At 46.1% G+C, this 71667-nt stretch overlaps 1 protein-coding gene across 1 annotated transcript; it reads right to left on the bottom strand.

Moving 5' to 3' along the window:
- Nucleotides 1–65471: 65471 nt before the first annotated feature.
- Nucleotides 65472–68740, bottom strand: LOC308472054 (uncharacterized protein; the record flags this gene model as incomplete). Its single annotated transcript, XM_080996514.1, has 2 exons — nt 68513–68740; nt 65472–66827 (listed from the first exon to the last, which is right to left on the bottom strand). Exon 2 carries the CDS (start codon nt 66549–66551, stop codon nt 65472–65474), a length of 1080 nt encoding a protein of 359 aa, XP_080852640.1. The 5' UTR covers nt 66552–66827; nt 68513–68740.
- Between the last annotated feature and the right edge of the window lie 2927 nt (nt 68741–71667).

The raw sequence follows: 71667 nt of genomic DNA, 5'->3' as shown, positions 1-71667 counted from the left end.
TGTGTGGCATTTTAGCAGCAAAGCTCCAGGCGAGAGTACTAGGTCATTTTGACTTGGTTGCTTCTGGTCTTGAAATTTGTAAGGCGAATTACTGCTTTCTTCCCTTGCAGTAATTGTACTTTTGTCAACATGCTGTTATACCGAAGGTTTTCCCTCGGATCAGTTAGAATTGCCCTGAACATTCCATGACATCACAGCAGTGCAGCCAATGACTTTGGGAGAACAGAACTGCCAATCACGTGTTTTTAGCATGTGTCATGCGTAGGAAACGGGACACCCCCTTCTGCCAAGACTCTCACAATGACGCAGGAGGAAAGGCAGCTGTGCCATCTGTTTTCCTTCCCCGCCTGCAGGCTGGCATAGCTGGAGACCTGGGATGCTTTCAGATTGTGGCAATATGGGGTAGGGTTCAATCACATACCCACAAATTCAGGTTCCACAGTTAAAACCAATTTTGGCATTTCTGTGCAACAAACCTGCTTCCCACCCACCCCAACTTTTTGCAAATATCAGGATGGCTGCTCCATCTGGACCTGGACCACAGCTGCTACAAAAGCCTGGGGGGACCTGGAACCCCCCTAAAAAAGCCAGCCAGACCCTAATGCACCCCTTTCTCCTACACAGCCCCCCACCTTACTTTCCTCTCTACTATACCCCACCCAGCTACACAGGCCCCCAACAGCCCCTAGAAACATGTTTCTAGACACGGCTACCTTTCTCCCCCCACGACCTTGAACTTACCACAGTGGGTTTTGTTCCCCTTCCTCACAGTTTCCTTCCCTCGCTATCCAACTCTTGTTTAAACTCTTTCCTGCGCACACACCCCATTACCTGCCCGGCCCCCATCTCTGCCCTGACAATGCTGCAGCTGGAAGAGGGCAGTGGCCCTGAGTGGCTGCAGCCCACCCTGGCAACAAGAGGAGGTGCCTGCCGCCACGTACCCAGTGGGCAAGCCGAACCAGCACCACCGCCTCAACCCCCTCGGGCAAGGTGAACATGCCAGCAGCTCCCAAACATCCAGCTACAGACCCTTTCTCACTGCTGCTGTGACTGAGCCACCCGTGGGATGCCCCTGGCATGCTAGGGGCAGCTAGGCTGCTGCATTGCCTTCCTCCCTCCCTCCCCCCTCCCTCTCCCTCCCCCCCCCCCCCAGCCAAGGGAAGTGACCTCTTGTCACTTCCACTGCCACCAGGACACCGCCTCCCCTAGAAAAATAAAAAACCAGGGGGAAAACAGAAAACTGAAAAAACCCAGGTCACCATATGTTTAGGAAATACAGGATATCTCTTAACATTAAAAACTCCCTGTCCCACCCCCACCCCAGACACCATTTTAGGCATCCAATTTCTGTACATGTCCAGAATTTCCCAGATGTATAAGAGCTATGTTGATAATCCTTAGCTCCATGACCTGTGGTCAGAAATTGTTGCCTGTATAAACTGTGTTTTGGAGGAAATTGGTACTTTGGAATGTTCACCACTTCCTGCAATATATCCCTGTGTTGTGGGTGACCAACAGAGGAACCCCACAGGCCCTGAAAGAGGCCGAGGCCACATCCACACCATAATACGGTACCACCTTAAAGAGTGATGGTTGTAGTTGATGGAGGGTGCTGAGAGCTGTTAGGAGATCCCTATTCTCCTCTTAGAGCTGCAGTTTACAGAGCAGTTTAGCAGTCAGTCCCACTTCACAGTGAACTCTGCAACTTGTAGCTCTATGAGGAACACTCAGCGCTCTTAACAAACTGCACTTCACAGGGTTCTTGGGGTGGGGAAGCCACCCCTGTTTAAAGTGGCCTCGTTGTGCTTTCAATGTGCTGTGTGAATGTGACCGGATACTTCAAGGTCAGAAGGCTAAAGACCCACCACCTATTACCCAGTGGACTTTCCACTTTTGAACACCTATCTTAAAATCAGCAATCTCATTGGGATACTTATTTGGACAGATTAACTTCTTGTATTGATATATTTGCTTGTTAGGTTTGATGAATTGTTCTCTTTTTGAACAGATTATTTGTACTGTTAATGGGGGCTGCTGATGCTTATGGGATGGTGCCCTCCCTCCACCCCTTCCTTTTTCTTGTACAGTGGTGCCTCGCAAGACGAAATTAATTCGTTCCGCGAGTTTTTTCGTCTTGCGGTTTTTTTCGTCTTGCGAAGCACGGTGTCGGAAAAGTTTTGGAAAAGCTTCAAAAATCACCAAAGTCTTCAAAAACCTCAAAAAAGGCTACCACACCGCGTGCTATGAGTTGCTCCTCGAAGTCAAGTTGCAACTGTATTAACGGTTTTAAGAAAAAGGAAACAAACTTGCAAGACGTTTCCGTCTTGCGAAGCAAGCCCATAGGGAAAATCGTCTTGAAAAAGCAACTCAGAAAACCAAAAACCCTTTTGTTTTGCGAGTTTTCCGTCTTGCGAGGCATTCGTCTTGCGAGGTACCACTGTAATTGCAATTTTAAAAAGTAAAAGCCATGGTTTTGCCCATCAGCTGGCAACTCTGAGAGCACCCATTCGCCTGCACTAAGAAACATCTGCACACAGAGGCTTATTAGGCTGGTCCTGAATCTTTAATGATTGCTCTACCTGCAGCTGTGCCACTCCAGCTGAAAACCCTTCTCCCTTTTCACAGCTTTTAAACATGCAGGAGCACCTTGGCTACCCTGAGGCGCACGTGTCACAAACTGGCACACTCTGCCCTTTCTTACACAATCCCAGTCTCGTGCCTTCATGCACACAGCAGCACTAGGCAACAGCATCTAGGGAACAGCCTTTGGTCCCTGGCTGGGAGCAGCTCTTCAAAGTTTCAGGCAGAGAGTCTGGGGTTGAACGGGGGCCCTCTGCAGGCAAAGCTGATGCTCTGCTGCGGTGCAACAGCAGCCTTCCTCCCCTTGTTCACAGTCTGCTCTCATCTCGCAGTCCTGTGCCTGCCCTTTCTCTCGCTCTCTCTCTCACACACACACACACACACCTCCCATCATTCCACTTTGGGCAAACAGATTAATGGAACAATATCATGCTGTCTGGAAAAAGGATAATGTAATGAAAAAGGATTCACTGGTGCCATTACTAAAACAGCAATCTCTTCCAGGAGGCTCCCCTGCTGAGAAAATTAGTAGCTTCTTAATTAATTTGAAATTATATTGGTCATTAATATATCATTATATTTGCACTTGCTATGCTCCTGGCACCGGAATCAAGTCAGCAAACCAGAACCCAGCAGCACTGATGACACAGACAGGGATGGTTGGGCAATAGCTGAGGCCCATGCTCTGGAAGGAGAGTCCCTTGCCCCACCAAGAGCCCCCCTAGGTTGGATGCTGCTCATCCCCAGTCTTGCCTCCTGGCCCAGATGGGGCTGCTGGGCAACATCAGCCAAGGACACAGGAAGCTGCCTTTTACTGAGTCACAGGAAAATGGATGAAATGCAAGAGCTAGAACTTCAGCATTCCAGATTCTACAAGTCTAGGACTTTTGTGTTTTTTAAAGACACTGGCTGCTATAGTGCCATGGGGGGTGGGGGATCAGGTTCCACAGGTTCCTTCCAGCTTGTCAACCTCAGATTCATTATTCCCGCCCCCAGCCTCCCCAATCACTAGAATCAGGCTCAAAACCAGGAACCTGGCTCAGTTCCTTTCCTAGTGACATTGTAACATCTGATTCAGTGCCCACGTCAGGGCTAGACTCTGGCGTTATGAAATAACATTTTAAAAAACCTATCCAAATTCACCTCCACAATTCCAAAGCAGCCAGTTGGAAAACTTGCCCCTCGGGAGAGGCTGGCCCCTCTCCCAGGCTCCCGGGGCTTGTTTGCCGGTGATCTACTCTGGCTGGCATCTTCGCAGTCCAGGAAGATCTTGATAGACGACATCTCCCTGCGTGGAAGATGCACACCCCCTTCCCCCTTGCATACCAGCAGGAGAAAGAAGAAAGTCAGAAAGTCTACATCTCTAGTTTATTTCTGTCTGTACAACTGTACAAAAACATGTCCGTTCACTCAGACTTCTCTCCGAGCAACTGAAAAAGACTTCCTTCACAAAAGCAACAGGAAGGTCTCAAATTACATAAAGAACAAATCCCTGTGAATCGCCCTGTGAACTCCCTGGAACATCCTGTCCCACGATCAGGGCCATCATGTGATGTAAACACCGAGCTGCTTGTTTGCAGCTGCGTAGTACTCATATCCCAACAATTGTAACATCTGATTCAGTGCCCACGTCAGGGCTAGACTCTGGGGTTATGAAATAACATTTTTAAAAACCTATCCAAATTCACCTCCGCAATTCCAAAGCAGCCATCTGAAGCCATATGAAGAGGAGATGTTCAGCCAAAAGGCCTTTTTGTTATGAAGCTCTGGAAGAAGCAGGCTTATTTTAAAAACAGAATTTTTTTTTGAGAGTTGCAAAACTTCCCCACAGATGGAGAAATGGACTCATGACATCACAGTTTTTTTTTTTTGATTTTTTTTTTTTTTTTGATAAATTTATTGTCATTGTCCGTATATACACAGTATACACAACAACGAAAATCAAACACCCACCCAAAGACCGGGTTCACATACACATTTGCACGTATCTCCAACACTCTCATCCTATTCAGACATAATCTATAAAAACATATCATACTCCAGAATGTAACATAACCTATTAAAAGCATAACATAACCTAAAAACCTGTCTCATTCCTTCCTACTCCCTGCTTGCTATTTCTTGCAACTGGCCCTGAGATCATTATTTAGTGCAATCAGAGCTCTTGGATAGAAACTATTCAGAAGGCGTGTGGTTCGTGTTTTCATTGTCCTATATCTTCTGCCCGAAGGCAACAGTTCAAAGAAGTTGTGAGCAGGATGGGTGGGATCTCTCAGGATATTGTGTGACTTCTTCAAAGTGCGAGACGTGAAGATCTCATCCAGGGTTGGTAGTTGGAGCCCAATAACATTCTGGGCAATTTTAATTATTCTCTGTAAAGCTTTTTTATCCGTTTCAGAGCTGCTCCCATACCACGATAATATACTATAGGTTAAGACACTCTCGATGGTACTGTGATAATAGGACAGAAGTAGGTGCTGAGATAGATTCAGTCCCCTGAGCATTCTCAGGAAATACAACCTCCCCTGCACCTTCCTCACAACCATATTAATATTTGCAGTCCATGAGAGGTCCTCAGAGATGTAAATGCCCAGGTATTTAAAACTACCAACCCTCTCCACCTCCTCGCCATTTATGTGCAATGGTAAAAATACACTTTTCTTTCTCCTAAAGTCAATTATGAGTTCTTTGGTTTTTTTGGTGTTAAGCATAAGATTGTTTTCTTTACACCATTGAATTAACCCCTGTACTTCTTTCCTATAAGCAGTCTCATCGTTCTCACTAATGAGCCCCACCACTGTTGTATCATCCGCAAATTTGATGATTGTGTTGGACTTATACAGTGGGGTGCAATCAAATGTGTACAGGGAATAGAGAAAGGGACTTAGCACACATCCCTGAGGGGCTCCTGTGCTTAATACTAGAGTAGAAGAATAGTAAGGGCCCATTCTCACTGTCTGCGGCCTATCAGTCAGGAAATTCCTTACCCACAGACAGATCTTCTGATGTATACCCAAATTGGTCATTTTAAGAAATAACCTGTCTGGCAGAATTGTATTGAAGGCAGAACTGTAGTCCACAAACAACAGCCTTGCGTAGGTTCCCTGTCGTTCTAGATGACTCAGTACAGTATGGACAGCGATGGAAATAGCATCATCAGTAGATCTATTTCTTCTGTATGCAAACTGGAACGGGTCTAGAGTGGATGGAAGACCAGCCTTAATATGATCTAGCACCAATCTCTCAAAACATTTCATAACGACAGATGTTAGGGCTATTGGTCTATAGTCATTGAGAGATACCACCACTGACTGCTTGGGGACTGGCACTATAATCGATGTCTTCAGGCAGGTAGGGACAGAACCCTGCAACAGGGATAGGTTAAAAATGTCCGTAAACACACCAGCTAATTCTGCAGCGCAGTCCCTAATAGCCCGTCCCATGATTCCATCCGGTCCAGCTGTTTCTAGTCAATTTTTTTATTGGTTGGTTGGTTGGTTGGTTGGTTGGTTGGTTGGTTGGTTGATTGATTGGGTCTCCTGGGAAGGCAGTGCAGCATAAAAGTCTCATAAGCAATCTTCATATATAAAAACTGCACACTCTCCAACTCACCAGTCTTCTCCTTGGGTCCAACATTCCTTGGTGGTCTGATTTTGTCAAGCGGATTGATTTATTGCTCAGATAAGCGTCCGGCACGCTTCCCATCGCACAGCTCTGGCCGGCATTCCAAAGTCCACATTCCTGAGCATAGCAGAGTTCGGCAGCGGTAAGAGAAAGACTGCAAAAAACTCCAGAGCATTCTTCAGTGTGCTTAAATAAAGTCCACTCAGGATCCTAGCAGCTAAAAGCAGTTTTATTTACAGCAGACTATCCATTATCTATCACAGCGAACAGCATCGTGAAAACATGTCCTCTCTCCTCAAAAGCGAAAGTAGAGAGAAAGAACAAAGGCTTGAGGCTCTCGGAAATGACGAAGAATTTCCCCCCTCCTCTCAACAGTAGGCAGGGCGTACACTCTGAGCTGTTTAACCCTGTAAGCTCAGGTTCTCCTCACAGATTTCACCCCCTGCAACCTGCTGGGACCCTCTGCCAGATTGTCAAACTCCCCCTCCTCCCAGCGCCTCCCATTCTTCCCCTGGATCAGACCACCCCCTCCAAGACACCACCACAAAACCCATGACAGGGAGCAGGGCAAGGCCACAGCAAGATTGGGGCCATTTGGATGCACAGGTGAAGTCCATCAGGTGCTCTTGCCCCTGCATCCACACAGTCCCCACCTCACCACCCCCTGCCCTTCCCTGCCCAAGTAAGCGTCCGAAACGCAGCAGCCAGGAGGGCACCTCCACCTCACCATGAGGGCCATACTGACCACTGTGACCCAGTCCCCACTTCAAAACTTGCCTCTGCTATGAACTCACGACAGGGTTAAACTCGCTGTGTTCTCTCTCTCTCTCTCTCTCTCTCTCTCTCTCTCTCTCTTTCTTGCTCTCTCTCAAACCCTCATCAAACCACCTCCCTACCTTTCAAGGTTGTTGGAAAGTTTGCCAAGATACCAGAGAGTGGTAGGGGATGCTTTATCCCATGTTGATGGCCTTTCAGCTGATTCCCTGGTGGCCCGCTGGAATGCAGAGTTAACCAGGGCTATCGACTGTCTGGCTCTGAAGCACCCTCTCTGATTGCATCGTGGTTTTCTTCAGAGCTGAGGGTGAGGAAACAATCGCTGAGATTGCTAGAGCGTCGGTGGCAGAAAACTGAATTGGACCGGACGCGGGTTACAGCTAAACGTCGAGCCTACCAAGTGGCAATAGAGACGGCAAATAAGATTTTTTTCACCGCCTCTATTGCATCTGCAGAAAATAGTAGCAGGAGACTCCTTTCAGGTGGTTCGCAATTTAACGGAACCACCTTTACCACCGGGGCCTTGTAAAGACCCCAAGATCTCCTGCAACGATTTTGCAAAGTTTTTTGCAGATAAAGTCGCTCATATTCAAAAGGAGGTAGACACCACCGTGGGAGCAGGGCCGGGGGGGCAGAGTGCTAGAGCCCTGTCTAGTCAAGTTGCATGGAATCAATTTCAATCCGTTACCCCCAAGGATGTGGACAGGCTGCTTGGATGCGTGAAACCAACCACCTGTCTCCTTGATCCTTGCCCATCCTGGCTGATAAAAGCAAGCCGGGAAGGGCTGGGTGATGGGCTCTGCGGGGTGGTGAATGCTTCCTTCTGCGAGGGAGACATCCCAGACCTGCTGAAAGAGGCGGTCATTAAACAGCTTCTTAAAAAACATCTTTAGACCCGGCCAATATGGCCAACTATCGTCCAGTCTCAAATCTACCATTCTTGGGCAAGGTGATTGAGCAGGTGGTTGCTGAACAACTCCAGGCACGCCTGGAGGATGCAGACCATTTGGATCCCTTCCAATCAGGATTCAGGCCTCATCATGGGACTGAAACTGCCTTGTTGCGCTGGTTGATTATCTCCGGTGGGCTAGGGACAAAGGTGAGAGCTGTTTCTTAGTTCTGCTGGATCTCCCAGCGGCCTTTGATACAATTGACCATAGCATCCTTCTGGACTGTCTAAAGGGGCTGGGAGCTGGGGGCACTGTTATACAGTGGTTCCGCTCCTTCCTCCTGGGCCGTGTTCAGAGAGTGGTGGTGGGGGATGAGTGTTCTGACCCCTGGGCCCTCACTTGTGGGGTGCCTCAGGGTTCCATCCTCTCCCCCATGCTTTTTAACATCTACATGCAGCCGCTGGAAGAGATCATCAGGGGATTTGGACTGGGTGTCCAACAATATGCAGATGCTACCCAGCTCTACCTCTCTTTCAAATCAGAACCAGTGAAGGCGGTGAAGGTCCTGTGTGAGTGCCTGGAGGCGGTTGGAGGATGGATGGCGGCTAATGGATTGAGGTTGAATCCTGACAAGACAGAAGTACTGTTCTTGGGGGACAGAGGGCAGGCTGGTGTGGAGGACTCCCTGATCCTGAATGGGGTAACTGTGCCCCTGAAGGACCAGGTGTGCAGCCTGGGAATCATTTTGGACTCACAACTATCCATGGAGGCGCAGGTCAATTCTGTATCCAGGGCAGCTGTCTACCAGCTCCACCTGGTACGCAGTCTGAGACCCTACCTGCCTGCAGACTGTCTCGCCAGAGTGGCGCATGCTCTAGTTATCTCCCGCTTGGACTACTGCAATGCGCTCTATGTGGGGCTATCTTTGAAGGTGACCGGAAACTACAACTAATACAGAATGCGGTAGCTAGACTGGTGACTGGGGGCAGCCGCCGAGACCACATAACACTGGTCTTGAAAGACCTACATTGGCTCCCAGTACGTTTCCAAGCACAATTCAAAGTGTTGGTGTTGACCTTTAAAGCCCTAAATAGCCTGGGCCCAGTATACCTGAAGGAGCATCTCCACCCCCATCGTTCTGCCCAGACACTGAGGACCAGCGCTGAGGGCCTTCTGGCAGTTCCCTTGTTGCGAGAAGCAAAGCTACAGGGAACCAGGCAGAGGGCCTTCTTGGTAGTGGCGTCTGCCCTGTGGAATGCCCTCCCATCAGATGTCAAAGAGATAAACAACAACCTGACATTCAGAAGACATCTGAAGGTAGCCCTGTTCAGGGAAGTTCTTAATGTGTGACATTTTAGTTGCACAAGACCTTATTGGACTATTTGGATTACAATCTGATTTTGATGGGGGACATGAATGGAGTAGTTTCTACAAACATGGATAAGGCACAAAGACAGGTAGTTACCAAGGATGGTAGACTACCGAAAACATTTTTTGAGATGATAGACAATTTTGATTTAGTGGACACTTGGAGAACAAAGAACCCCTTGGGAAGAGAGGAAACCTTCTTTTCTGAAGCTAAGATGACATGGACTAGAATTGACCAAATATGGGTAACTAGAGGAATGGCACCAAAGTTAAAGAAAGTGGAAATCTGCCCAAAAACCTGCTCTGACCATAATGCGGTAAGGATGGAGTTGAAACTAACATCAACTGGCTCCTTCAGATGGAGGATGAATGACACCCTATTTAGAGATGAAGAAGTGTACAAAAAGGCCCAAAAAACCTTGAGAAACTATTTTGAAATAAATATGAATAGTAATGTAGAAAAAAGAGTAATCTGGGACGCAAGTAAAGCTGTTATGAGAGGGTTTCTGATACAACAGAATGCAATAAAGAAGAGAAGTCAAAATGAGAAGAAAGATAAAATTTTGGGGAAAATAAAAGAAAGTGAGAAGAAATTGAGAGCAAAACCAAAGTCGCAGGAGATTTTGAGAGAAATAAAGTTATATCAAGTACAATATATGGAAATGATGAATCAAGAAATACCGTATTTTTCGTTCTATAGGACGCACATTTTCCCCTCCAAAAATTAAGGGGAAATGTGTGTGCGTCCTATAGAGCGAATGCAGGCTGCGCCGCTAAGCCCAAAGCCAGAACAGCAAGACGGAGCACTGCGGAGCGCTCCGTCTTGCTGCTCTAGCTTGGGGACGGCTGCGCGCAAACCTCTCAAGGGCAGCGGGGTGCCTTCACCCTGCTGTCCTGCAGAAGCTAGCAAGGCTGTCCCCAAGCCAGAACAGCGAGACGGAGGGCTCCGTCTGGCTTTTCTAGCTTGGGGACAGCTGCGCGCACAGCCTCTCCAGGGCAGGGGGTGCCTTCACCCCGCTGTCCTGCAGAAGCTAGCAAGGCTGTTCCCAAGCCAGAACAGCGAGACGGAGGGCTCCGTCTGGCTTTTCTAGCTTGGGGACAGCTGCGCGCACAGCCTCTCCAGGGCAGCGGGGTGCCTTCACCCCGCTGTCCTGCAGAAGCTAGCAAGGCTGTCCCCAAGCCAGAACAGCGAGACGGAGGGCTCCGTCTCGCTGCTCTAGCTTGGGGACAGCTGCGCGCAAACCTCTGCAGGGCAGCGGGGTGCCTTCACACCGCTGTCCTGCAGAAGCTAGAAAGGCTGTTCCCAAGCCAGAACAGCTAGACGGAGGGCTCCGTCTCGGTCCTCTAGCTTGGGGATGGCTGCGCGCAAACCTCTGCAGGGCAGCGGGGTGCCTTCACCCCGCTGTCCTGCAGAAGCTAGCAAGGCTGTTCTCAAGCCAGAACAACGAGACGGAGGGCTCCGTCTCACTGCTCTAGCTTGGGGACGGCTGCGCGCAAACCTCTGCAGGGCAGTGGGGTGCCTTCACCCCGCTGTCCTGCAGAAGCTAGCAAGGCTGTTCCCAAGCCAGAACAGCTAGACGGAGGGCTCCGTCTCGCTGCTCTAGCTTGGGGACGGCTGCGCGCAAACCTCTGCAGGGCAGCGGGGTGCCTTCACCCCGCTGTCCTGCAGAAGCTAGCAAGGCTGTTCCCAAGCCAGAACAGCAAGACGGAGGGCTCCGTCTCGCTGCTCTAGCTTGGGGACGGCTGCGCACACAGCCTCTCCAGGGCAGGGGGTGCCTTCACCCCGCTGTCCTGCAGAAGCTAGCAAGGCTGTTCCCAAGGCAGAACAGCGAGACGGAGGGCTCCATCTCGCTGCTCTAGCTTGGGGACGGCTGCGCGCAAACCTCTCCAGGGCAGTGGGGTACCTTCACCCCGCTGTCCTGTAGAAGCTAGCAAGGCTGTTCCCAAGCCAAAACAGCGAGACGGAGGGCTCCGTCTCGAGACGGAGGGCTCCATCTCGCTGCTCTAGCTTGGGGACGGCTGCGCGCAAACCTCTCCAGGGCAGCGGGGCGCTGAGCTCCAAAGGCTTCAGGGATCTTTGAGGCTGGCGGTGGAGGGAAGCAGCGCTTCCCCCCACCGCCAGCCCCACAAGCTCTGGTGAATGTACCTTGAACCTTGTTTTAAAGGGGAAGAACAAGAAAAAAAAAATTTCCCTGTTCTCCCCCTCCTATGATCCGGTGCGTCCAATGGTCCGGTGCGTCCAATGGAGCGAAAAATACGGTAGAATGGAAAATTAAACAAATGAGAAAAAACATTTGAATCAGCCAACAAATGTGGGAAATTGCTGGCCTGGCAAATGAAAAAAAGACAAAAACTAAACACTATTACAAATTTAGAAGTGGAAGGAAAGAATATACATAACCCAACAGAGATTAGAAATTGTTTCCAGAGGTATTTTAAACAACTATATACACAAGGGCCACAGAAGAAAATGGATATAGACCGATTTCTGAAGACAAATGGATTACAAAAAATATCCCAAGAAAGTAAGTTAATGCTGAATTACAAAATATCTGAACAGGAAGTAGAAGGTGCCATTCAAAACATGCAATTAGGCAAATCTCCAGGACCGGATGGGCTGACTTCTAGATATTATAGATCTTTGAAAGAGTGGCTATTACAACCTTTAAAGGAAGTCTGCAATGAAATATTGGAAGGGAAAAGGGCACCAGAGTCTTGGAAAGAGGCTTACATTACACTTATACCGAAGACAGAGACTGAAAAGACTCAGCTTAAGAACTACCGCCCCATATCCTTACTCAATGTGGATTACAAAATTTTTGCAGACATTTTGGCCAAGAGATTGAAAAAAGTATTGATGGAAGAGATTCATAAAGATCAAGCGGGCTTTCTCCCGGGAAGACACTTGTCCAATAATTTGAGGAATATAATTGATATTTTGGAAAAACTAGAAGTGAACATAAATACCAAAGCTGTTTTGATATTTGTGGACGCGGAGAAAGCTTTTGATAATATCTCTTGGAGTTTTATGAAGAAGAACCTACAGGGGATGGGGGTAGGCCAAGGTTTTGAAAACGGTATAAGTGCAATTTATTCAGAACAAAAGGCTAAACTAATTGTAAATAATGTGGTGACGGAAGAATTTAAGATAGAAAAAGGGACAAGACAAGGTTGCCCAATTTCCCCATTGCTTTTTATATCGGTCCTGGAGGTTCTGCTGAACATGATTAGAAGGGACCGGTTGGTTAAAGGTATACAGGTCGGAGCCAAACAGTACAAACTGAGAGCATTTGCAGATGACTTAGTATTGACGTTACAGGAGCCAGAATCTAGTACCAAAAGAGTTTTAGAACTGATTCAAGAATTTGGTCAAGTTGCAGGATTTAAGTTGAATAAGTTAAAGACCAAGGTTTTAGAGAAAAATTGTGGACAAAATGGATTCTGGGCTTCTTGCCCTGCCAGACAAATCTAGAAATATCTTTCTGCCACGTCTTGAAACAATCCATTTTGTCCACAATTTGCAAAGTTTGAAACAAAAACAACATTCTAGGCAATACATTCATTTTTATCGCAGCAATACGGCCCAGCAGTGAAAGCTTCAAATTTGACCAAATTTCTAAATCTTTTTTCACTTCAGCCCAACATTTTTCATAATTGCCTTTAAATAAATTCCCATTTTTTGCTGTCATGTTGATCCCCAGGTATTTCACTTTCTTAACCACAGTCAAACCTGTCTCATTCTGAAACCTCTCTCTTTCAATCGGTGTTAAATTTTTCTCTAAAACCTTAGTTTTTAACTTGTTCAATTTAAATCCTGCCACTTGACCAAATTCTTGAATCAGTTCTAAAACCCTTTTAGTACTAGATTCTGGCTCCTGTAACGTCAATACTAAGTCATCTGCAAATGCTCTCAGTTTGTATTGTTTGGCTCCGACCTGTATACCTTTAACCAACCGGTCCCTTCTAATCATATTCAGCAGAACCTCCAGGACCGAAATAAAAAGAAGTGGGGAAATTGGGCAACCTTGTCGTGTCCCTTTTTCTAAGTTCTTCCGTCACCACATTATTTACAATTAATTTAGCCTTTTGTTCTGAATAAATTGCACTTATACCATTCTCAAAACCTTGGCCTACCCCCATACCCTGAAGATTCTTCTTCATGAAGTTCCAGGAAATATCGTCAAAGGCTTTTTCCACGTCCACAAATATCAAAACTGCTTTAGTGTTTATGTTCACTTCTAGTTTTTCCAGAATATCAATTATATTCCTCAAATTGTCAGACAGATGTCTTCCTGGGAGAAAGCCCGCTTGGTCTTTATGAATCTCTTCCATCAACACTTTTTTAAATCTCTTAGCCAAAATGTCAGCAAAAATTTTGTAATCCACATTAAGTAATGATATAGGGCGGTAGTTCTTAAGCTGTGTGGTTTTAACAATGTATTTGGATGGCATGCATATCTGTGGTATGATAAGGTCAAAGCACACAAAGCATTTAAAAATCACATCGTCAGGAAAGCATTGTTTAATGTCTGGTTAAGATACAAGGACTTATTGGAAAATAAAACTCCAAGGTGGTTGTCACCGATGGAAGCAAAAGCTCTGAAAAAGCTCGATATGGAGGCCAAATGGCCTAAATATTGGGAAATTTTGGTTTCTAGCTGTAATGCTTTAAGGGACTATGAAAAAGGGGTTATTAAGAGGTAAAAATCTAATGTTATTATTTTAAGACCAAAGATTAGGATAAACAAAGAGGGTAAGGATTTGCTGAACCAACAAACTGAACTGGAATACAAAAAAGGGAGGTATGAGGAGGTCCGGGAAACAAGCTAAAGAAAAATAAGCAATGGAAAATCTGAGTGTTTTTAATCATTTTTATTTTGTATTTTTTTTCTTTTTCATTTTTTATTGTAATATTTTTTAAAAATCTAATAAATATCTTATAAAAAATAATAATAATGTGTGACATTTTAGTGTATTTTTGGGTCTTTGTTGGAAGCTGCCCAGAGTGGCTGGGGAAACCCAGCCAAATGGGTGAGGTATTATTAACAACAACAATAATAATAATAAATATTTAAATTATGTTTCTGAGGATTTGGGCTTAACTCTGTGCTTTCTCATCAGAAAATAGCTTCTGGTTCCATGTTTGCATTATGTATTATTGCTTTTGCTTCCACTCAAGCCAGAGGCTCCACCACCTACCATGAGTCTGCTTCTCCATCTTGGAGTCAACTTAAACCCTGAAGTAGCCAAGGACTGAAAATCAGCCTCTGTAAATTAATGAAGAATTTCCCAAAGAGGAGATGTTGTATTAATGGGTGACTTCAACTACCCTCATTGTAAATGAACGCTTTAAATGAAAATTTATTATTATGCATTGCAACAGACTGAATATTACGTTGAATAGAAAATTCTTAGACCTGGATAGTTCCATCAGTAAAGCATGAGACTCTCTTCTCAGGGTCGTGGGTCTGAGCCCCACATTGGGCAAAAATATTCCTTCCTTGCAGGGGATTGGATCAGATCACCCTTCTGGTCCTTTTCAACTCTACAATTCTACAATCTGCTATTCTACTTGTGGAATGTATTATAATTTTTAAAATGTAATTTGAATCCTGAAGCACTGTTCATGGGGGGAGGGAGTAATCTATGTTTATAGTTACTTTTGTAATACAGTTTATTAAAAAAACCTCACTACCCTCATGTAGACATATGTGTTCCAGTCATGACAAAGAGATTACATTTCTAGATACAATAAATGACTGTGCACTAGAACAGTTGGTCTTGGAAAGACCATATTTTTCCAGCAAATCTAATCTGTAATAGGAAGCTCTTTATATAGTCGTACCTTAGTTTTCGAACAGCCTAGTTCTCAAACATTTTGGCTCCTGAACAATCAAACCCCAGAAGTGACTGTTCCAGTTATCAAATGTTCTTTCGGAAGCCGAACATCTGACGGGACTTCTGCAGCTTCCGATTGGCTGCAGGAGCTTCCTGCAGCCAATCAGAAGCTGAGCTTTGGTTTTCGAAGGCTTTGGAAGTCAAACGGACTTCGAGAATGGATTCTGTTCAACTTCCAAGGTACGACTGTATTTCTTCCTGTCCAGGAGAAACCAAAGGACAGCCTGGGGGTGGGTGAAGTCAATCCAGGCTGGGTTGAAGGTACGTCATAGAGAAGGCTGCCTTCTGCCCCTGAACAGCTCATCCCACAGGGCAGCTGCTCATCATCAGCAAGGCCTTGGAGGCAGATTTAGGGCAATGAGACTGGTTCTGCCACACAAAGTGCCAAGTCTAGGAGGTGCCACAGCCGTTGCAACTATGATGCAGTGAACTGAGCAGAACGGAAGGTGAGGGGCAGGGGGTGCTGAATTTTGGCCTCGCACAGGGCACCGCTGAGATTTGAAAGACCAAAGCCCACCCCTGGTGGCCTGCCTGAGCTGGGCCCAGCATTGCCCTGCCATGTGGAGCAGCCAACAAGGAAGCCAACACAACAAGGTCAACAGATTCAGGAGTGCCTCACTCTGCTTCTGATCCTCCCTTCACTATCTAAGGCCATTGCACCACAGAGACTTCCTTCCTTTCTGATGAATAAGCTGCCACAAATAGGCCCTGATTAATCATGTTTATACCTGACAGGGCTCTGAACCACACTGTTTGCCAACACCAAGCCAGAGAGGGCTCCTCATTTGCCTTTGAGGTCTAATCAGGCAGAAAGGAGGCTCAGAATGTGCTGCTAGGAGAAGCCAGGTGGCTGCCTCCAAGTCCCTAGCTGCCAGCTCACAGCGTACAACAAAGGACACCGGCTCTTTATCTGCAGGAGCTAATTGCATGCTATTTTCTTCTAGCTGGTGGTTCCGGATCATTCATCCTCACCAATTAGGGAGGAAACAGAGAGATGCTGTTGGACAAGGAGGCAGAGGCAGCAATTGTCCTTCAGGAACCTGAAGAGTCAGGCAGCAGGCTTCATGAGGCATCAGAAGAAAGCCCATCTGCACAGCGCTGGGAAAATGCAGAGTGATCCATACGTAGGAAATCACAGATTTAGAGGCTGGTGATCAGGGTGGTACATATTTGGCCCTTTTGCCCAGGAAGGATGTATGTAGAGGTGTCCTCAGTGGGTAACCCTTGCTTAGAGAACTCCTCCCCACAGAAGGAGTCACCAGAGCAAAGGCTCAATCCATTCTGAAGCATTCTTATGTTGGAGGCTGCAGTGAAGCTCATATAGGGTTAGCTGAGGCATGAGGAATCTTCATTCATTCATTCATTCATTCATTCATTTATTCCCCAGCCACTCTGGGCAGCTCCCAACACTATATTAAAAACACAATAAAACATTAAACATTAAAAAACTTCCCTAAACAGGGCTGCCTTCAGATGTCTTCTAAAAGTCAGATAGTTGTTTATTTCCTTCACATCTGATGGGAGGGCATTCCACAGGGTGGGCGCCACCACCAAGAAGGCCCTCTGCCTGGTTCCCTGTAACCTTACGTCTTGCAGTGAGGGAACTGCCAAAAGGCCCTCAGAGCTGGACCTCAGTGTCCCAGCTGAGCAATGGAGGTGGAGACACTCCTTCAGGTACATGTGACCCTCCAGACGTTGCTAGGTTCCAGCTCCAGTCAGCTGCAGCCTGAATGGCTCATGGCCAGGGATGATGAAAGTTATAGTTTGGCAACATCTGGAGGGCTGAAGGTTCCCCACACTTGAGCTAAGGGCTCCAACATTATTTTTCTAGCCTTCAGGTAGATTTTGAGGAATTTGAATAGCATTGTTTGGCAGAGTATGGAATGACAAAACAGGTGGGTTAGCAAGTGAATAGCTGGAGCATCTGGTATCCAGGTTTTGATCTAAATTCCCCAAATTTCTCCTTTTCTGTAGTGGGGGGCAGGCTTGAGGGCTCGTGGCTCACAGATGCTGTTCACAGGTCAAATCTGATTGTAGTAAGAAACTCTCTCAGTAGCCTTCGTCAAGCCACTTTCTTTTGACCTCTGCCCCATGTGCAGTATATGGGTGATAATGTTGCTGTAACCCTTCCTGAGAATAGAACATTTGCAATGTGCTCTATAAATGCTGGTTACTGTTCTTCTGTTCCACTGAATACCAGATGGGTAGCAAGGGATTGCCACTGTTGTCATTAGGGATATTGGGAAATTTTGCCAGAAATGGAAACAGGAGCAGAAATTCCCACAATTCACATGTTCCTTAAAGTTCAGTACAGTGGTACCTCGGGTTACAGACGCTTCAGGTTACAGACGCTTCAGGTAACAGACTCCGCTAATCCAGAAATTGCACCTCGGGTTAAGAACTTTGCTTCAGGATGAGAACAGAAATCGCGCAGCGGCAGCACGGGGGCAGTGGGAGGCCCCATTAGCTAAAGTGGTACCTCAGGTTAAGAACAGTTTCAGGTTAAGAACGGACCTACAGAACGAATTAAGTTCTTAACCCCCTCGGGTTACCACTGTAACACAAAACATGCAAGCAAAGACTAACAAGTATTTGCTTCTTTTTTTAGTCCACAAACTACATAAATAATTACTTTCTTTTTCACATTATTTTCAGTGTTTCCCTTCCAATGAAATTAATGATTTAATTAATTATGTAAATCTCAGCCATAGCAGAGAGCCAGATAAATAGGTTTAAGCAAAAGACAAATGATTGCAGAACAGAAATGGAGCTGATTTTTTTTTAAAAAAGTATTTTTTTTATTAAAGATTTCTTGGTTTACAAAAGTTTGTGCAATGTCTCTTTTTTCAAGTTACATTTTCTACAGGTCAGTTTCATTTGTTGAGACATTAGTGTTACATTAGGAAGAAAGAGGGGAAGAGGTGGAGGGGGAAAGGCGAGGGGGGTGGGGGGGTGGCGGTGTTTCTATTTTACTTAATGTGTGGGGTTTTGTGTCAGAGTCGTTTGTGCAGGTTCTCTTTGCTATTTGCTTGTGTTCCTTTGGTGGTGAGAGAAGTTGGGGTTGGCCTAGAGTGTGATTGCTTGTTTGGCTGTGATGAACTTTGTTTTCATGTGTGAGTGGGGTGGGTGGGTGTTTTGAATCAGGTTAGCCATATTGATTTGTATGCTGTTGGTGGATTCTTGTCGTTGTCTTGTTGGGCTGTGTATGTGATAAAGGGGAGCCATACCAGGGCAAAGATATCTTCTTCTATTTGTCCCCGTGTCAGTTTCAGTTTATTGGTTAATTTCTCTAGTATTATTTTTTTTTAAGATTTTCTTGTTTTACAGAAATATGTGTAATGTCTCTCATATTTTTTCCATGTAACTTTTTTACAAATCAGTTTCATTTGTTGAGACATTGGGGGGGAGGGGGAGGGAGATGGGTGGAGGTGGGGTCGGGTGACGATGTTTCTATTTTGCTTAATGTATGTAGGGTTTGGTGTCAGCATTGCTTGTGCAGGTTCTCTGCTGTTCATTTGTGTTTCTTTGGTGGCGAGAGAGGTTGGGGTTGGCCTAGGGTGTGGTTGTTTGCTTGTGATAATAATAATAATTTATTATTTGTACCCCGCCCATCTGGCTGGGTTTCCCCAGCCACGCTAGGCGGCTTCCAACAAAGATGAAAAATACACTAAAATGTCACATATTAAAAACTTCCCTGAACAGGGCTGCCTTCAGATGTCTTCTGAATGTCAGGTAGTTGTTTCTCGCTTTGACATCTGATGGGAGGGCGTTCCACAGGGCAGGCGCCACTACCGAGAGGGCCCTCTGCCTGGTTCCCTGTAACTTGGCTTCTCGCAGTGAGGGAACCGCCAGAAGGCCCTCAGAGCTGGACCTCAGTGTCCAGGCAGAACGATGGGGGTGGAGACGCTCCTTCAGATATACTGGACCGAGGCCGTTTGGCTGTGGTGATCTTTGTTTTTGTGTATGAGTGGGGTGGGTGGGTGTTTTGGGTCAGGTTAGCCATATTGATTTGTATGCTGTTGGTGGATTCTTGTCATTGTCTTGTTGGGCTGTGTATGTGATAAAGGGGAGCCATACTGGCGTCTTCTTCTCTTTGTCCCTGTGTCAGGTTCAGTTTATTGGTTAATTTTTCTAGTAAGGCTGTTTTCCATACTATTTGGTACCATTGGTCCATGCTTACTCCTGACAGGTCTTTCCAGTGTCTGGTTATGGTGTTTCTGGCTGCTGAAAGTAGGTGGGTTGTGAGTTATTTATGGTGTAAATGGGCATTGTTGTCTTGGAAGATGTTTAGGGCCAATTCTGGGGTGGTGGCTAATACTTGCTTAGTTATTTTACATATTTCTCGTATGGCTGTTGTCCTGAATAGTTGGATTTTGGGGCACTCCTGCCACATGTGGAGGTATGTGCCTGTGGAGGTGCACCCTCTCCAGCATTTTGGTGAGGTTCCTGGGCGTATTAGCGCTAGTTTTCTTGGTGTTAGGTACCACTTGTAGGTGTTTCAGAGTGAGTTCTTTTCTTTTCGTTGATATGGATTTAAAGGGGGGTTTAGACCACATTCTGGTCCATTGAGTGGGGTTAATCTCATAGGCTGTCATTCTCCCATTGTTTTTTGATTGCGTCTAGGGGATTTGCGGGATTATGGAGTAGTATTTTGTATATTGCGGATACCGTCCCTTTACCGTTTCCCTTTGTTGTTAGGAGAAGGTTTTTGAAGGTTGTCAGGGGCCTAGTTGCTGCTGATTTTACTGGTGGGTTGTTTAAGAGGGCATGTAGTTGGTGTTGTGTTAACCAGGGCATTTGGATGTCTTCTAGTTTGTCTTGTATTTCTTGTGTTGACAAAGGTTTGTTATTTTTATAAAAGTCTATTAGGCGATATAAGCCTTTGCCAGGTTTTTATCTGGAGGTTTTGTGCTGCATGGTAGAATAATGGGTGGTACGCCAGGGGAATTAGTGGGGATGGGGTTGGGGATAGTTTGCCTATTTCTGTTTTCCATGCTTTGAGCATGGTCTGTGTGTACCTGTTAAGTGTTGTGGGAATTTTCTTTAGTTTGTTTGGGAGGAGTGGGTATGCTGTGGTGCACGTATTTTCAATTGTGTCCCTCTCTAGGTGTACCCATTGTTTTGTCTCATCTTCGAGTATATATGGGATTATATGGCGTATTTGGTTGGCAATGAAATATGCTTCTATGTTGGGGATTCCCCATCCTCCTTCTGAGGTGGGGAGGTGCAGGTATTTGGGGCTTATCTTTGGTTTTTTATGTGAGAAGATAAAAGAGTGTAGTTTTCTCTGCCAACTGTGGAGTTGGGTTGGGGGGATCCAGATTGGGAGGGTTTGGAATAGGTAGGTTAGTTTGGGGAGGGTGATCATTTTGATCATGGCTATTTTGTCTGAGAGAGTGAAATTCATGTTGTTCCATCTCTTTAGGACTTTGTTAATTTGTCACCACAGGGGCTTGTAGTTGTGGAGGTACAATTTATTGAGGTTTCTGGTTATTTGTACCCCTAGGTATCTGAACTTGGTGTGGCAAAGTTTTATTTTGGTGACCTTCGTGAGTTCTTTTTGGGTGTGAGGGGGGGTGTTGAAGCACATAGCTTCTGACTTTGTAAAATTTACCTGTAGGCCCGACACCATTGCAAATGTGTTGAGTTCTCTGATTAGGGAGGTTGCTGTGCTTATGGGGTCTGGTGTTGTGACCATTAGGTCATCTGCAAAGAGCCCTAATTTATAGGTTCTGCCTTTTATTTCCACTCCCTTGATGTCTGTGGCTGCTCGGATTCGGATTGCTAAGGGTTCCAGAGCCAGGATAAATAAGAAGGGAGACAGTGGGCATCCTTGTTTCGTGCCTCTTTGGATAGCTATAGTATTAGAATCCATATTGTTAGTTCTGCATTTTGCTGAGGCTTGGGAGTATATTTGTTTGAGGATTTCTAGGAAGTTGGGGTCAAATTTCATGTTAGTTAGTACTGCTAATATGTATTTCCACTCTAAGCAATCAAAGGCTTTGAGGATGTCTAGGGACATAATTGTCAATGGGAGTTTGGTTGCCTTGCTGTGTTCGATCAGGTTCAGTAGTTTCCTGATGGGGTCTGTTATATTGTGGCCAGGGATGAAGCCAGTCTGATCTGGGGCTATTAACTTGTGTAGGAATTTTTTTAGGCGATTAGCCAAGATTGATGTGAATATCTTGTAGTCTTGATTTATTAATGAGATTGGGTTGTATGATTCTACTTTGAGGTCTTTCAGTGGTTTTGGGATGGAGACTATTTTGGAGTAGGTCCAGGTTTGAGGGATAGGCCCCCCTTTTATGATGTCATTGAATAGGCGGGTCATGTAGGGCATCAGGGGTTCTTTGAATTTCCTATAGAATTCTGCTGTAAAACCATCTGGGCCTGGGGCTCTGTGTGGCTTCAGGTTTTTGAGGACCGTATCTATTTCCTCTGGGGTGATAGGACTGTCCATGAATTCCTGTTCCTCATTGGTTAAGGTAGGCATGGTCAGTCCTGCTAGGAATTTTTTGATTTCCTCCTCAGGTGGGTTAGGAGAGGTGTATAGGTTGGAGTATAGGGACCGCTTACCAGCGGGAAGGTAAATGGCGTTCCGTGTGCTGTGCTGGCTCGCCAGATGCAGCTTGTCACGCTGGCCACGTGACCCGGAAGTGTCTGCGGACAGCGCTGGCTCCCGGCCTATAGAGTGAGATGAGCGCACAACCCTAGAGTCTGTCAAGACTGGCCCATACGGGCAGGGGTACCTTTACCTTTATAGGTTGGAGTAAAATTCTGCAAATTCTGAGGTTATTTCTTTGGGGGAGAATGTTATGTTGCCGTCTTTTTTGGTGATGCAGTGTATTCTTGTTTTGAGTGCTTTTTTCCTACACCTTATTTGCTAATAGTCTGGAGTTTTCTCTTTTATGCAAGCTCCTCTGGTGACCACTTTCATTGCGTCCCATAGGAGGAGGGTTGTCATATTGTCTACATCATTTTCCTTGAGGTAGTTCTGGAGACTTTTTTGAGACTCTCTCTAATTTGTTTATTTGTGGTTAGGATGGGACTGAAGGACCATGATATGGTGGTTTGTGTTCCCTCTCCTATTTTAAGGGCAACTTCTACTGGGGCGTGATCTGTGATTTTAATGTTACCTATGTTCATTGATTCCACTGAGGGGATCAGACCCTCTGTGAGCAGAATGCTGTCCAGTCTGGACACTGTGCCATGGCATCCGGACTGGAATGTGTGGCTGGTGTCTCCCGGGTTTTGTTCACGCCAATTAGAGTCCCTAATTGTTAGGGGTTTCCTTCAGAGAAAGGTTGCCCATGGGGTTGTGGGGTGGGTATCTTTCAGTGATATGCCTTTCACATTTGAGGTCACCTCCCAGGATTGCTTCCCCTTCGGAGAAGAAGAGGAACTTGTTTAGTGTTTTCTGGATGAAGTCTAGTTGTTTTGAGTTTGGGGCATACATGGAGCCGATTGTCAGTTGAGTTTTGCCATCTAGTGTCCCTTTAGAGAAAATGAATCTGCCTCTTTTGTCTTTTAAGACTGTCGTGGCTTTGAAGTTCAGGTCTCTACTAAGTATTATGGCTACTCCGCAGGCCTTCCCTGAGCCAGTTGCAACCCATTGTTGACTGAAGTGGGGGTCACTCAAGAGTTTGCTCCCTTTGGGTGGGTTGTGTATTTCCTGTAGGAAGGTGATGTATGGTTTTATGGTGTTGATATACAAGGTGATGTGTTTTCTTTTGATGGGGTTTCCCAACTCCCTCACATTTAATTTAATTGCTTTTAAGCTAGTCATCTTGCTTATCTACTATATAGGGTGATTCCCTGCCAACCCATTCGGGTTGCCCTGTCTCTCTCACCTTGGGTTGTCTATCAAACCAATGAAGTTGCACTGACCTAGAGTGTAGTGGGTGGGGGAGTAGGGGGTTAGAATTAGGTTTGGGTTAAAGAGTGGAGTGTCGATTGCAGAAAGTATCCTATATGTAGTCATATAGGTGTTTAATTGGGGTATCATGGGCCATCTGGCATTTAGCTGGCGTGGAGGTCTCAGCTAGCGTGGAGGGCCTTGTTCAAGGACAGACCATCCTTCCTGTTGTTTGCGATAGGGAGTAGTCAGTGAGACGGTGTTAAACACCTTTGTGACACCAATGTTGTGTATAGGCATAAGCAATGTTTTCAGTGTTATTTACAACATCATTGGTGTGTTGGGGTGGGGATGTGGGTGTTGGTACGCTCTGGCACCACCATTGTGCTGGTGGAGTGTCAGATTTTGGCCTGTTTGTGGGTTGTTTTCTTGAGGTTGGGGGAGTTATTTCAGTATAGTGTAGGGGGGTGCTGGAAGTGTGAGTTGTGGGTTGTTGAGTAATGGGTAATGTGATTTGATGTCATCTGGACTGGTGTTGGGGTGGGGATCTCTGTGGAGTTGTAGGGTTGGGGGGGAATTGATGGTGTTAGCTATATTTATGGCATGGGGGAGAGGAAAAGGGGGATGGGTTCACCAGTCCCTCAGTTGGAGGTGATTTCCGGTTGCTTCGTTCAGCTGTGGTTGTTGTTTCAGGGTTGTCATTCTATGATGTGTTGGTTTGGTTGATCTGGTTGAGGTTGGTTTGGTGTCTTGTGCTGTATGTTCGGTGGAACGATTCTGTGTGTGGTGCTTGACTGTATTGGTTTGCATTGTTGTGTCGCTTCTGTGATTTCTTTTTCCTCTTTACTATCATCCAATCACTTGTTGTTGTTTCATCATGATCTTGGCTTTCACTTGGTTGGTCTGCCATTCTGGTGGAGGATCGAGTCCAAGGTTCTTCAGTAGTTACAGGGCTTCAGGTATGTTGGTAGCCGTGTGTTCTTTTGTGCTGCTTGTTACAATGAAGTGGAAAGGGAAGCCCCATCAGTATTTGATCCCTTTTTGTTGGAGACGTTGGGTGCATGGGCGTTGGCTTCTCCTCCAGTTTGAGGTTGTTCCATACTTCTTCTTTTTTGTAATGGGCGAAGCACACAACGATGTTGGGGGGGGCGTTGGATTTTGGCATAGGTTTTAGAGCTCTGTGAGCCCTCTCCAGGTCGTCTACCTCGAGTGTCAGGTTTGGGATCATGGTTTTTAGCCAGCGTACAATGAGGTCTGCTGGGCTTTACTCCTCCACTTTTTGGGGAAAGTTGCGGAAGTGGATGTTGCTATGTCTACTGCGATCTTCAAGGTCCGCTTGTTTGATTCTCATTTCTGTGCTTTCTGTTTCCAGGTGGTTTACCAGTTCAGCCAATTTCTTATTCACATGTGTGTTCTCCTCTCGGTATTGCTCTATTATTCTTTCTTGCATTTGGTTCTTGTTCTCTAGAGGGGAGCCACTGTGACCTTCAGTATTTCTGCTAATCTCATTTCCATTTCCCTCAGATCTCATTTCGTTGTTGGGTGGTCGTCATCTTGAAGGGGTGCTGCGGGCTCAGCACTGTTTGCCATCTCCCTGGTTGGTGTCATCTCACTCTCCCTAGTGGTTTTGGTTTGAGATCTGCTTGGCGTCCTCTTGGGGTGGGGTGTGTTATGATTGGGAGTTGTGGTGATGATGGTTCCTGGGTGTTGTTGTGTTGCTGAGCTGGGCAGGCGTTGTTGACTGGTGCCTTTTACAGAGTGTTGACATTAGGCAGTCATTTTTGTCACCTCTGGGCTGCATTTCAAGGGCTTCTCTGGGGTTTCCGTAGATGCCTCAGTGGTGTTGGCGAAGCAGGGAATAGACAAGCAGACAGACAAGTAGACCAACAGACAAACAGTTGACATAGAGGGGTAACAGGCTGAGATGTAAGAGACTGGTGAAGTGGGGCCAGGGGAGGATGGGGGGTTATTTGTGGGTATCCCTGTGCACACACACCTACAGGCTCATGCACACACTGGGGGGAAGTGAGGTCCAGTTAAGGGTGGGAAAGGGGATTAGGGATTTGTAGTAGAAAGTTAAAATTTAAGACTGGTAAGGTTATGTACTAAGCTTTGATCCTTTTTTATTTTTTTTAATTCAAAGTTATAACAAAACATATTATCCAAAAACATATCCTTATTCCCCTCCCATTTTTCCTCCCTCCCCTCTCCCCCCCCCACAAACCCATCCCCCCACCCCACCCCCCGACTTCCCTCAGTTCCAGTCTTTGGTTTCTCCAATAATGCTATTTTCTGCATGTTACAAAGTTGTATAGATCCTCAAACTGTTTAGCTAATTATTATCAGTAAAAAAAAAATTGTGAATGTTTATTCAAAACCTGCCAAGGAGTCCAGTTCGCTTTGTTGCGTCTTCAGATACTTTGTGAAAGGTTCCCATTCATCCTTAAAGTCACAGTTATCCTTGTCCCGTAGCTTATATGTCAATTTTGCCAGTTCTGCATAGTCCATCAATTTTTCTTGCCATGATTCTTTAGTTGGGGTTTCTTCAGTCTTCCATCCTTGTGCTACCAGAACTCTCGCGGCCGTTGTCGCATACATGAAGATGTTTTTCAACTTTTTTGGCAGGTCTTTCCCTACAATCCCCAACAAAAATGCCTCGGGTTTTTTAACAAATGTTAAATGGAACATTTTCTTCAATTCATTGTGTATCATTTCCCAAATTTTTAAAATTACTTTACAATCCCACCACACATGATAAAATGTCCCCTCCTTTTCCTTACACTTCCAACATATATTTGAACTAGTTTTGTACATTTTCCCTAACTGCACTGGTGTTGTGTACCATCTGTACATCATCTTCATGTAATTTTCCTTCAATAGGGAACAATCTGTAAATTTTAAGTCAGTTTTCCATAATTTAACCCAGTCTTCCATCATAATGTTGTGACCTACATCTTGTGCCCATTTAATCATAACTGATTCTACCTCTTCATCTTTCGTCTCCCATTTGAATAGTATGCTGTATGCGGCCTTCAGTAGTTTCACTTTCCCTTCAATCACTTCCGTTTGAAACCTAGATCTAGTATAACTAAATCCTTTCTTACTGTCTTCTTTATATGTTTCATATAGTTGTCGATAATGCAACCAACTCTGAAAGTGGTCTTTGATCTCATCATAATCTCTTAATTTCCATTTTCCATCATGTTCCTTTAATAAATCAGCATATGTGAGCCATTTTCCTTTCTTTCCAAGTGGTTTGAGCAGTAATGCTTCATGTGGTGAGAGCCACCACGGGGTCTTTTGTTCCAATAAGTCTTTGTATCTCTCCCATACTCTCATTAATGATTTCCTAATTATATGGTTGTAAAAACTTCTATGAATCTTCCCTTGCCCGTACCATAAATATGCATGCCAGCCAAATCTGTTGTCATGTCCTTCTAGTTCTAATGCCTCTTGCTTGTCCAATCTCATCCAGTCCCTGATCCATACCAAACAAGCAGATTCGTAATACAATTTAAGGTCTAGGAGGGCAAACCCACCTCTATCTGTAAGTATTTTATGTTTTATCCTTGGCCTTTTGCCCCCTTTTTAAGGTTCTTGTTATGTACTAAGCTTTGATCCTAGAACAATAGGCAGGTAGGAGCCTAGAATGCAACAACTGATTGGCCTGCAGGAGAAGACTGCTTCCAGGAGGGAAGCAGAATCAGCCATTCAGACGGGACTCATTGTGTAAATAATGTATATAAAAGCCTGAGGTTTGGGGGAAAATTTAATCACTGTTTTACAAGCTGCAATAAAGAGCATGAAATCACTGCAGGACTCCGAGTATATTTCAGTTCTGTTTAGGAACAGAGCAAAACAAAACAGAGACAGAAGGGAAAACGAAAGAGGAAGAGAAGAAAAAGAAGAAGGAGAAAAAAGAAGAAGGAAGGAAGGAAGGAACGAAGGAAGGAAGGAAAGAAGGAGGAATGGAGGGGAAATTAGGGTAAAATATACAAATATACAATAAAGGGGAGAGAGAGGAAGAGAGAGGGGAAAGGAGGGAAGAATAGTGGTAATGGTGATAAAAGATTTGTCGCGCTGGTCCAAGTATGAGGTGGGGAGATGTGTGTGTGTGTGTGTGTGTGTGTGTGTGTTGGTGTGTGGGTTTTGTTATTAGTTTGCGGGGAGGGGAGAACAGAAAGGGGAGGGGAGGGGAGGAGGCTTAGGGGTTGAGAAAGAAGGAAAGAGGAAGCAGAAAACAAAGAGCAAAAACAGACAAACAAAACCTCCCTTTCAGTAGCTAACAATCAAGCAAATAAACATACAAATGGTCTCAGATTTTTATGTTGTTCTCCTTTTTTCCTATTGAAAAATAAAAAATAATAATAAAATGGAGAGTAGAGAGTAAACAAAATAAGGAAATAAAAAGTGCGAAAAGCAGGAAGGCAGGGATGAAGCTGCGATCCCAGGGTGTGGCCCCTGCTGATTTGGGGCTTTCTCCTGCGTGCAGCTACTTTAATTATTAAGTGAAGAATATTAATAAAATAAATAAATAAAATATGGAGGGGAAATGTGTTTTTAAGATGCAGATAGATAGGTAGATAGATATATGGGAAGGGAATTAAGATTTAAAAAGTAAAAATATGAGTAAAAGATGGCTGTAGTAGCAGTACCTTGCTTAAAAAAGAAAATATTTTTTAAAAAAAATGGGGGGGAAGTGTTTTTCAGAATTTTTAAGGGGGGGATTAAGATTTTAAAAGTAAAAATACGAGTAAAAGGTGGCTGTAGCGGCAGTGCCCCCCTTAAAAAAAGAAAATATTTTAAAAAGAAAAAATGGGGGGGAGGAAGAAACGTGTTTTGTTTTTGTTTTTTAAATTGGAAAAAATAAAAAATATTGGGAATAAAAAATAAAAAGAGGGTTTTTTTGGATAGTATTAAAAAATATTTTTCCCAGCAAAATGGGGGGGGGGGCGCTGCGTTCTCTTCTCTTGCAGGGATTCCTCCGTCACGCTGCTTCCTTCTGGGTCCCGGCCTGCTCTAGGCACGCTAGCCGCCAGGGAGGTAGGCTTGGGTCAGGCCTGGGCTTGGCTGCATGGTTCTCTGCGGCTTCCCTGGCCCTCCCGGTGCTCTCCTGCCTCTGTTCTCCTTTTGCGGCAGCGGCAACAACGGTAAGCTGGGGAAGTCGGGGCTCCTTTTTCTTTCCTTTTTTTCTTTCTTCTTCATTTCCTGCTGGCTCCCCAGGCCTCCAGGCCCCGGATCTCCGCAGGGCCATTGGCCGGGTGTTTTCGGCTCCGGCTCAGTGAGGATCGCTGGGAGGGGGGTTGGCGGCTCCCCTAGTTGACCTGCTGGGTGCCCCCAGTTTGACTCTGATAATGGCATTAGTGGCAGCAATCGTGGTGGCCCTGGAGCCTGCCAAGCAGTGCAGTTAAAGCTGGCTGCCTTCAGGAGCACTGCGGCGCCGTGGCGAGCGCCATATTGCCTCGCTGGAAGTCAAGATTTTCAGGAATGGAGCTGATTGTGACAAGCCCAGGATGGGAACTGCTGCCTCCTTATGTCCTGAATGGTCCTGCTTGGCTTGAGAACTTCCAATGACATTGGGCAAGTTGCTGCGGGAAGCACAATGTCCGGCTAGAATGACCCTGTTCAAGGCAACTTTCATACCTTCGTGTTGTAGAAGGCCTTGGCAACTTGCTAACGTGAAGGAGTATTTGGGAGTTAACTGTGGAGGTGCAGATCAATGTGAAGAGCTTAGAAGAAGAGGTAGGCAGTAACCAATTTGGAAGAGGGCATTCCTACCCTAGTGGTGCAGCAATACAATGGCTAGCATATTTGCAAAGCCTAAGCAGGCTCTGGTATGGTTTCAAATGGGATGGATGACTGCGTGTTGAAATTCCTGCATTTCAAAAGGTTGGACTAGGTGGCCCTTGGGGTCCCTTCCAACTCTACAATTCCATGATTCTATGGTTCTATGCCTACTCCATTGCACAGGGTGTTCATGCATGGACACCCTCCACCCCACCCATCCCATCTGCATCATTCTTCTGCTCCTGGGTCTCGACTGAGGTTTCCCTGGGTTTGTACCATCTGCTCCTACTTTGTTTCCAAACCTGAGCCAAGTTGGCACTAGCATCATCTGCTTTCTTGATATTTAAAAGAAAGCATTTCTCTTAACTCTGTTCTGCTGTGGTTGCATGTTCTGTATTAATGACCATAATCAAACAAAAGGCTGATGGCAGGGGGAGAAAAAGAATAAAGGAAAGGGACCATCTACATACAATCTATGGCAAGAGGCTGTGGGAAGAAATGATATATTTTCTGGAGAAGATTGATGAGATTCAGTCTGATATGTTGTAAAACGATTTCTTTTATAGATGAAGCCAACTATCAAGCCACTTGACACCTGACTGTCGTGGTTTGAACAGTCCACTTAGCAGGTAAGTGCCTGGAAGACAACATGCAGAAGGTTCACAGATCTGGTTTTCCCCTGAAGCAAAAGGCACAGCAGTAATGGACCGTGACCAAAGTGGATTAGCCTCAAGAGCAGACGGGGCATCATTGAGATGGGATCTGGGAATGAGGGGGCAAAACCTAGAGGTGGTAGATGGCCTCCAGCAACATGTGTGGAATCACATGTTTAAAAATGTTATCTTACATAATATAACAACTTTAAAAGGAACTTTAAAACCATTCCTGTTCACCCAGACATTTGATGGCAGAAAGAAACTGTTTAAATTATTAGCTGTGAGGGTGTATGATTGTTTTCAAAATTGTTAAATGTTTGAATGCTTTTAATTTTTTAATGTTTTTTTAATGTTTTAAATTTTTTTATTTTGTTTTAAATTCTATTGTTTTACTGCTTGCTTGATTGGAGGAAGAGTAGAACTAAAGAAAAGAAAAAGATCAGAGATCCAAAGCAATTATTAACATTAAAAGTTTATTTAAAAATACCCCAAATGTACTGAAACATTCCCCAACTCTCTTTTCCCCCTCTGATACTTTCTTCTGGCATTTTTAGTAGGCCAACTGGATCCTGCATTTGATCCTACAATTTGATCCTAATAAGATGGTCTTAATTTTGCAGATTTCATGATGGCAAAAGCCCCGAATACTATGAATCAAGTACCCTCCATATCATTTTAAAGCAAAGACATCACTTTGTGCTTTTTTATGCTGTTAGGATACTTCTGAGCATGGATTTAGTTGGTGTTAAAGAGTGACTTTTTAATTGGTGGTGTTAGCAACTTGGAACATTGTTTAAATTTAATTGCTTGCTCCACTACTCAGGGGTCGCTTAGTTCAGGCAGTTATGATGAAATGCAAGATAAGACAGTAATTTGATTTGGTCTCCTTTGCATTGGACGTGGCACCACAAGTCTTGCCAGCTTTGATTAAGTTAGCACCAAAACCTAAACATTGAAACTGAAAACTAAAATTGCATATGTAAAGACTAAAGGGAACAGTGTGCTGCTTGTATCTGTGTTTGTGCATGCCAGTCCTAGTCTAAACCCATTTTCATCCAGGGTACTCTGCTTATGAAGGGCATCGTGGGACTGGCTGGCTGGTAGTTTATTTTAGACTTTTACTCAGATTCCTTAAACAAGAACTGAGGAACTACTTTTCTCCTGAGGGCCAGATCTGAATATGGTCAACATTTTGGGGGCTCTATTCCAATGATCGGTAGAGCCAGAAGCAGAAATGGGAGGGGCAAATGGGGCCTACACAAAATTGCTGTGCTATTATGGGTACAAAACAGCAGTGGCATGGGAATTAATAGTAATTCTCTCTCTCTCTCTCTCTCTCTCTCTCTCTCTCACACACACACACACACACACACACACACACACACACATCCAAGCCACATTTCCCCCTTCACAGTGCAGGTCGTCTGATCCACAACCAGTCACACACTTGCACAGGGCCCTTTTCACACTGTGCAGCTGATCCTCAAAACAGTCACAGCCCACATCACCTCCATCCTGGACATGACTGAGTGAACATGCAAAGTCACGGCTTTGTTCTTGGATTCCAGAAGGAGCTGGAAGCATAGCTGAACTCCTGCTACTGCTTGTTTATTTTAATTAATTAATTAATTAAAAACATATCTACCACCTGCATCTCACAAGCATCCGGTTGGCCACCCTAAGAAAAGGTTGTTAGACTAGATGAAGCATTGGCGTGATCCAGCCAGGCTGTGTGTGTGTGTGTGTGTGAGATCAAAGGAAATCTGTGACAGTGGGCATGCACATCATTTGTTTAAGATGTAGAAGTTAATGATTTGCCACTTTAAAATATTCATAATATCAATGTTAAAAACAATGCATAAGCAGCTCTTTTAATTTACAGGCCAAAAGGGAATCGAGCAGAAACAAAACACATACACAGAACCAGTGAGTAAGAACATAGGCATATTCTTCTAATATGCTCTAAGTTGCTAATGAGAGGAGCGGGGGAGTCACAAGCTTATTCTGAAAGCATAGATCATTTCTCACAAATCGCCCTTCGCCATCCAAGGGATCAGTCTTCATGCTTGAAGTCTAACAATCCCATCAGGCGTGTTTTCCTTGAAATACGCTGCTATCTTAGTAATCATGTCAGTAAGTAAATGTGTTCCAGCCTTCCCCTCTGATGATATTTTCCCCTGATCTCTAAGAATGCATATTTATTTGCAGCCAGCCTAGAGGGGCATGGCCCCCTTTCCTCGATCAGCCTCCATCATATGCAATGCTGAATTATTTGTTTGAAGGCTGCCCAAGTTTAATGGGCCAATTGAAAACTTATAAGAAGAGGCGCTAATTGGCTTAGCGGAAAGCAAAAGCCCAGGCAGGGTTTTCGGTGCTGGGCCCCATCAGTCTTATCAATTTGCTGGAGCTGACAGCAAAGGATGATTTGAGGCACGGATGGCTATTAATCATAGCGCTTGCTGAATTCACAAATGCCAGGAAGGGCCCATCAGAAGGATCTGCAGGAAAGCGAGAAATGTTATGACTTATTTCTCTGTCGGTGAGGGTGGCGTCTATCCTCACCTGCGGAAGTGCAGGGAGGGGCCAGGGGCTGGAGTCCTTATTTTCCTGGCACATGAATGTTCTCGGTTCATCTGCTGCTGATACTGCTCTGTTGACAGAAACATGGGAGAAAGGAGCAGGAGTCAAATAGGTCCTCCTAGGGAACGGACCATTTAGGCATTCTCACCAGTGCCATCAGAGTGGGAATTTACAGCAGGAGTCCAGGGCTTCGCTTAGCAGAATAAGCAGGTGTGGCCCCCAAGCACAGCAGGGCTAGCTTTAGTTGAATTTATGGGAGGGGGCACATAGCTCAGTGGCAGAGCATCTCCTGGTAGGGCTGGGAGAGTCCCCCTGTCTAAAATCCTGGAGAACCACTGCCACTCAAGGTAGACAATGCTGAGCTAGATAGTGTCAAGGAGCTGTCAGGGAGCCAGGTCGGCTACAGAGCAGGCACACACACAGAAGGCGTGGGATGCAATTCACTCTTTATTGGGGGGGGGGGACAACACAGTAAGTTACCCAGTGAGATTGCTGGCCAAGTGGGGACTTGAGCCCTGGTCTCTGATGTCCTAGTCCAACACTCTAACTACTACACCACACTGGTGAATGACGTACAAATTACTATCTAAAGTAAGTTACATCATATACATGACTTTACCATATATGGTGGGTGCCCATTAAGTCCAGAGTGGAATATTATCCAACCTGCACCACTGGGCATCCTTCACTAGAAATCAGGGCTGCATAGTATCCTTTTAGCTCACCTTCCTGGACTATTATTTTGGCTCAGATACAGTCCCTGTATCTCAGGCTCCCTTAACCCTCTTCTTACAATATCAAGAGCAACATGCAGAACTGGCCTTAGCAGGGCAAAATAGCCAGGACAAAATAAGGTATTGATTAAACAAAATTGTGATATATTTGGTAAGTGGAACATGGTTTCAGTGATATAAAAAGAAAACAGACAACAGATGATAAATCATGGCCTGCTAACCTCCTGTCCACTGACTTCACTAATTCATGTTATAATAAGGGATGGGGGGGCGGAATCCAGTTCTGTTTGGATTTAAACCTATCTAAATTGCCCTTGCTCAAATAAGCTGAAATGCAGGCCTGCAAAATTTGCACTTAGCTGAATTTTGCAAACACTGTGCACAAAAATGTGTGCACACTGTGTATTAGGCTAGAGTACATAAAACACATGTTGTTAAAAATAACATCCAAAAAGTGCATAAGTTTAGCCAATATTAGGGAAAATGGCTTGCACAGACATGTACATTGGGCAAAATTGCATACCAAAAGAAGATTCAGGCTAATCTCCCAGTGAAATAACTGGGGAGTGGGGGTGAGGGTTGCTAAGAGAGGTAGGTAAGTCTTCAGACTAAAATGCTGGTGAATGAGGACTTCAGCTAAAAAAATTAAGAACTGGTCTGGCAATGTGAACTTGAGTCTGGAAAAAATGAAAAGCAGAAAAAAAACTGAAATTGACAGATTTGTCCATCACTACTTAGAATGCAAAAGGATTGGAGCTTGGCAGAAATGCAGGATCTGTGCAGGACGTTGGCTCCATTTGTGTGATGTTGCTGAATGGGAGTCAAAGATCCACAATGCAAGGACAATCGCCACTTCACAGCACATGTCATAAGCAGCATTTTCAAGGATAATGAGTTTTTTGAGGGGAACACTGCCTGCATGAGCTTGCCAAAATTCCTGAAGAATCTTGCCAAGCAAATAGGTGAGGGAAGCACACCAAACACAATGAAGTAGAGCTTTCCATTGGTTGTTACATTAATACTTTGCCAGCTCACGTGAAGGCACATAGCATTTTTTTCCAGAGATGAATCAGGGTCAGCAAAAGAAAGGAAAACGTCAGAGAAGTTGTCAAGAGAGGCACAGAGGAACCTCAATGTTATGTACTGAGTTGAATAGGATCCAAACTGTAGCAGTCTGATTGGTCCTAGAACAATAGGATCCAAAAGGCAGCAGTCTGATTGGTCCTAGAACAATAGGATTCAGAATGCAGCAGTCTGATTGGTCCTAGAACAATGCAGCAGTATGATTGGTTGGCAGGAACCACCCAATCCTGCTCCAGATAGAAGTGAATCCACAACATGATTGGCTTACAGTAGAATTCCAGAATTAGCCAATCATGTGCAGCCCCTTGTGTAAATAATGTATATAAAGCAGATACTGTGAGGGGACATTTATTCATTCCTCCTCACCACTATGAGCTGAATAAAGAGCATGAAATCACTTTGCGACTCTGAGTATATTTCACTGGCGACGAGGGTGGGATCCCGCTGAGCTGACTGCCACACACAGCACCGCAGCACCGCCAACTGCCGCACCGCTGCCTCGCACCGTGTATCCAGGCTTCAGCTCCGGGGCACAAGGAACTCAGAATGGCAGCCAACAGCAGCTTCTCGCCATTCAACCCAGCATCTGGAGACTGGGAAGCGTACGCCTCCCGTTTCACCTTCCTCCTAGAAGCCAAAGGGGTCACCGACGAAGAAGACGCCAAGAAGAGGGCGATATTCTTCAGCGTCTGCGGAGAGGAGACGTTTGAAATCGCCCGGGCTCTCCTTGCGCCTGAAGACGTCGCTACTGTTCCATACAAAACAATAATGGAACAGCTGAAGGGGCACTTTTCGCCGCAGCCCTCAGTGGTGGCTCGTCGAAATGCCTTCTACGCAAAGCGGCAAGCCCCTGGGGAAACCATAACTGGGTTTGTGACCTCTCTCCGCCAAGCCGCCCGGTTCTGCAACTTCTCAGAGCTGGAGAACATGCTTCGTGACCGCCTCGTCGGTGGCCTGAAGGATGAGAAGCTGCAACGACGCCTCTACGCTAAGAAGGACCTAACGTTCCAGGTCGCTCTGGAGGAGGCCCTGGCAACAGAAGCTGCCGAGAGGTCGACCCAAGAGGCACGGCCGAGCCTGCCATCCCAACCGAGGGTCCACCATGAAGACCTCACCGACGACTCAGGATCCGACAGGGAGGAGGTGCACCGAGTACAGCAGCGCACTCAAGCAGCGCACAGACCACAGCTGCCTCGACGAGAAGGAGGGAACTGCGCAAGCTGCGGGGAGAGTCACGAGAGGAGGACCTGCCGTTTCCGCAACGCAGAGTGCAGGCAGTGCAGAAAATCGGGACACATCGCCCGGGTGTGTCGGGCTCGGCCCACCCGACACCAGGCATCAGATGACCAATCCAAGAGCCCCAGGTCCCGGGGCCCAACGCACCAAGGCAACTCGACGGAGCTCACGGACTTCCAGGTATACCAGTTGCCCCACCCCAACGTAGAGAAAATTTATGTAGAGGTACAGATAGAGGGGGCCCCATGCCGCATGGAGCTTGACACGGGTTCAACTCTATCCATAATCTCGGCAAGGACCTTAAGGAAACTGTGTCCCACTGGGGGTCCCAAACTCAGGCCGGCCCCATTCACCCTCCGGGACTTCCAGAAACGTAAGGTCCCCACAATGGGGGTGGGGACCTTCAGGGTGCAATACCGAGGGCGGACGCGGCAACTGGACTTGCTTGTGGTCAAGGGCCCCTACATTAGCTTACTGGGATTGGCATGGTTTGGACCACTGGGGCTAGCTGTCACCGGGGTGAACCACACTAGCTTACAAGTGGACGTGGACGCCATATGCAAGGAATTTCCAGGGGTTTTCGATGGGAAATTGGGACAGTATACGGGCCCCCCCATTGCGCTACAGCTTGACCCCGCAGTACGACCGGTCAGGCTCAAGGCCCGCCGGGTCCCGTTCGCCTTGAAACCCCGTATAGACGAGGAATTGGACCGACTCGTAGAGCAAGGAGTGCTGGAGCCGGTGCCTAATGCTCCCTGGGAAACCCCAATCGTCACACCCGTCAAGCCTAATGGTTCGGTCCGCATCTGCGCAGACTACAAATGTACCATAAACAAGGCCCTCACGGCCCACGCATACCCAGTGCCAGTGGTCAGCCATGTCCTTGCCACCCTGGCTGGGTCGAAAATTTTTGGCAAGCTGGACTTGGCCCAAGCATATCAACAGCTGCCAGTAGATGAGGCCACAGCAGAGGCACAGACGATTGTGACGCACAGAGGAGCGTTCAGGGTAAAGCGGCTGCAATTCGGTGTCAGCGTGGCACCAGGCATATTCCAGAATATAATGGACTCTCTCCTTAAAGGGATTCCTGGCGTCACCCCCTTCTTCGATGATGTGTTGATTGCCGGCCCCACACCAGAGGAGTTTGAGGACCGCCTCCGCACCGTTCTGCACCGTTTCCAGACGGCGGGTCTCAAGGTGAAGCGGGAAAAATGTCTACTAGGAGTGCCTCAGGTGGACTTTCTGGGATTTATGGTGGACGCAGAAGGGGTCCACCCGACTGGGGACAAGGTACGGGCCATTTGTGATGCCCCAGCGCCCAAGAGCAAGACTGAACTTCAGGCCTTCTTGGGGCTATTGAACTTTTACCATTCCTTCCTTCCCCACAAGGCGGCGGTAGCGGAGCCCCTACACAGACTCCTGGACAAGCGGGCCCCTTGGGTGTGGGGCCAGCGCCAGGAGGCCGCATTCCAGGCAGTCAAGGACTTGCTTGTCTCAAACTCGGTCTTGGCACACTTCGACGAGAGGCTGCCGGTGGTGCTAGCATGCGACGCCTCACCCTATGGCATTGGAGCTGTCCTGGGGCACCAACTCCCGGATGGAAGAGAGGTACCGGTGGCGTACTTTTCCCAGACACTCAACACAACCGAGCGGAACTACTCGCAAATCGACAAGGAGGGTCTGGCAATCGTAAAGGGAGTAAAAAAATTCCATGATTTCTTGTACGGGCGGCCCTTCACCGTGGTGACTGACCACAAGCCGTTGCTTGGCTTGTTTGCCCCCGAAAAGCAGACCCCCCAAGTGCTGTCTCCTCGCGTCCTCAGGTGGTCAATTTTCCTTGCCAGCTACCAGTATGCACTGATTCACCGACCTGGGAAGGCGATGGGCCATGCGGACGCCCTCAGCAGGCTACCACTACCGGAAACAGGCCCTGACCCAGCACCTGCACAAGAGGTTATGAGCCTGGAGCTGCTTCCCGACCGCCCCATTCAGGCACAAGAAGTTGCACACCATTCCAAGAAAGATAGGGTCATCTCCCGGGTCCTGGACTGGGTGTGGAGGGGATGGCCCAGCAGCAGCCCCGGGCCAGAATTCGCCGGCTACACAACCCGCAAACATGAACTGTCGGCCCACAAGGGGTGCCTGTTATGGGGAAGCAGAGTCGTTGTTCCCCAGCCCCTCTGCAAAAGGGTCCTCACAGCCCTACACAAGACACATCCAGGGGTAGTAAGAATGAAGGCCCTTGCCAGGAGTTATGTGTGGTGGCCGGGGATCGATGGAGAGATAGAGGCCTGGGTCAAACACTGCCAGGCCTGCCAAGAATCCCGCCCAGATCCCCCAAGGGCCCCAGTCCAGTCCTGGGAGTCCGCCCGAGCACCATGGTCACGCCTGCATGTGGATTTCGCTGGCCCCTTTCAGGGGAAAACATTCTTCATAGTGGTGGACTCCTACACCAAATGGCTGGAAGTCGCACTGGTACCGTCCACTTCCACGTCCGCAGCCATCCGGGTACTACGCAGGCTGTTTGCAACCCACGGGCTCCCTGACACTCTCGTCTCAGACAACGGGACTGCATTTACGTCAGGAGAATTCCAAACCTTCACAGCGCAGAACGCCATCCGCCACATCCGTTCGGCGCCGTTCCACCCTGCCACCAATGGCCAAGCAGAACGCATGGTGCGGACCACCAAGGACACCCTTCGCCGCATGACGCAAGGGGACTGGGAGTACCGCCTTGCCACATTCCTTCTAGCACAGCACAGCACCCCCAGCTCAACGACTGGCCGGAGCCCCGCTGAACTACTAATGGGTCGGCGCCTTGCAATCAGATTGGACCGCCTTCACCCCGATAGAGCTCAGGATGAGGTAGTGGTGGGGGAAGGCAGGAACCCCCGGACCTTCGAGGCCCAGGACCCAGTGTACGCAAAGAATTTTGGGGCAGGCCCAGCATGGGTACCCGCCACAATCACCAGGGTCACTGGCCCCGTGTCGTACGAGGTGCTAACGGATGGGGGGCAATGCTGGCGCCGCCACTGCGACCAGATACGGCGACGATTCCCGGGAGAAAACCAGGAGGAGGACAGGTCAGAGGAGTCCCAAGGGAACAGCGGGGCAGTGAGGCCCATAGAGCAGGAGGGGCCAGCAGGAGAGGCAGAATCAGTAAATACAGAGAGGACCCGTGAGGCCGAAAGGACACCGGAACCAGAACCACGACTGAGCGAGCCGGTTGCACCAGACCAAACAGCCGCATCACAGCCAGCATCCTTGGAACACGAGCCAGAACCCGGAGCCCGGACCAGGGAACACCCCAGGCCACAACGCACACGTAGGCCGCCGGCATACCTTGAGGACTATGAATGCGACCTCCCGGGCAGGACTGGAACTTAGAGGGGAGGGGTGTTATGTACTGAGTTGAATAGGATCCAAACTGTAGCAGTCTGATTGGTCCTAGAACAATAGGATCCAAAAGGCAGCAGTCTGATTGGTCCTAGAACAATAGGATTCAGAATGCAGCAGTCTGATTGGTCCTAGAACAATGCAGCAGTATGATTGGTTGGCAGGAACCACCCAATCCTGCTCCAGATAGAAGTGAATCCACAACATGATTGGCTTACAGTAGAATTCCAGAATTAGCCAATCATGTGCAGCCCCTTGTGTAAATAATGTATATAAAGCAGATACTGTGAGGGGACATTTATTCATTCCTCCTCACCACTATGAGCTGAATAAAGAGCATGAAATCACTTTGCGACTCTGAGTATATTTCACTCAAACAGTTCTGAAATGGAAATGCTGTTCACGCTCCAGCGGGGGGGGGGGAGGACACACAAGTAGTCCCTGTTCTCAAAAATAAATTTAAACTTAAACAAAACCCACCTGGAATGTTTGCACAGTTCATTTTGCCTTGGCAGGCTTCTAAATACGTTTGTTCAGCATTCATTGCCCAATCTCTCCTTCAAATTCTATAACTAATGGATCTTTTTTTCTCATCAGTTTGGGTGTGTGGAAATCGACATTTCCTGATCAAAAATCTAATTATCAGACATGACAGCTTAGCATTCTACCAGGCAAGGCACTGAATCAATTGTGGGAAGGGTTGTTTTGCTGTGGAGATCTTGCAGCTGCAAGGGAGAGAAGAGCTGCTCCTAAAAGCTGCCTAAGATCTTCTTAGGCAAAGACCCAAGCCTAATCTGGAAGTATTTACTGCATGTGGGTGCAGGAATTTAGCAATGAGACACAGGTTCTTCTTGGGTTAAGTTAGGGTCAGAATTAAATTAACTATCAGGGACTCCTTATTCTAAATTGTTTAGGTATCTCCCCTCCCCAGTTTGGGGAGGTGTGATGATGGCTCAGAGCTTGGGCGTAGGCAGCCCCCAAGGGGCAACCAGAAGCCAAGGGGCCAGAGCTCAGAGGTCAAGGAAGAAGTCAAAGCTGAGGGGTCAAAACCAGAAAACAAGGTAGAACCAGGAAATACTATTGCTGCCATGTCAGTGGCTCAGCCTAGACAGGATGTGCCTCTTCCTTCCTTCCTGTTCAGGAGAGGCAATGGCCAGCTTGAGTGAAGCCTCTCAAGCAGCTTGAAGCCCTTTACTGACTCAGCTAAAGTAGTGGTAGCTCAGCAGATGGCAGCCATGCATTCCCAGTTCTAACCCAGCAGCTCCTGATAAGACAGCAACTTAGTCTCTGCCCATCTCCATCCCTTATCTAGGTGGCTCAGCACAGGAAGCCCCCTTATAACGAATCAGACCATTGGTTCATCTACCTCAGTATTGTCTACACCAGTGCTTCTCAAACTCAGATCCCCAGCTGTTGTTGGATTACAACTCCCATCATCCCTAGCTAGCAGGACCAGTGGTCAGGGGTGATGGGAGTTGTAGTCCAATAACAGCTGCAGACCCGAGTTAGAGAAACGCTGGTCTACACTGACTCCAGGGTTTCAGGCAGGGGGCGTTTCCAGCTCTGCCTGGAGATCCCAGGGGGTAAACCTGGGACCTTCTGCATACAAAGCACTGCTCTACCCCTGAGTTACGTGGCTCCTCGTGGCTCACATATCCCAGATGTGCATCATTACAGATGTGCAGAGGAAAGTCTGCCTGACTCCCCACCATCCCTGAGCTGAAATGCCTTGGGTAGGTGAGCTGGGCAGGGCTAGGAGACTTCATCCTAGAGTAGAATTTCATGCTGAACTGTGGTGAATGTACCAGCAGCACAAGCATTGCTACTTGCCAGACAAAGCAACCCCCCTGTGTGCTGTTCTGGAGGTGGTTGAAAGAACCGTCAGAACAAATTGGGGGGGGCCACAGGCAGAGGAGAAGAAAGCCCTGTTGTCAGTGGCGTAGCATGGTTTGCAAGTACCTGGGCTATGCTGGGGTTGCCCTGTGCCCACCTCCCTCTGTCTACACCTGCTCTCTGTCTGGGAAGCATTGGCCGGGCAGCCATTCAGTGCGGGGACATGGCAGTGAGGCAGGGCAGTGAAGGGCTCCAGGGCCCAGAGACCTGCAGCAGCAGACAGGGAAGGACAGGGAGCCAGGGATGGGGCCCGCCAGGACACGCCTGGATGGGACGGGGATCCACGTGGAAGCCAGCGCCTGTGGAGGGCACCTGGTTCACCTGGTGCCAGGGCCCCCTAGCACCCCCCCATGCTATGCCCCTACCTGTTGCAGAAGCCCACATATAGGGCTTGCCCTGGTGTTAGGTGAATCTTGCCCCCCATTCCCTCAAGGCAAATAAGTAGACCCTGAGACCCCATTCTTGGGAAGATCTCTTCCCCCTCGCCGTGGTGCTTTGGGGTGCTCACCAATCTACCTTAATGGATCACAAGCTTTGTTCTAGAGAGAGGGCATTTCAAATGGGTTAACAGGCAACCAAATCCAAAGCACAAAGCCCCTCCCCAAGAGTGCAATGCAGAGTGGGCATGAAAATGCTTGCTATTACGCAGGGGGGGGGGGGCTGGCTAATCTCACAGTGCAATAACTGGGGAGTGGGGGTGAGGGTTGCTAAGGTAGGTAAGTCTTCCAGCCTTCAATGCCCACCTTCCATTGACTGGCTGCATGACAACATGATGAAGTACCTCCGTGCTTTCTCATCTCTTTCAGCCCTAGCAGCCAAGCAGAATGAGCTGTCCCCATTATCCACCAGGTCAGGGAGGATAAATGAGCTCTCTGTGAGAAGGTCCTGCAATTCTCTTGCCTTACCCAGAGGAATCCAGCTCTGGAGGAGAAGCCATAGAGCAGTGGTAGGGCATCTGCAGAAGGTCCAAGTTTCAACCCCTAGAGTCTCTAGGAGAGGCTCCCTGTCTGAAATCCTTGACAGCTGCTGCCAGTCAGTGTAGACAAGGCTGAGCTAGATGGACAACATGGTCTGACTCAGTCTAAGGCCTGTGGTTGACTTCAGCTCTAAGAGGGAGATGTGGAGATCTTTGCAGTTACGAAGCAGCTGGAAGAGAAGGTTTGTGGATGTATGATGACCTGTGGCTGCTAAGCAACCACTGTGGACTCCTCTTTCTTCCAGGGCCAAAGACAATTTGCTGTCTGAGCTAAAGGTTAAGATAATTCAACAGTCGGTCTGTGAGCACTTAGAAAAGAATACTGCGATTACTAAGATCCAGCATGGGTTTCTCAAAAGTCATGCCAGACCAATCTGATTTCTTTTTTTGATGGAATTACAAACTTGGTGGATCAGGGAAATGCTGTGGATATAGCGTATCTTGACTTCAGTCAGGCTTTTGATAAATTCCCCTTGTGAGGAAGCTGGTAAAATGTGGGTTGAACAAGGTAACTGTTAGGTGGATTTGTAGCTGGTTGCCTGACCAAACCCAAAGAGGACTCATGAATGGTTCTTTGTCATCCTAGAAAAAAGTGACAAGTGGGGTGCCACAGGGTTCTGTCCTTGGCCCGTTGTTGTTCATCATCTTTATAAGTGACTTGGGTGAAGTAATTAAGGGGATGCTCGTCAAATTTGCATATGACACCAGGATCGGTGGCTAATGCTGCAGAAGACAGAATCAGAATTCAAAATGACCTAAACAGACTGGAGAACTGGGCACAAGCTAACAAAATGCATTTTAATAGGGACAAATGTAAGGTTCTGTACTTAGGCAAGAAGAACCAGATGCACAAATATAAGATGGGGGACACCTGACTTGCTAGCAGTCCATGTGAAAAGGATCTAGGGGTCTTGGTTAAGGGGTGATATGATAGCCATGTTCAAATATATAAAAGGATGTCACATAGAGGAGGGAGAAAGGTTGTTTTCTGCTGCTCCAGAGAAGCAGACACGGAGCAATGGATCCAAACTACAAGAAAGAAGATTCCACCTAAACATTAGGAAGAACTTCCTGACAGTAAGAGCTGTTCGACAGTGGAATTTGCTGCCAAGGAGTGTGGTGGAGTCTCCTTCTTTGGAGGTCTTGAAGCAGAGGCTTGACAACCATATGTCAGGAGTGCTCTGATGGTGTTTCCTGCTTGGCAGGGGGTTGGACTCGATGGCCCTTGTGGTCTCTTCCAACTCTATGATTCTATGATTCTATGGTGGACTACAAGCTTAACATGAGTCAACAGTTTGATGCAGCAGCAAAAAAAACCTAATGCTATTCTTGGCTGCATCAACAGAAGTCTAGTGTCCAGATCAAGGGAAGTCATAGTCCCACTCTCTTCTGCCATGGTCAGACCACACCTGGAATACTGTGTCCAATTCTGGGCACCACAATTTAAGATGGATGTTGACAAGCTGAAATGTGTGCAGAGGAGGGCAACCAAGATGATCAAGGGTCTGGAAACCAAGCCTTATGAGTAGCCCTTGAAGGAGCTGGATTTGTTTAGCCTGGAAAAGAAGGGACTGAGAGGAGATATCTTAAGGGCTATCACATGGAGCTGGGAGCATGCTTGTTTTCTCCTGCTCTGGAAGGTAGGACTCAAACCAATGGCTTCAAGTTGCAATAAAGGAGATTCCAACTAAATATTCGGAAAAACTTTCTGACAGTAAGAGCTGTTCAGCAGTGGAACAGACTCCCATGAGAGGTGGTGGACTCTCCTTCCTTGGAGGTTTTTAAACAGACTGAGGAGTGCAACTCTCATGAGGAATGGTGGGAGCCTACCCCTCCCCCTGCTCATGGCCAGGATTCTGAAACTCCCCAGGAGCAGTGGAGTAGTGTTGATTTGGAACAATGGTTTGCTGAGGGTCACAGTTTGGAAGATAATAGCAGAACTGGGAGGTGAACAGCAAGAAGAAGAAAGGGAAGAGAGTAAGCTGGCCAGCTCTCTCTCACTGGAAGATGTGCAGCCTCTCAGTCCCAAGGCCAGTGGCGGAGAAACCCTCTCCGGCACCCGGGGCAGGACGCCAAGGGGTGGGGCAAACCGCCTGGTGGCGCACTCGCAACGTCCTTACGGACTGTGCATGTAAAAGGCTCTGTGGTTGAGAGATCAGGTGGCTAGGAGACAAGAGGACAGAAGTGACTGGAGGGAAGCAGGAGAAACCTTAACTGGGAGCACCTGCACTCCAAGAATGCTCACTTGTTCTTTTGCTGCGTTCATTAAACATTTTTGTTACTGGTAAGAGACTGCTTTCTCTTTGTGCTCCTTATGGTGGGGGGAAAGAAGCCAAGCCCCCAAATCCTGACATCTGAAGCCCAAACGGTGTTTCTAAAGCTTTTATTTTGAAGAAAAAGCAGCTGTGATGTCCAAACCACAGGAGGGGGGGGGGCTCTGGTGCTTGTGCATTTCCCACCGGCATCTGTCTGGCTGCTGAAAGAACAGGATGCTGGATTGGATGTGCCCTTGGTTTGATCCAGCAGGCTCCTCTTGTGTCCTGGGTTCAAATTCTAGACTAGCCTTGCCCAGGAGGATATGGGGTCTACACTAAGGTTACCAGACGTCCCCGTTTCCCAGGGACAGTCCCCTGATTTACAAATCAGTCCCCTGACAAAATCCATCTATTTAATAGGAAGTTGGAAAGTGTCCCCGGATTCATTTAAAAAAATCTGGTAACCTTAGTCTATACCTTGATCACGGCTAGAGCATATGCTTTGAATGCAGAAAGTTCCACAGCCTGCTGCACAGGCTCTCCAATTAAAAGGATTCCAGATTGTTTGCCTTAGACTCTGAAGAGCCATTGCCTGTCAGGATAAATAGTTCAATGGTCTTGCACAGCATGAGGCAACTTTATATGCATGCAACAGGTACCACCTGATCTGTATATTCACAGCGTGAACATCTATCTCAACAAAGACAAATTGTCAAGTGTGTGGAAAACCTCTTGAATGCATCCTTTTCAAAGCTGCTGCCTGTTTATTGTCTCAAGACCCTGTGACTGGCGACCCCTTCCCCTTCCCTTGGCCCTGCATCTAAAGCAGTGACAGGAAAACGACTGATAGCTATGGAGAGAGACAGCCCCCCACCCCATGGCTGACACTGCTTTTCTCCCTAATGGTTCCAGCTCTCCATTATATTCTAGGTTTCCCTCCTGGCTTTCAGACATCTCTCCAAAATTTAATCCAAATGCATTTTTAGGAGACATCATTATTTCATTACACACACACACCACCTTTCCTCCAAGCATCTCAAGACAGTGATCTAGTTCTCCCTCCCCATCATTTCATCTCCACAACAACCTTGTTTGGACTGAGAAACAGTGACTGGACTCAAAGACACCCTCTGTTTATGGTGCCCATACGAAGGGCGCAGGGTGCTCACCAATTTTACTTTTTGAAATATGGCAACCCTATGCTGGTCCCACAATGGCAGTCTTGGTGGCACAAACTCTCTCATTGAGGAGCTGGGCTTTGGAGGTCCTGTGCAGCCCATATAGACCGCTCCTGCTCACTGATGGGGGTGGGCGGGAATGTCACCTCGATATTCTTCTGACACTTCCAAACTCAGACTTGATTCTCCTGACATTTAAAAGATGGAGCTCAGCATCAGTTCAGCAGTGCGGCTGTCATTGAGTCTGTCTCACGTGAGGCATGAACCACAGCCGTTTGGATTCTGCTGTCACCTACCTGCCACCTTTTCAAGCAGACATGGGAGATGATGATTCTCCTTCTTAGGCTGAGTCTGGAGAATTTAGAAAGCAACCTCCTCTGTGGAAGGGGGATGCTGAGCTCTCTTCCGAGCGTGGCTTCACATTCCAAGAGAAGGAAACTCCAGGCACCCACTCTGGCACATGCATTGGGTGAGGCCAGGGGAGAGGGAAGAGGGCTTCCAAATCCACCACCCACCCTGTAGTCCTCTTCTCATGGTCTCCCATCCTCTGATGGAGGAAAAATGCAGATTTACCTTAGTGAATTTCAAACTTGACCTAATGCCGGGGACCCCGCTACTCTTCCCTTTGTCATAAGTTCACAAGAAGAGCTCTTCTGGATCAGGCCAAAGGCTCATCTAGTGAAGCCTCTTGTTCTCACAGTGGCCAACCAGATGGTGGGAGGAAGCCCACAAGCAGGGCATCATCAGTGGTCACTCACTACAACAGCTAGGCTCTACCTCCACTGACAGAGGCCATGTGCTTTGGAATTAGGTGACAGGAAGAGCTCTTACACTCAGGTTCTGCTTGTGAGATTCCCATTGGCATCTGGTTGGCCACTGTAAGAGCTTACTGGCCGGGGCTAATGGAGGCTGGAGTCCAACAACATCTGGAAGGCACCAAGTAGGGGAAAGGCTGGTATAGGCAGTTCTGAGCTTTAAAAGGCCCATGACCAGACTCAGCCTGTTATGTACTGAGCTGAATACTAGAACAATAGGATCCAGAATGCAGGAGTCTGATTGGTCCGCAGGAGCCACCCAATCCAGCTCCAGGTGGAAGTGAATCAGCAACCTGATTGGCCTGCAACCAAAGCTGCCGAGAGGTCAGTGCAAGAGGCACGGCCGAGCCTGCCATCCCAACCGAGGGTCCACCACAAAGACCTCACAGACAACTCAGAATCTGACAGGGAGGAGGTGCACCAAGTGCAGTGGCACACTCAAGCAACATACACATCACATTTGCCTCGGCCAGAAGGAGGGAACAGCGCAAGCTGCGGGGAGAGCCACAAGAGGAGGACCTGCCGTTTCCACAATGCAGAGTGCAGGCAGTGCAGAAAATCGGGACACGTCGCCTGGGTGTGTCGGGCTCAGCCTGCCTTACGCCAGGCATCGATGACTGACCCAAGAGCCCCAAGAGCACAGACTACAGATGTACCATAAACAAGGCCCTCATGGCCCACGCATACGCAGTGCCAGTGGTCAGCCATGTCCTCACCACCCTGGCTGGGTCAATTCTTTTTGGCAAGCTGGACTTGGCCCAAGCCTATCAGCAGTTGCCGGTGGATAAGGCCACAGCAGAGGCACAGACAGTTGTGAGGCACAGACAATTGGGTAAAGCGGCTGCAATTCGGCGTCAGCGTAGCGCCAGGCATATTCCAGAATCTAATGGACTCTCTCCTTAAAGGGATTCCTGGCACCATCCCCTTCTTCGATGATGTGTTGATTGCCGGGCCCACGGCAGAGGAGTTCGGGGACCACTTGCTCAACATCCTGCACCGTTTCCAGATGGCGGGCCGAGTATATTTCACAGCCCAAAGTAGGTTCCTATCTCCATATGTCCCCAAGCCTCGGGGGGGGGGCATGCTTGTGCAAAATGTGTGAGAAATGTGGCGGGGGGAGGAAACTTCAATGTCCTCTCTAGGTTGTTGTACCTTACAAAGCAAACATTGCCCCCTGAGAGTCATGTTTGAGGCCTGTTCCGGTGGGGTAGGGTGCGGTGGCCACAGATGCTGCTGAGCCTGGTAGAAAAGGAAAAGATAAGTATATAAATAAAATGATCTGCCTGCCCCTCCTGAGCATGAAAGACAATATGATCCCACAGACACACCGTGCTGGCAGTCTGCCTCTTCCTGCTGCTGATGTGGCCTCTGCCATGATCAATGGAGCCACGCAGGTCTATGGAGACTGAGCAGCAGCATATTCAAGCCAGGCACAGCCAGGGATCCTTGGGAGGAGAGGAGAGAAGCTGGAGAAAAGAAGGCGATCTTGTGTTGTGTCCCAGAGCCGCAGTGGGCTCATGGCCTAATCCATGGGTTACTGAGCAGAACATCCTGGTGCAAGCCAGTTTGTGGGGTGTTTAACACTTTCCTCCTCCTCAGTACTCAAGGCATTACTTCATTCAGGCAAATTCTTCATTACCATACAGATCAGAGATTTCTGGCCCCACCTCCTGTGCCTGTTTACTCAGGAGGTACCACATCTCTCTGAGTAAATATGCTTAGGATTGCAGACTTAATTGTGGCTCTTCTCTCTCAGCCATTCCCAAACTGTGCACTGGTGACAAGACTGCACCACCAGGGTGCTACTAGTGGGGTGCCACAAATACATTGATTAAATAATTCAAGGCTTCTGTGACATACCCTTCCAAGTGTCCCTATTTTCCAGGGACAGTCCCAGAATTACAGAAGCTGTCCTAGTTTCTGATTTGTTCCAGAATGTCCCGGTTTTGCTTTTCTCCCCATTTCACGTCTCGGAGAACAATTAAAAGTGCTATGCAAAACCAGAGTCCTCTTTATACTGAAAAAGAAATTCCTGCACCAAATGAAGAAAATGGTGAAGCTGGCCTACAAAGCCCTTCCTAGAATTTAGAAGGTAAATGTCACCAATCCACTTTAAATCCTTTAATTGCAATGCTTCAGTAGCCAGCCAGCCATTTTTTAGGAAACGTGTGTAGTGTTTATCGTAAATGGTGCCTTACACTGCCCACTGAGAAGTATGTCCCACTGTGTTCAATGGAGCTTAGTCCCAGGTAACTGGGTAAAGATTGGGCAGCCTTACACTGCATTTCTAAGCATTTTTACTCAGAAGTAAGTCACACCCAGTTCAATAGGATTTTCTTCCTCGCATGTTCCTGATTATTCTTACAGTTTCTATTACTGTTGTTCTTTGAGACCACTTTTTTCCTTCATGGGGACTCAAGGCAGCTGACAGCAAAATTTTATTTCGTTCCATTTATCTATTGAAGGTGTTGTACATGATTCCTTCCCTCACACATTTTCCGTTACAACAACCCTGTGAGGTAGGTTCAGTGGAGAGGTTGCAATTAGGTTGCAATCTAAAAGCAGCTACTTTTAGAATATTGAAAAAGTAGGAAGGACCCTCAGCTGGAGGCAGGCAGCCCACTTTGGCCCTGCAGGAGGCGTTCTCCTGAGCCAGCATCTTGACTGGAAGAAAGGAAGCTGCCTTATATTGTGTCTGCATGCAGTGGCAGCAGCTCTCTGGGGTTTCAGGCAGGGGTCTCACCCAATCCTCCCTGAGGACGGCAGGGGTTGAATCTGAGACCTTGTGCGTGAGAAGAAGATGCTCTGCCACCGAGCTCTGGCCTCCTTCCCCTCCTGGCTGGAAGGAGACCAGCCCAGAGCAAAGATGCAGCAGCAGCCAGCCTTTTTGGAGGATGGGGGGTTCTGTTGCTTTGTGGTTTTGCTGCTTTTTTGCTCTTCTGGGTCCCTTGCCTTCACTCCTCTCCAGTACCCTCCATGCTCCTCTGCTGAAATAGTGAAGACCACCACAACTCCCAGTTAGGAAGATTTACAAAGGCTGAGTTGGCGTGAGGAAAGCAGGGGAGTCGATACAAAATAATTAGCATCCAAGTTCATTACAGATGAGCCTGGTGCTCTGCAGTCCAGCTGGCTGATCTAGGCTCCATCCTTAATGAACCACACAGGGAGAAGCCAGCTTGGTAAATTAGACCTGGCTGATGATCCAATTATATCTGCACTTGCAGAGGCACCGGAACCCACCAATGGCATTGAGAACGGCAGCCTCCATGCTACAAAACCCCTCTTATAGATGGCAAGAGAACAAGACACTCTTTCACCTCCAGTTTCTGCTGAGGCTGTGTGTGCATGCAGTACGCACCTCCCAAAGGTAAAATGTGCTCCCATCCATCTTGTGAGATTTGCACTCTGCCTAAGACTGAGCACACTCCATACATTTAAAGTGCATTTCCTGTCCCCTGATAATCCTGGGAACCGAAGTTTGTTAAGAGGGCTGTGAACTGGAGCTCAGAGGCAGGGGGAATGGGCTTTAGCTATAGGATGTGTAGATTCCCCCCCACACACTCCTCCACGATGAAACCAGAGAGGGGTGAATAGTGTCAATGGCATTTGTTCCTCAGAGACAAATCAGGAATAGGAAGCCTTGTTACCAGTTGCTGGAAACCACAGGACAGGACAGGGCTCTTGTGCTCGAATCCTGCTTGTGGAACAGGATGCTAGACTAAACGGGCTATTGGCCAGATCCAGCAGGCTCTTTTTATATTCTTATGTCTGTGGTTTGTCTAGAGCAAGACAAATTGCAAGCCCTGGTCTGGACGTGATGCTAAGCCAAATAATGGCTTAAGCCATCTTAGTCATCAGCATAAGGAGAAGTGCACAGGGGGTGACCTTTGCTCCAGGATCCCACATGCACTCTGAGCCGTGGTTTGGCTTAGATTTGTGTTGTTGTTGTTTTTTTGAAAAATCCTTTGCCGAGGTCCCAGGGCACAAGGGCCTTTGACCACCCTGCTTGCAAGTACAGAATTTTGGCTGAATGGAGCTCATGGAAGGTTGAATAGGCATCATGCATGCCTTTCGCTGATCTTCAAGGCAGCATGTCCCTGTTGCTACTCAGAGAAATATGTTTCATCCCAGAGCAAAGCAAACTCTTTTAATTGCCTGTCACAGCAGTTTGGCTGCAGTGTGTCACCTGCAGAAGCATCAGATACTTTGAAAGACTGTGAGAAAATATCTGCAGCAATAAGGCTATGATTTCAGATACACACACACTCCACCCTTCTCTTCCCTGTTTGAAATCTCCAAAAGCTCCCTAGGAACTTGGAGAAATGATGGGCAGGAAGGAGAGAGAGAGAGAGAGAGAGAGAGAGAGAGAGAGAGAGATGAACATCCTGCGAGACATAGAAAACTGTTTGCATGGATGGCGTAGAGGTGACTTAGCCTGGTGTTTATACCCTCGGGAGTCCCATTTGCTTGCAATAGCAACACTCCACCTGCCGCGATGACTTAAGCCCTGAGCCCTCCCTGCTGTGTTTACTATGCAGGCTTCCCACCCTGCTAGGAAGCAGCAGGGCTGAAAGAGACTTTCTTTTCATTATAAGTCTGCAATTACCTTCCCCAAACCACAGCATGACTGTGTTCCCTGCCTGTGCAAATCCAGCCTCCCTCTAGAAAACACAGCTTAGAGCCGAGGAGGCAAGCAGCGAGTGCCGACCTAATGAAGGAAGAGCCAAGGAGAGGGCTGGCCATTGCTGGGCGCTCACCCTCTCTGGCTGACCCATCTGTTCCCCTGCCTGAGGGGGCCAAACCCTTCCCCACCCTGGCCCAAGGCAAGGTTTCATTCAAGAGCAGGAATGGCTAAGCTACACAACCACCCAGACATGCAGGAACAGCTCCCAGAATTTCACAGATGGGAAAAGGCGCACTTCACCTCTGTGGATGTTGTACCCTGAGCTTCACCCCCCCCAGGATCGCTGCCAACTCCACCACTACATATTGCCAGAGGTGCTTCACCAGCTGCTGTACAAAATTCACATAGGAATTTAGCATGTCCTGACTATCTTCTGAAGCTGGTGTGATGGGAAACTGGCTTTTCACACCCAGCCTGCTTGTTTACTTCTTTGCTGTTAGACTGAATAGCCCAGCTCTTTTGACCTCTTTAGCAGGAATGGGCAGCCTGGGGGCCACAGAGGGACCTCGGCATCACCGCCTATGGATGCAAGGAATCCATTCAGATGCGGGCAAGAGGAATCCAAGCCACACTGAGCAGCCTGCTGGGAGCAGAGGCAGAGGGAAGTAGAGGAGGAGGAAAGAAAAGGGTGCCAGAAAGGGACAGAGGGAGAAGGAGAACGGGGGGCTTTGGTCCCACCCCCCACCCCCACCGCCGCAGTGGCTTCTCCCCACCCGCTGCCAGCAATGTCCCTGACAGATTATTCCAAAGAGAATTGAGCCCTCAGCTGAATCGTAATGGCTTCGGTCTCTCCCACACACGCGAGACGACTCTGGCAGTTAATTATTCCAGATTTATTAGTCAAATCAGAAGGTCCCATTCGGAGCTCCACTAATCTCCGTCATCCTCAGAAAGCACAGTTGCCCCCTTTTCCCCTGACAGGAAAACCCCCACCTTCTCTTCCTTTCCTGTTTGTGTCTCTTGGGCAGTCTCGTGAGTCTACGAGATTTTGGAGAGGGCACTCCCTGCACCCCTGTGCCTGTGTCCCTGTCTGAGCTGACAAGCTGCCCTCTTTTCCCTGTGTCCAGAGATCAAGTTCCGGCTGCTCCCTGCTGCTTCCCTCTGCATCCCACTCTTGTCTGTTCTCTCTCTAGGCCTGCCTTCTCATTCCCTGTCAGTGAAGGAACGGAGCTGACAAGAATTTACAAGCTTATTTAATTATTATTTAGTTAAATTTGTTAAGTTAAATTAATTGGAAACAGCTTGCAGGTATTAGATTGGCTTAGAATTTTATATAAGTTAAGTGTTGAATTAATATGTTTAATTTCAAAATGAAAAGATATAAGGATGTTAAATGATTAAGTTAAGTTTATAAGAACTCTGATTTGGAAAAGAAATCCTTTTAAAGAAAACCTTTAAAAGGATATACATTGAAATTCAACCAAGGGGAAGCGAGGAAGTCACTTAACAATGTTAATAAATATGTTATTAAGGTTATGATTTTTGTTTGTTCGTTTGTTTATAATTTTGTGAAAATCAATAAAAAAATTTGAAGGAAAAAAAGAATTTACAAGCTTAGAAACATTTTGGTTTTTTTAAAAAAATGTGGGAAGGCGTGAGGTATTTTGGGCTTTTATCACAACGAAGTGGTATATAAATGTTGTGAAATAAAGAAATTAAAAATGAACCCTCTAGAATGCAAGCAGGAGCTGTAGCAAGAGGTGGTTGTGTGGAATCCTCTTGCTTGGAGTCCTGGCCAGCCATGTCTCCTGCCAGGAGCCTCCATTCTCTTTCTCCAGCATTCTGTGCCCGTTTCACAGGCATCATCCTCACGCATTGGGCTCTTTGGGGCTGTTTTCCTCCCCCAAGATATCCCCAGCCTGCTGATACCTGCCTTATGCATGCAGATGGTGGAGTTTTGAGCGCATAAGGTTCCACACTCAGAGAATGAGCTCTTTATCTCACAATTTGATCTCACAATGGATATTTTGGTGGTTGTCATAGGAGGGTGCCAAGTACCATGGTTGAGATCCACCCTCAGGGCTGGCACTAGATCAAATGGCGCTCCAGGCAAAGAGAGTCTTGAGTAGCAGGAACCCCACCTACCAATCCCCTTCATTTATTCAACTTTTAAAAAATAATTTTATTTATGATTTTCATTTATATACATTTCAATTGTAGTTTAACAGTAAAGCAAACATTTCAAAACTTGGCTCTCTTCCTTTTTCTGTGGTTCATTAATTTTTTTATCATCATTCCCTGCATATATTAAATTATATTAAATCATTCTTTTATCTATTTTCATATATCTATATTTTGAAAACTGCAGGTTATTACAATAGCCCTGCCAATGTTTTTATCTGTTTGCAATTTGTTTGTAAATATTCAATATTCCATTTCTATTCCTTTATAAAAAGTTTGTTATCCTGAATTCTTATTCTTCCAGTAAGTTTCACCATTTCTGCATAGTCCATAAGTTTTTGTATCCATTCTTCTTTCATCAGGATTCCTTCAGCTTTCCAATTTGGGACAAATAACATTCTCGCAACTGTTGTTGCACATAAATTCATTTATTCAATTTTTGAATCCTGTATCTTGATGTTAAGAAAGTCAGGTTACACATATCTGTTTCCTGCCCACTGGCAGCTCTTTCCTCCTTGCTCTGCACTTCTTCAAAAAGAGAGGTGTTTTTACAAATGTACTTGTTTCCTTTTCCTTTTATACCAGTCTAATAAATTCTGTTCTATACTCAGCCTCAGTTTTGATTGCTACTGTCTCCGAATCTGAACTCAAAAGGGATTAATTGGATGTCATAAATCCCCTCCACTGGTGATGGCTCTGCTGACTGACAGTTAAAGAAATAATCACCCCTAAGTACATCTTAATGTTGTTCATTTAAGCTCCCAAGATGGCTCCATTAACTAACAACACATTTAGAGGGAGGTTACTGGGTGGTTGTGCTGACAGGGCCAGCGAGCTGAGAACAGTTTCCAAAGGTTTGCAAACGCCTGTGAATTGGGTTAAATGGCAGCATCACAACAGCTGCTGCAGTGCAAAGCAGAAAGAAGAGGAGCAAAAATAAACTCCCTCTGCCGCCGCCCCAAACCCAACCTCAGTAAACTGAAGAAAGGCTTTCATTTTGTGGGGTGGCTATTGAGCAGAGGTCTATGACAGCAGGAAAGAATGTTACGCCTCCGATGCAACCGTCCCCATCTCTGACAGGGAGGGGGGAGGATTCAATTCAAGGTACATGTAAAGGAAGCACAATGTGACGCACACCTTTCGAAAGAATACGGAGATCAAAAAGCAGCCAGCCTTCAGAATTCACACTTCTCTGAATTTTGCAATGCAGTTCTTCAGCCGAGTTATGTGTACAGACAATGCATATACTGTGCTAATGTAGGCATATAAATGAATATAATAGTGAAAATAGCATACCAAAATGTGCATGAGGTTAGGGGATGTTGCTTTGCAAAAATGTATAGATTAGTAGCACTTCACAGCAAAATTTTCATCGGAAGTTTGTTTTTTAATTGCAAACTGACATGGAAATGTGGAGAACTGAATTTAAGTGTGTCTTTCTGTCTCTCTCTCTCTCTCTCTCTCTCTCTGTGTGTGTGTGTGTGTGTGAGAGAGAGAGAGAGAGAGAGAGAGAGAGAGAGAGAGAGAGAGAGAAATGAACAGACTTGCTCATTCCTCCTCTCTAGTTTTGTTTTGCTTTAAAGTGTCAGGTAGCAGGATGATACCATGGTTAATGGTATCAAAAGCCACTGAGAGATCAAACAAGAGTAGCAGAGTCTCATTCACCTTTAAATAAAGGGAGAACAAAGCTGATTCAGTTTAATAGGCAGGACTGAACCTGGACTGAAATGGATCAAAATAATTGGTTCCATCCAAGAGTGCTTGCAACTGTCCCACCATGACCCTCTCAAGAAACTTCCGTGTGTGTAGTTGTCACAAACCGGTGGGTCCAGGACAAACTTTGTCTGGAGTGGTCAAATCCCCACCTCTTTCAAGATTGCCAGAACCACTCCCTCCCTCAAGGATGCATTGACCACACCTTGGATTCACCTGGTCCTACCCCCTCAGCATGCATTCATGAGCCAAGAGGGCCAGGGAGCTAGAGAACATGTGCTTCGGAGCAGGGCCTTTTTCCAGCCAGAAGTCAGTGGAACTCCGTTCCGGCCCCTCTCAGGTGGGTGCCATTACCCTATAAGAGAACAAGGGAGGCGTTCATGCTGAGTTCTGTCACCTCTTTTTCTAGAAGAATAGCATGGTTGGGAGCATCACTGAAAGCATATTGTCCACATCACCTTCTTGCATCAAGTGAAACTGACGTCACAGCGGACATTTCACTGGGCACTTCATTGGAAACTGCAGTAAATGCCATGTCAAAATAGCGACATTCCCCTCACAGTGGGCTTCCAAAGGGTCCCAAACTCCACTCCCTGAAGTACAAAGACAGATAGTCTGACCTGGCAAAAGGCAGGATTCCAGGTGTCATTCAAAGAAGAAAGTGTTCCCTTATCAGGGACCCAGATGGTATATATATTTGAGAGCCAGAATATTCTCATTCACAAATTATTCCCAGTTGCATCCACCCATGTGAGTTCCAGCCCAGTCATGCAGACATTGTGGAATCTATCAAATTTCTATGACACAATGTGACATGATGATGTGGAGGAGGAAGAGACATCAGGATGCCATGTCCCATTGCAACTAAATGGCCCCATAGACTTCACTTTTAGCTGCCTTTCCTTCAACTCCAAGCACTTGGATGAGACTGGAGACTAACATGAGAACAATATTCAGTAATATTTTTTTCCTCCAAGAATTAGGAGCATAAGAAGAGCTCTGCTGGATCAGGACAATGGCCCTGCTCTCACAGTGGCCATCCAGATGTCTCTGGTGATCCTGCAAGGAGGACCTGAGAGCAACTGGGGATTCTCAGCAACTGGGATTCAGAGGAAGCCATCAGGGATCGTAGCCATTGCCAGAGGGAACAATGCTCCCTCTCCTCCCACTCCACAATGCTCTGGGGATTCTCTTGACCCGTTCCCAAAGCCAGTTTCAGAGGGTGTGTGGAGAAAAGATGAGGGAAGCCCCATTGTGCAGGACTGCTTAAGGGAATTGCATCCATAACTGATAAATTCTTGGCTCCACAGGATTAGGGATGGCTCGATGCATTCTGCAAAGGACAAGCTGGCATCTCCCTCATTCCTGGTACAGATTCTGGTTGAACTGGCTGCTGAGTCTCCTTTCCACTCCGGCAATGGAACAGCATCCTCTGCTGCACTAGAGAGCAGACGACTAGCTTAGGGGGTACAGGAGGGGGTTGTGTGTGGCACACAGAGCTCTCTCCTCCACCACCTTGCTACCATTCTCCTCCCAGCTGCATTTCCCACTTCAGATGGCCGCCCTACTTGATGTAATGATAGGGCCGGCCCAACACATGGTACGGGAAACAGTTCATCAGTGTGGAATTTCTATTAATTAAGTCTAAGGTTTTTGCAGGCCAAGTTCATTTTTAAACAAAGGAGTCAGGTATGTCTGGGTTGGACAACCACCACCACCACTTTCGTGGGACCTAAAGTCAAGTGAGCAGAGGTTCTTATCTTGTGTGTGTGTTTGGTAGTGGGATTGCACACAAAAAAATAAACTTTGTCATGCTTTTGCCTTTTGGAATGATTCTTCTAGTTCTGGGTTAGTCTTCATGGGTTGCAGAATCGCCCCTCAGTGTAATGAAGGTGTCAGGTGAGCCTCCCTGGGGAAAGTTTTTCACAAGCAGGGAGCCACTACAGAAAAGGCCTGTTCTCGTGTTGCCACCGTCTGGACATGTGAAGAAGGGCCTCAAGATCTTGACTTCAGGCTCTTTGATCTTAAAATAATCCTGCATCACCGAAGGGCCTTTACAGCTCCTAGGCTTCAAACTCTTTTGTGGGACAATATAATAGCAGTACCTATGAGAAACGCATGTGTGCGGGTGAACAGGGATCCCCAGCTGATGTCTGTCAGCTTCAACTCTACTGCCCGCACTCCCATATGAGAGCTCCAGAGAAGTATTTTTTCTGGTTTCTCCAGGATAAGAACCCAAGTCACCCTGTTGAGCAGATTGATAGTAACAGTTGGGAAATAAGGCTATTACTGGTGATGGCTGCTAATTTTTATTGTAAAGAAAATTAGGGAGGCTCTATGCCGCGAAGGGGCATTTTAGGGTAAGGTAGGTTGCCAAAATTATTTTAGTTGGTGTTTGTTTTATCAAATTCCTCATTAGTTTCTCCTCGACTTGTGTAACATGTATATTCTTCAGTAGCCCAGATGGACTCATCTTCTAAGAAATAAATTGAAATGGAAAATTTAAATTTACTTTGGGGGCTCTCCTGTGCTCTGGGAATCAAAACAAAACCCACCAGTTCCAAGTTTCTGCAGCAACTTCTGTTTGGGGTAATGGAGAGTCACGCCCACTCTGATTAAAATTTGTACCCAGAGCAAGCAGCAAAACAAAAACAAATTGGGGTTCATTGCACAAGCCTGCCCACTCCACCCTTTCCGGCATGCTGGATCAATATGACATCACTTCCTCTCAGCTGTTTTCTGGCCTTCTTCCCAGGGCCGCAGTCCAGCTTCGCTGAGCTGTGGACTCTGCAGTGCAGAGATCACAGAAAGCCCTTGAAAGTTGTTTGGTTGACAGCCACCATAACACTTTCTGACCACATCAGATCTGCAGCCTTCACTTCCCTGGAAAGATCATTTACAGAATTTCTTCTGGTTTTCATCCAAGCCCCCACCCCCCAAGGAACAGACTGTCACATCCAGAGAGATCAATCACTGGACTGTGGCTGGTCACAAGCCATTAGGAAAGAAAACTCTCAGTTGGTGAAGAGCAAGACTTTGGCTCGCACACATTTGTGAAAAGGTGGGCATACATCCCAGTAATGTGGACATCTGCATTAATTGAATGCCATCCAATATAGCTATTGTTTAACATTAATTCCAGAGCTGCGGGTGGTGGTTCCAGAAATGTGTACGGTCGTGACTATGCCACGCAGCACAGGACACATCCAGAGCTCCATAGGGGCGCCAACTAGGGGCACCAACTCTATGGGACGAGGTGTCTTTGGGGCCCCCAATATCTGTTGGGGAAGGGGTGGAGGAGGCTGAGCATGAAGCAGAGCGATGCTTCAATGGCTGGCTCCTCCTGAGTTTAAGAGAGGAGCCGCCGGCCACTGAAGTTGTGTTGCCCTGGGCTCCACGCTCTGCCTCCTCTCAACAATACAACATCGTGCACACAACACATGCCAGGTGCATGATGACACACATGCGCAACATCTCCATCCTTCTCCCTGCTGAGTTCTACAATATCAACTCAGTCTCAGAGGACAAAGGAGGATAAAGGCACACACTTGGAAGAGGGCAGGCAGGCAGGAGCTGACTGAGGGCAGATTGGGGTTGGTTAGGTAGTACCCCTATTTGCCCTAATGGACAAGTCTCCAATGAAGCACCAGAGCTATCTTTAAATTTGAGCTAATTAAGGGTGAACTGAGAAAGACACTCCATTTCACACACATACAACCCCCCCCCCCCAAGAAGCAGCCCTGCACTGAGCTGGAAGGTGTCTAGCATCCATCCCTCGCCAGGGTCCTCAAACTTTTTCAGCAGGGGACCGGTCCACTGTTCCTCAGACCTTGGGGGGGATGATGAGCGGTGCACGAAAGGGATCCGGAGAGGGGCTGGCACCAACAAAGCCCCGCCCCCTTCCTCCTCTAGGCAGGGCGAGGAGAAGCCAGGAGGAGGGAGGGAGGAGGCACCACCGCTGTCGCCCTGTGAGGGAGAGGGAGGGAGAGGGAAAGAACATGCGTGTGGTGATCCACACGGCAATTCCCAAACCGTCCGCGGGGCGGATTTAGAAGGCAATTGGGCCTGATCCAGCCCACGGGCCTTAGTATTCCAACCCATGCCTCAGTGAGTTTCATAACAAAGATTATTGAAACCTCAAAGAAGCAAAAGCTGTTTCTCAAGAATGGATGTGACCGTACAAACAAAATAATTTTCTTTTCAGATGTATGAGGTTTTAAAGAGTATTGGGGTGGGGGAATGTCATATCCTTAGTGTTGCCAAGACAGACTGAATATCAATAGTCAAATGGTGTAGAATGAAATGAAGGATAACTACAGTAAAATTTAAATGAGGTGAATCAGGAAAGGAATTTTCAATATGCCACAGAATGCAGCCAAGATCTTGGATGCACCTAAAGTGGCTGTTTGGATCCTTCTTGTTGTGTTAGTCTAAAAACTTATTTTACATCTCATTATATAGGAAAGATCCTATAATAAGAAACTCAAGATCACCAGGCAGCATTTACTTTAGAGTTTGTTTGTTTTTATAAGATATTTATTAAAATGTTCAAGATATTACAAAACACAAAAAGAAAAAGAGAAAATACAAAATAAAAATAGTTAAAAACAATTCATTCCTTCCGTTACTTGACCTTCATTTGCTTAGTTCCAAGACCTCCTCACACCTCCCTTTTTTGTATTCCAGTTCGATTATTCGTTCAGCAAATCCCTCCCCTCTTTATGTATCCTAATCATTAATCATAAAAATATTGTAATTTTAGATTTTTACATATTAATGAACCCTTTTTTCATATTCCCTTATAACCTTTCAGCTAAAGACCACTTAGTTTCTATCCAACATCATTCTAACATTCATTAATTTTACAATATTTCTGTAGGTAGTCTTTAAGCTTTTTCCAATCTTCCTCCATCGACTCTTCTCCCTGGTCTCGGATTCTGCCAGTCATTTCCGCCAATTCCATATAGTCCATCACCTTCATCTGCCATTCTTCCAAGGTGGGTAGATCTTGTGTCTTCCAATGCTTTGCAATAAGAATTCTTGCTGCTGTTGTAGCATACATAAAAAAAGTTCTGTCCTTCTTTGGCACCAATTGGCCGACTATGCCCAGGAGAAAGGCCTCTGGTTTCTTCAAGAAGGTATATTTAAATACCTTTTTCAATTCATTATATATCATCTCCCAGAAAGCCTTAATCTTTGGGCACGTCCACCAAAGGTGAAAGAATGTACCTTCATTTTCTTTACATTTCCAACATTTATTATCGGGCGCATGATAGATTTTTGCAAGCTTGACTGGTGTCATGTACCACCTGTATATCATTTTCATAATATTCTCTCTTAGGGCATTACATGCCGTAAATTTCATACCTGTGGTCCACAACTGTTCCCAGTCAGCAAACATAATGTTATGACCAACATCTTGTGCCCATTTAATCATAGCGGATTTCACGGTTTCATCCTGAGTATTCCATTTCAACAACAAGTTATACATTTTTGACAAAATCTTAGTATTGGGTTCTAACAATTCTGTTTCCAGTTTTGATTTTTCCACCTGGAAGCCAATTTTCTTATCCAAATTATATGCCTCCATTATCTGATAATAATGAAGCCAGTCTCGCACTTTATCTTTTAATTTTTCAAAACTCTGCAATTTCAATTTGTCTCCTTCTTGTTCCAAAATTTCCCAATATTTCGGCCATTTGGCCTCCATATTGAGCCTTTTCTGAGCCTTTGCTTCCATCGGTGACAACCACCTAGGGGTTTTGTTTTCCAATAAGTCCTTATATCTTATCCAGACATTTAACAATGCTTTCCTGACAATATGGTTTTTAAATGGTTTTTAAATGTGCTTTAACCTTGTCATACCACAAATATGCATGCCACCCAAAAACATTGTTGAAACCTTCTAAATCCAAAATGTCTGTGTTCTCAAGAAGCAGCCATTCTTTCAACCAGCAGAATGTGCTGATTCATAATAAAGTTTAAGATCTGGCAGGGCAAATCCACCTCTATCCTTTGCATCGGTTAATATTTTAAATTTTATTCTGGGCTTCTTGCCCTGCCAGACAAATTTAGAAATGTCTCTCTGCCACTTCTTGAAACAGTCCATTTTGTCCACGATTTGCAATGATTGAAACAAGAATAACATTCTTGGCAATACATTCATCTTTATAACAGCAATTCGACCTAGCAAGGAAAGCTTCAAGTTTGACCATATCTCTAAATCTTTTTTCACTTCTGACCAACATTTCTCATAATTGTCTTTAAATAGGTTTAAATTCTTAGCAGTCATGTTAACCCCCAAGTATTTTACTTTCTTAACCAATGTTAAGCCTGTCTCCTTCTGAAACCTCTCTTTCTCAATCGGTGTTAAATTTTTCTCAAGCACCTTAGTTTTTAACTTGTTTTTTTAAAAAAAAAAAAAATATTTTATTAAGGATTTTCTTGTTTTACAGAAGTGTAGTGCCTCGTATTTTTTTTTTATGTAACATTTTTACAAATCCGTTTCATTTGTTGAGGCATTAGGGGGAGAAGGAAAAAAAAAAGAAAAAAGAAAAGGGGGGGTGGAGAGAGGGAAGATGGATGGGGGTGGGGTCGGGTGGCGGTGTTTCTATTATGTTTAATGTATGTAGAGTTTGGTGTCAGCGTTGCTTGTGTTGTTCACTTGTGTTCCTTTGGTGGTGAGAGAGGTTGGGGTTGGCCTAGGGTGTGATTGTTTGCTTGTGATTGGCTGTGGTGATCTTTGTTTTCGTGTGTGAGTGAGGTGGGTGGGTGTTTTGGATCAGGTTAGCCATATTGATTTGTATGCTGTTGGTGGATTATTGTCATTGTCCTGTTGGGCTGTGTATGTGATAAAGGGGAGCCATACCGGGGTGAAGGCGTCTTCTTCTGTTTGTCCCCGTGTCAGTTTCAGTTTATTAGTTAATTTTTCTAGTAGGGCTGTTTCCCATACTATTTGGTACCATTGGTCCATGCTTACTCCTGACAGGTCTCTCCAGTGTCTGGTTATGGTGTTTCTGGCTGCTGAGAGCAGGTGGGTTATGAGTTCTTTGTGGTGTAAATGGGCATTGTTGTCTTGGAAGATGTTTAGTAGGGCCAATTCTGGGGTGATGTCTATTACTTGCTTAGTTATTTTACATATTTCTTGTATGGCTGTTGTCCAGAATAGTTGGATTTTGGGACACTCCCACCACATGTGGAGGTATGTGCCTGTGGAGGTGCACCCTCTCCAGCATTTTGGTGAGGTTCCTGGGTGTATTAGCGCTAGTTTCCTTGGTGTTAGGTACCACCTGTAGGTGAGTTTCAGTGTGAGTTCTTTTCTTTTCGTTGATATGGATTTAAAGGGGGGTTTAGACCACATTCTGGTCCATTGAGTGGGGTTAATCTCATAGCCTATGTCATTCTCCCATTGTTTTTTGATTGCGTCTAGGGGATTTACAGGATTTTGGAGTAGTATTTTGTATATTGCGGATACCGTCCCTTTACCGTTTCCCTTTGTTGTTAGGAGGAGGTTTTCGAAGGTTGTCAGGGGCCTAGTTGCTGCTGATTTTACTGTTGGGTTGTTTAAGAGGGCATGAAGTTGGTGTTGTGTTAACCAGGGCATTTGGGTGTCTTCTAGTTTGTCTTGTATTTCTTGTGTTGACAAGGGTTTGTTATTTTTATAAAAGTCTATTAGGCGATATAAGCCTTTGGTTCGCCAGGTTTTTATCTTGAGGTTTTGTGCTGCACGGTGGAATAACGGGTGGTACGCCAGGGGGATTAGTGGGGATGGGGTTGGGGATAGTTTGCCTATTTGTGTTTTCCATGCTTTGAGCATGGTCTGTGTGTATCTGTTAAGTGTTGTGGGAATTTTCTTTAGTTTGTTTGGGAGGAGTGGGTATGTTGTGGTGCAGGTGTTTTCAATTGTGTCCTTCTCTAGGTGTACCCATTGTTTTGTCTCATCTTCTAGTATATATGGGATTATGTGGCGTATTTGGTTGGCATTGTAATATGCTTCTATGTTGCGGATTCCCCATCCTCCTTCTGAGGTGGGGAGGTGCAGGTATTTGGGGCTTATTCTTGGTTTTTTATGTGAGAAGATGAAAGAGTGTAGTTTTCTCTGCCAACTGCGAAGTTGGGTTGAGGGGATCCAGATTGGGAGGGTTTGGAATAGGTAGGTTAGTTTTGGGAGTGTGATCATTTTGATCATGGCTATTTTGTCTGAGAGAGTGAAGTTCATGTTATTCCATCTCTTTAGGTCTTTGTTAATTTGTCGCCACAGGGGCTTGTAGTTGTGGAGGTACAATTTATTGAGGTTTCTGGTTATTTGTACCCCTAGGTATCAGAACTTGGTGTGGCAAAGTTTTATTTTGGTGACCTTCTTGAGTTCTTTTTGGGTGTGAGGAGGGGTGTTGAAGCACATAGCTTCTGACTTTGTAAAATTTACCTGTAGGCCCGACACCATTGCAAATGTGTTGAGTTCTCTGATTAGGGAGGTTGCTGTGCTTATGGGGTCTGGTGTTGTGACCATTAGGTCATCTGCAAAGAGCCCTAATTTATAGGTTCTGCCTTTTATTTCCACTCCCTTGATGTCTGTGGCTGCTCGGATGCGGATTGCTAGGGGTTCCAGAGCCAGGATAAATAAGAAGGGAGACAGTGGGCATCCTTGTTTCGTGCCTCTTTGGATAGCTATAGTGTTAGAATCCATATTGTTAGTTCTGCATTTTGCTGAGGCTTGGGAGTATATTTGTTTGAGGATTTCTAGGAAGTTGGGGCCAAATTTCATGTTAGTTAGTACTGCTAATATGTATTTCCACTCCAAGCAATCAAAGGCTTTGAGGATGTCTAGGGACATAATTGTCAATGGGAGTTTGGTTGCCTTGCTGTGTTCGATCAGGTTCAGTAGTTTCCTGATGGGGTCTGTTATATTGCGGCCAGGGACAAAGCCAGTCTGGTCTGGGGCTATTAACTTGTGTAGGAAGATTTTTAGGCGGTTGGCCAAGATTGATGTGAATATCTTGTAGTCTTGGTTTATTAATGAGATTGGGCGGTATGATTCTACTTTGAGGCTGTCTTTTAGTGGTTTTGGGATGGAGACTATTTTGGAGTGGGTCCAGGTTTTGGGGATGGGGCCCCCTTTTATGATGTCGTTGAATAGGCGGGTCATGTAGGGCATCAAGGGTTCTTTGAATTTCTTATAGAATTCTGCTGTGAAGCCGTCTGGGCCTGGGGCTTTGTGTGGTTTCAGGTTTTTGAGGACCGCATCTATTTCCTCTGGGGTGATAGGGCTGTCCATGAATTCCTGTTCCTCATTAGTTAGGGTAGGCATGGTCAGTCCTGCTAGAAATGTTCTGATTTCCTTCTCTGGTGGGTTATGGGAGGTGTATAGGTTGGAGTAGAATTCTGCAAATTCTGAGCTTATTTCTTTGGGGGAGAATGTTATGTTGCCGTCTTTTTTGGTGATGCAGTGTATTCTTGTTTTGAGTGCTTTTTTCCTACATCTATTTGCTAGTAATCTGGAGTTTTTCCCTCCATATTCGTAGAAACGTTGTTTAGAGTATAGAATGTTGATCATTGTTTTGTTAATTTCTAGGGAGTCTAGTTCTCTCCTTTTTTGTTCTATAAGTTTGAGGCGTTTTTTAGATCCTGTTTGTTTGTAGCGTGATGAGAGGGCTGTGATGTCTTGTTCTATTTTGCTAATTTTTGAGGAGGTTTGTTTTTTAAGGAATGTTTTCTCTTTTATGCAAGCTCCTCTGGTGACCGCTTTCATTGCGTCCCATAGGAGGGGGGTTGTTATATTGTTTACATCGTTTTCTTTGAAGTAGTTTTGGAGGGTTTTTGTGAGACTCTCTCTAATTTGTTTGTTTGTAGTTAGGATGGGACTGAAGGACCATGATGGGGTGGTTTGTGTTCCTTCTCCTATTTTAACAATGACTTCTACTGGGGCGTGGTCTGTGATTTTAATGTTACCTATGTTTGTTGATTCTACTGAGGGGATCAGACCCTGTGTGAGTAGAATGCTGTCCAGTCTGGACACTGTATCATGGCGTCCCGATTGGAATGTATGGCTGATGTCTCCCGGGTTCTGCTCACCCCAAATGTCGTAGAGACCCCTGTTTTTTAGCATTTTTAGTAACTTGTAAGAGTTCCTGGTTGTTGGGGGTTTCCTTCGGAGGAAGGTTGCCCATGGGGTTGTGGGGTGGATATCTTTCAGGGATATACCTTTCATATTTAGATTGAGGTCCCCTCCTAGGATTGCTTCCCCTTCAGAGAAGGAGAGGAATTTGTTTAGTGTCTTCTGGAAGAATTCTAATTGTTTCGTGTTTGGGGCATATATGGAGCCGATTGTCAGTTTGATTTTGCCATCTAGTGTTCCTTTAGCGAAAATGAATCTGCCTTTTTTGTCCTTGAGGACTGTTGTGGCAGTGAAGTTCAGGTCTCTACTGAGTATTATGGCTACACCACGAGCTTTCCCTGAGCCTTGTGCGACCCACTGTTGACTGAAGCGGGGGTCGCTCAGGAGTTTGCTGCCTTTGGGTGGGTTGTGTATTTCTTGTAGGAAGGTGATGTGTGGTTTCATGGTGTTTATGTATGAGGTGATGCGTTTTCTTTTGATGGGGTTTCCCAGCTCCCTCACGTTTAATGTAATTGCTTTTAGGTTAGCCATCTTGCTTATCTATTATGTGGGGCAATTCCCTGCCAACCCATTCGGGTTGTCTTGTGTCTCTCTCTTCGTGTTGTTTAAAAAACCAGTGGGGTTGCGCTGACCTAGGGTGTGGTAGGTGGGGGGCTAATGGGATTAGAGTAAGATTTGGGTTAAAGAGTAAGTTGTAGAGAGTTTCCTATATGTAGTCATATAGGTGTTTGTTTGGGGTATTTTAGGCCATCTGGCATTTAGCCAGTTGGTCCTAGGTCTCAGCTGGTGTGGAAGGCCGTGTTCAAGGACAGGCCATCCCCCCTGTTGTTTGCGATAGGGGATGATCAGTGAGACAGTGTGAAGTGACTTTGTAACGTCGCTGTCAGGTATAAGGTTCATAAGCAATGTTGCCAATGTTATGAGCAACATTGTTGGTGTGTTGGGGTGGGGATGTGGGTGCTGGTACGCTCTGGTGCCACCATAGCGCTGGTTGGGTATCAGATTTTAGCCTGATTGTGGGTTGTGTTATTAAGGTTGGAGGAGTTGTTTTTCCCTAGTATGGAGTATGGGGGTGTTGAAGGTGTGGGTGATGGGGAATGTGGTTGAGGTCGTCTGGACTGGTGTTGGGTTGGGGATTCCTGTGGGGGTGCGGGGCTGGGGGGGATGTTGATGGTGTTAACTAAATCTATGTTTTTGGGGGGGGGAGGGGAAAGGGGGGGGAATCACCAGTCCTTCAGTTTGTGGTTTTTTCCTGGTTGCTTCATTCAGCTGGGGTTGTTGTTGTTGTTGTTGCTGTAGGGTTGTCCATCTGCGATGAATTGGTTTGGTTAATCTTGGTCTGGTTTCTTGTGTCGTATGGCCGGCGGGACGGTTCTGAGCATGATGCTTGCCTGTATTGGTTTGCGTTGTTGTGCCGCTTCTGTAGTTTCTTTTTCTTCTGTACCGTTGTCCAGTTGTTTGCTGTTGTTTCCTCGTGGTTGGGGCTGTCACTTGGTGGGTTTGTCGGTTGCCATTCCGGTGGGAGGTCGAGTTCAAGGTTCTTTAGTATTTGCAGGGCCTCAGGTATGTTGGTAGCCATGTGTTGTGTTGTATTGGTTGTTACAATGAGGCGGAAGGGGAAGCCCCATCGGTATTTGATCCCTGCTTGTTGGAGACGCTGGGTGCATGGGCGCAGGCTTTTCCTCCGGTTTAGGGTATCCTGAGATAGGTCCTGTAAGGCCAGAATGGGGGTTTCTCCATATCGAAGGTTGGTTGAGTTTTTGAGGTGGTTCCACACCTCTTCCTTCTTTTTGTAGCGTGTGAAGCATACAATGATGTCTCTTGGGGGGGCGCTGGGTTTTGGCATAGGTTTTAGGGCTCTGTGAGCCCTCTCCAAGTCATCTGCCTCAAGTTTCAGGCTTGGGATTGTGTTTTTCAGCCAGCGTATAATTAGGTCTGCTGGGCTTTTCTCCTCTGTTTTTTCAGGAAAGTTGCGGAAGCGGATGTTACAACGTCTATTGCGGTCTTCAAGGTCGGCTTGCTTAATTTTCATCTCTCTGTGTTCTGCTTCCATTTGGTTTACCAGTTCGTCCAGTTTCTTGTTCACACGTGTGTTCTCCTCCCGGTATTGCTCTATTATTCTTTCTTGCATTTGGTTCTTGTTCTCTAGAGCTTCCACTTTGGAGGTTAGATTGTTGATTAGTACCTGCATGGGAGCCATTGTGGCCTTCAGTGTTTCTTCTAATCGTGCTTCTAATCTTGCTTCCATTTCCCTCAGATCTCGTTTCGTTATTGGGTGGTCATCATCTTGAAGGGGAGTTACCATCTTAGCATTGTTTGCCATCTCCCTGGTTGGTGTCATCTCGGTCTCCCTGATGGTTTTGGTTTGAGGTTGGCTTGGCGTCCTCTTGGGGTAGGGCGTGTGGTGGTTAGGAGTTGTGGCAGTGGTGATTCCTGGGTATTGTTGGGTTGCTGAGCTGATCAGGCTTTGTTGGCTGGTGGCTTTTACAGAGCGTTTGGATTAGGTGGTCATTTGTGTCACTTCTAGCCTGTGTTTTAAGAACTTCTCTAGGGCTTTTGTGGATGCCTCAGCGGTGCCGCCGAGGTGGGGGGGGGCAGGTAAGCAGAGATGGGTAGACTAACGGACAGACAGTTCATATAAAGGGAGGGGGTTAGCAGGTAGAGATGCAAGAGATTAGAGGGGTGGGGCCAGGGGAAATATGTGTTTAGGAGGGGGTTGTATATGCCCAAAAGGGGTATTGGGTCCAGTTAAGGTGGAAGTTGGGGTTGGGAGTGCGCTCAGAAACAGAGACAGACAAATAGGCTATATGTAAAGGGTGGAGGGAGAAAAAAGGGAAGAAGAAGAAGAAAGAAAGAAGAAGGGGGGAGGCGGGGGGAGAGGGGAGATTGGAGTAAAAGAGAAGAGAGAGAGAGGGACAAAAAGAGAGTTGAAAGAGCGAGGAGAGATAGTACAGTAATATCAGCGGTATTAGAATGCAGCAGTAGTTTTAGCTATAGTATGAGGGGGGCAAATTATGATAGGGTGATATGAATGTGTGTATGTGTTTCCTTTAGGGGAAGGGGGGGATGGAGAGAGGGAGGAGGGAGAGAAAAGGAGAGGAGGAGGGGGAAGGGTGGGAAAAGGAAGGAGAAGAAAAGAGAGGGGGAGAGGGGAGGGAGGGAGGGTGAGCTGCTGCAATGGTATGGGGGAAAGTCTTATTTTAAAAGAGGGGGTGGGGGGGAAAGGGCTCCCCTCTCAAAAACAAACTGATGAACAGGCTAAAAAGGGGGGGTTGATTAAAAAAATTAAAGGGATAGAGAACAAAATTGGGGATGGAAAATGAAAGATGGGATAAAAGGAAAAAATGAGGAGGGGTGAAGAGAGAGAGGGGAGAGAAAAAAGGGAGAGAAAAATAAAAAGGGGGGGAGTTGAGGGGGAGAGTATCAATAGCAATAGCAGTGATATGGAGGAAATTTTTGTTTTAAAAGAGAGTGGTGGTCGTAGCTGGGGGCGAAAGATTCCCCCCTCAAGAACAAGCCAACAAATAGAAAAGAAAGGGCTTTAAAAAGAGAAAGAGGGGAGAAAAAATAATAATTGTATGGTTTTGGGTTTTTTTAAAAAAAATAATAATAATAATATTTCCCCCTAATTATTGTTATTATTTTTTGTTTGTAAAAAAGTAATTAAAAATGTACGGGTAAAAGATAAAAATGAGAATTAAAGGTTAAAAAAAGGGGGGGTTGTCTTTAGATAGATAGATAGATAGATAGAGCTTTTTATTTTATTTTTTTTAAAAAATGAGTAAAGTATAGGTAAAAGAGGATAGGTAAAAGAGAGTGGAAAGTCTGGGGCGAAGTGGCAGTCCCAGGAAATGGCCTGTGATGGTTCAGGGCTGTTTTCTGGGTACTGCCATTTTAATTCTTAAGAGGGGAGTTTGAGGTGGAAATAAAATGAGGTTTAAATTCAGAGTGTGTGTGTGGAAAAGTGTGTCTTTAAATAGTGTGTAGAAAAGATAGAAATAAAAATAAAGATTCAAATAAAGGGTGGCTGCAGCAGCAGTGGCCCCTCTTTTAAAAAGAAAAGTGATAAAAGTAGGTATATGGGGGGGAGGGATAAAAAAGATATATATATATATTAAAGGGGGGAGGGAGGGGAGGAAGGGGTTAAAAAAGGGGGGTTAAAAAAAAGAAGAAAAGAAACAAAGGGGGGGAAATCCCCTTTGTTATGCGGCTTCTCTGTGTTTTCCTTGCTGCTGGAGCTCCCGGTGGGGCTCAGCCACGTGTTTTTTCCGGAGCCTCTTTTGCCTTCCCGTGCTTACCTACCTCTCCTCTGCTTTCCTGTCAGCAGAGATGGGGGCAGCAGCGGTAAATTTGGGGCTCCTTTTTCTTTCTTTCTTTTTCTTCCTCTCTCCCCCTTTCTTTCTCCCTCTTTGCGTTAGCTCCACTGTCCTCCTGGTTTTGGAGCTCCTCTCGGCTGTTGGGGGGGGTGGTCGGGTGCCTTTCCGGCTCAATCAAGGTCGTGGGGGGGTGTTTTGGCTCCTTTGATAGGCTCCCCGGGCACCCCCGATTCCTCTCTGCTGGCGGTGCTGGCGGCAGCAGTCCTGGGAGCCCGGGAGTTGGCCAGACAGAGCCTTTTACTCTGGCTGGCTTCAGGAGCTCTTTTCTGCTGTTGCAGCCGCCATGCTGCCTCACCGGAAGTCGACGCCAATATCTTCGTGTGCGTGTGAACAGGACGGATCGATGCTGGGGTGCCTGTTTGGCCGTGTTGTAAACAGAGGACCCGTTTTTAAGGCACACAATGGTCAGGACATCTCTCACAATGGCACGCAGATCCAGACTCCGCCTTTCGCAAACACTCGGCCTCGGCGTGCGCTGTGCAGCGGATGTTTCCACTGCTTCACCGCAAGAAAACGAATCTGGTTGCCCCCGATCAGTACTAAACGGGGAATTGCCAGTTTTTAACTTGTTCAACTTAAATCCTGCCACATGACCAAATTCCTGAATCAATTCTAAAACTCTTTTAGTACTAGATTCTGGCTCCTGTAACGTCAATACTAAATCATCTGCAAAAGCTTTCAGTTTGTACTGTTTGGCTCCGACCTGTATACCTTTAATCAAACGGTCCCTTCTGATCATATTTAGCAAAACCTCCAGGACCAAAATGAAGAGCAATGGGGAAATTGGGCAGCCTTGCCGTGTCCCTTTCTCTATCTTAAATTCCTCTGTTACCACATTATTAACTATTAGCTTAGCTTTTTGTTCTGAATATATAGCACTTATACCATTTTCAAACCCTTGACCAACCCCCATCCCCTGAAGATTTTTCTTCATGAAACTCCAAGAAATATTATCAAAGGCTTTCTCCGCATCTACAAAAATTAAAACAGCTTTGGTATTAATATTCACTTGTAGCATCTCCAAAATGTTGATTATATTCCTCGTATTGTCAGACAAGTGTCTACCCGGGAGAAAGCCGGCTTGGTCTTTATGTATCTCCTCCACTAATACTTTTTTTAACCTTTTAGCCAAAATGTCTGCAAAAATTTTATAATCCACATTGAGCAGGGATATGGGGCGGTAGTTCTTAAGTTGCGTCTTTTCAGTCTCATTTTTCGGTATTAGTGTAATATAAGCTTCTTTCCACGACTCTGGCGCTTTTTTCCCCTCCAAGATTTCATTACAAACCTCCTTTAGTGGTTGAATTATCCAGTCCTTCAAAGATCTATAGTATTTGGAGGTTAAACCATCTGGCCCTGGAGATTTGCCCAACTGCATGTTCTGGATGGCACCTTCCACCTCCTGTTCTGTTATTTTATAGTTCAACATTAACTTATTTTCTTGGGAGATTTTTTGAAGTCCATTTGTTTTTTAAAATTTGTCTAAATCACACTCTTTCTGTGGCCCTTGTGTGTATAACTGTTTAAAGTACCTCTGGAAGCATTTTCTAATTTCCACTGGATTCTGGATGTTCTTTCCTTCCACTTCCAAGTTGGTAATGGTGTTAAGTTTTTGTCTTTTTTTCATTTGCCAAGCTAGCAGTTTTCCACATTTATTAGCCGATTCAAATGTCCTTTGTTTCATCTGTTTAATCTTCCATTCTATTTCCTGATTCATCATCTTCATATATTGAACTTGGTATAACTTTATTTCTCTCAGAATCTCTTGTGATTTTGGTTTCGCTCTCAGTTTCTTCTCCCCCTCTTTTATTTTTTCCAAAATTTTGTCTTTTTTCTCATTTTGAGTTCTCTTCTTTATTGCATTCTGTTGAATTAGAAACCCTCTCATAACTGCTTTGCTTGCTTCCCAGATTACTCTTTTTTTGATAGTAGTGTTCATATTTATCTCAAAGTAGTCTCTCAAGGTTTTTTGGGCCTTCTTAGTAACTTCTTGATCTCTAAACAGGGTGTCATTCATCCTCCATCTGAAGGAGCCGATAGGTGTTAATTTCATCTCCATTTTCACAGCATTATGGTCAGAGCAGGTTTTAGGGCAAATTTCCACTTTTCGAGTCTTAGGTGCCAGTCCTCTAGTAATCCAGATTTGGTCAATTCTTGTCCATGTCATTTTGGCTTCAGAGAAGAAGGTTCCCTCCCTAGCCAGGGGGTTCTTTATTCTCCAAATGTCAATCAAGTCCATATTGTCAGTCATCTCAAAAAAGGTTTTTGGTAGTCTGCCATCTTTGGTAACTACCTGTCTCTGCGACTTGTCCATGTTTGTGGATACCACTCCATTCATATCTCCCATCATGATAATGTTGTAATCCATATAGTCCAGCAGTGTCTCATGCAACTTCTTAAAAAATTCAGATTTCCCCTCATTTGGAGCATATACTCCTACTATCAGAAATTTTTCTCCTTGTGTTTGAATTTCAATTGCCACATATCTTCCTTGATCATCTTTAAAAATAAATTTCGGTGATAGGCTCTCTTTCGCGTAAATTACAACTCCTCTCTTTTTAACTTTGTCCGATGAAATAAACTCCTGGCCCAATCTTTTATTAATCAATACTTTCCTATGGAGCCTTATCACATGTGTTTCCTGCAAACAAATCAAGTCCAATTGTTCCTTTTTCAATAAATGAAAAACTTTTTTCCTTTTCTCAGGGGAATTAAGTCAATGAATATTCCAACTTAATAGTTGCAGGGACATGGTGTATTTATTTTACTTTTCCTCCAACTGCACCAAGTAATTGTTCTTGTTCTGTTGGTGGTATCACCTTCTCTAACTTGTCCAATCCCAAAGGTAGTGATACTATGTCCTGTGCATTTACTTTAGAGTTTTGAAGGTGATTTGCTTACATTACGTTGCCACTAAGGATGGGGAATAAATTCAATTCAGCTTGCATTTAAAGGTGAATCTATTAAATTCAAGTTTTCTGAATCAATATGCAAACTGAATCCTTTGAATTTCGCACATCCAATTTGTGTGATGCAGTTCTCCAATGTTTACAAAAAGTGGGCATAAAAATGAAGATATAT

This window comes from Podarcis pityusensis, assembly GCF_964106645.2.
Source record: "Podarcis pityusensis genome assembly, chromosome: 2".
Classification (NCBI taxonomy): domain Eukaryota; kingdom Metazoa; phylum Chordata; class Lepidosauria; order Squamata; family Lacertidae; genus Podarcis; species Podarcis pityusensis.
Note: the sequence above shows the minus strand (reverse complement) of the source record. Positions and strands in the feature narration are given on the sequence as shown.